General features: G+C 31.6%; 3 protein-coding genes and 1 pseudogene across 4 annotated transcripts; 3 read left to right on the forward strand and 1 right to left on the reverse strand.

Annotated features, from left to right (window-relative positions):
• The first annotated feature begins 17,554 nt into the window (after positions 1-17,554).
• On the forward strand, positions 17,555-18,997 carry LOC124942194 (protein LIFEGUARD 4-like). Its single transcript, XM_047482655.1, has 4 exons — positions 17,555-17,713; positions 17,884-17,997; positions 18,110-18,289; positions 18,791-18,997. Exons 1-4 carry the CDS (start codon positions 17,555-17,557, stop codon positions 18,995-18,997), a joined length of 660 nt encoding a protein of 219 aa, XP_047338611.1.
• Positions 18,933-20,367, reverse strand: LOC124924806. Its single transcript, XM_047464800.1, has 2 exons — positions 20,038-20,367; positions 18,933-19,957 (listed from the first exon to the last, which is right to left on the reverse strand). The coding sequence occupies exons 1-2, from the start codon at positions 20,362-20,364 to the stop codon at positions 19,076-19,078; spliced, it is 1,209 nt and encodes a 402-aa protein (XP_047320756.1). The 5' UTR covers positions 20,365-20,367; the 3' UTR covers positions 18,933-19,075.
• Positions 20,368-45,766: 25,399 nt separating this feature from the next.
• Positions 45,767-54,279, forward strand: LOC124919709. 2 transcript variants are annotated; one of them, XM_047460028.1, is made up of 11 exons: positions 45,767-46,503; positions 46,741-47,001; positions 48,338-48,580; positions 48,737-48,883; positions 49,088-50,454; positions 50,611-50,684; positions 50,805-50,886; positions 51,363-51,488; positions 51,612-51,718; positions 52,239-52,396; positions 53,888-54,279. In XM_047460028.1, exons 1-11 carry the CDS (start codon positions 46,063-46,065, stop codon positions 54,110-54,112), a joined length of 3,231 nt encoding a protein of 1,076 aa, XP_047315984.1. In that variant the 5' UTR covers positions 45,767-46,062; the 3' UTR covers positions 54,113-54,279. The 2 variants fall into 2 exon arrangements, with proteins under 2 accessions (XP_047315984.1, XP_047315985.1); XM_047460029.1 differs by having other exon boundaries at positions 46,361-46,503; positions 46,770-47,001.
• Positions 54,280-54,915: 636 nt separating this feature from the next.
• Positions 54,916-56,626, forward strand: LOC124942204 (annotated as a pseudogene).
• Positions 56,627-72,089: the final 15,463 nt, after the last annotated feature.

Here is a 72,089-nt window from a genome sequence, read left to right on the forward strand (position 1 = left end):
AATTTTTCATTATAATTTTCTTATAAAATAAATAATTTAAATGTAAATAAATAAATGATTTTTTTAACTTTTATAAGATTTATGTAAAATTTATTTTATTAAAAATATATTTTATAATTTTTATAACAAAATTATTAAATTAATTACAAAATGTTTATTTAAAGAAATGTTTCATTTTATCCTATGTAATATGAAAAAAAAAAAGTAAGAAAGTAAATTTAATTATATAATTTGATAGATAAGATTAATCCAAAAATGATTATGTAAAATATAATTAATTTTATATTTAATATATTTTTGTCAAAAAAGATATTAAATAAACTTATATTTTTAAAAAAATAAATGTTTTAAAATAAATATATTTTTCAAATTTAATTTAAATATTATTATAAAAGAATTTGAGTTAATAATACATTTAAAGATATAAAGAAATTTTAAAATAAAATCATAATTATAAAATATTTTTATAATTTTGCACTACTTTAATAAAATAATAATAAAATTTATATTAAAAAATAGTAAAAACAAATTATTAAAATATTATTTTCTTAATAATCTAAATATAATATAATTAATTTTTTAAATACTTTAAATAAAAATGTAAGAAAAATTAATAAAAAATAAAATGTATCCAAAACATAATTATATATAATAAATATTTAAATTAAAAATAATATTTATATTTATGAATATTTAATAAATTTTTTATTTAAATTATATAATAAATTCAAACACTCTAAATAAAAATATTAACAAAAATTAATAATAAAATTTTCATTTAAAAAAAAATTTCATCTAAAATATTTTTTAATAAAAACAATTATAAAAAACTTTTATTACACATAATAAGTCATTTATAAAAATAATATATATATATATATAATTTATAAAAATAATAAATAAATATATTGTTTTCTTTGTAAAATATATATATATATTAAAAATTTTATTTTATTTAAAATTTTAAATTAAATTTTAAACATAAATTAATAAATCATTTTTTTATAAAAAGAAAGTATATGAACATTTTTTATGTACAATTATTATTTTATTAAAAAATAAAATTATACAAAAAAAAGTAATTAAATGTTTAATATTTTTTATAATTAATAATAAACTATATAATTTGTTAATATAATAAAACAATTATAAATATAATAAATGTTTACTAAAATAAACAAAATATTAAATTAAAAAGATAAATTATAATTATGAATATTTAATCAAAATATCAAAATATTTTAATATAAATATATAAAATAATAATAATAATAAATTATATAAAACAAATTATGATCGTTCCAACAAAAATATATAAATAGAGGTTATAATTAATTTTTGTTTTGAGAATGATTCATAACACGATGACTATAATTAAAAAAAAATTAGAAGTGTGCAGAAACTTAGATTTTAGGTATCCAATTTAAATAAATAAAAATATTTATTAAAAATAATTAAAAAATAATAATAATTTCAAGTATTTTAAAGTAAAATAAAAACTAAAATGTTATGTATCAAGTAAATAAAATGAAAAGGTCAAACAAAACAAAGTCTTACCATTTGACTCAACCAAAAGAGTCTGTCTTGTAGGAAAAGAGTTGACAATAACAATAGAAGAATGTTGACAAAGTATGGTTAACCGCAAAAACTTTCGTTTGATATTAACTATGTTAGAAGATAATATATGTTTTTATTCTTCACAAGTCTTCACAAACTCTAAACAAAGTCAAGTGCGGAACTTTTGTTTAGACTTGAAATGTCAGGTAAAGAGTAGGAAGATTCGGAAAGTAAAGAACACAAGACACAAAGTTTGTTTATGGATGTTCGGAGAAAACTCTTCTACGTCACTCCTTTTTCTCAACCTTGAGAAGGATATTCACTAGAAAATTTGGTTTAAATACAACACTTACACAAATCCAGTCGGACAACCAGACTTGAACAATGCATATTTTCAAACTTCTAGTATAACACACTCTATTAAACAGAACAACCTCTCTTTAACTTACAATACTGAATCTCGCACAGAAATATCAGTCAATGTAATACAACGTAATGATTTAGAGAACTTGTAGACTTTTAGAGCTTGAGTGCTTGATGGAAGTTCACACACAAAATGCTTAAGGCTCGTGAAAGCAGTAAAATCCAATACAAACTTAGAAAACCAGTGTTGCAAAATTATCCTACAACTTCTTCTTAAATAGATAACACCTCAATGGACAAATTTGCTTCAAAGGACACCGGTCTTATTTCGGTTGGATGTGTGCCAGGGTGGTACATAAGAGAATATGCTTTTGATCATGGATGTACTGGATGAAGATAGTGCGTCGAATATTATATAAAGAGATTGTGGTGAACTGGGAACGTACATCATATGAAATTTGAATTAGTTTGGCACGTGGCAGTCTTCTATAGGTTTAACTCAGCTGTTGTGTCAGACTGCCAATAACGGATGCTTTATCAAATACCGAATTTGATCAAGAATTAGAAGCGCTTCATAAAGCCGAATTTGATCAAATACCGGAAACACTTCATAAAACCGAACTTGAACAGAAACCGGAAGCACTTCTAAAATATCGAAGTCGGTGAAAAGTCGGAAGAGTCTTGTATAAAACCAAAATGGTTAAATACCGGAAGCGCCTTGTATAAAACCGAACTAATTAAATACCGGAAGCGCCTTGTATAAAACTGGACTATTTAAATACCGAAAGCGCCTTGTATAAAACCGAACTGGTTAAATACCTGAAGCCTTGTATAAAACCGAACTAGTTAAATACCAGAAGAGGCTTGCAAAAGCCGAGTCGATCAAACTACCGGAAGCGCTTCGTCAAAACCGAACTTCTGGAAAACCCGGAAGCGCTAAGCAAAAACCGAGCCAATCAAACTACCGAAAGCGCTTCTGCAAAAACCGAGCCGAACAAAATACCGGAAACGCGTCTTCAAAATATCTAAGTGAACATAAACTGGAAGCGCTTCTCCAAAATACCGAAGTGAATATAAAACCGAAAGCCCTTCTCCAAAATACTGAAGTGAACATAAATTCAAAAGCGCTTCTCCAAAATACCGAAGTGAACATAAAACCGGAAGCGCTTCTCCAAAATACCGAATTTGATCAACTACTGGACATATTCTCATTTCAATTTTCTTCACTTTAACCCTATACATAATAAATTTTAACATAACTCAGTCTTATTGATACACTTAAAATTAGTAAAAGACTTTAACCTAACAATTTCTCCATTTTTGATTATTTAAGCTAAATTATCAAAACCCGGTAGAATCATTATAGTAAATGTCCTAGATTAATTTAATTTAACAATTTCTCATTTTTTGATTATTTAAACTAAATTATCAAAACCCGGTAATTTTTAAACGTCGATTAATTATCCTAAGTTAGTTAGTGACTTTAATCTAACAATTTCTCGTTTTTTGATTGTTTAGAATAAATTATCAAAACTAGTGATATATATATAATAGTTTCTCCCTTTTTGATTGTTTATGCTAAAAATGATCAAAACCAGTAATTAATTATATCTTAAACATGTATCAGTCAATTTTATCTATTTGATAACCAAGTCAAGAAATGCAACTAATCAGTAGCACATAGTTCAACAAAATTAAGATTGTTTGAAAATTAAAGAAACATAAGATGAAAGGAGTTCAAGAGCCCTCCCTATTTGATCTGTCTTCGATGTCCTCCATAAATTTAGTCATAAAGTTTCCTTCAACACGACCACCAGAAGTTCGTCCACGTCCTCTTCCTCTTTGAGCTCGAGAGTCACCGCCTCAGAGAGTAGGACCGGACCTGTTATAAGCAACCATCTAACCGCTTGAAGAGGACTTACGTCTGGAACGAGAACTATGAGGGAGAAGATTCCCTTGGTTCACCATTTCTTCCAAAATAATATCATCATGATCATTATCTTCAGCAGATTGTTTAGCAGCCACAGCAGCTGCATTCTCCTCATCTTGAAATTTGCGCGCAACTACATCAGCATCTTCAATTCTTTCCGCTTCAGCAGCCATGAGAGATTTAGCTATTTCCAACATTTGAGAGGTAAGAAGATCAACTGAAGATTTAGTCTCTCTATGAAGAGTGAGATTCGTGCTAAAAAGGGATTCCATCCTAGTTAGTTGCTTTCTCATCCTAAAAAGCTCTTGCGTATTGCCCACAATGTTTCCGTATATGGTCATATGAGCCCCAACTATCTCAGAATGCGCAACCGATGATGATGCAGACAAGCTCTCTATGTAGTCCAACCTTGAGCAAAAAGATTGAAAAGCCTCCTGTCACAGACCCAGAGCTTCCATGACAATTTAGCGGATGTCCACTATTCTTGGGGACTCCTCTTCGAAATGAGAATGGACAGAGAGGTGGGAGCCAACAAGAACATAACGAAGATGTGTAGGATGAGAACTTACATGAATTGATAACTCTGGTTCTACGTACTGGGGTGGAACTTGAAGATGAGGTGCAAAAATTATTGCTTGATGACTGACCTCATCTCCAAGAACCTCATTGCTTAGTTTACGGATACAATCCGAAATTTATTTGGAGTTCATAGACATAACGTGAAGAGAGTTAGCAGGAGTCGGCTGCATGGAATTTTGGGCTTCAGACTCCTTCTCCTTAGCCACCTGCTTTTCTGGATGAGATGATTCAGCTCCTGTCGGGGGAACAATTTCAATTTGAGGAGAGGAAGAAGGAACTTTGTCAACTGCGGATGTTGATTTTGAACAGGTTTGATCTACCTTAACTTCCTTCTCACTTTCTTCGGACTTAGACAGAGTAACACTTGTTGACACTTTTCACCAGATATTAACCCCTCTTCTCACACAAAGTCTCAATGGCACTCTATCTCTTCCTTAGAAAAGGGGAACTGCTCTTTAATAGAAGACCTCGAATGATCACAAAACTGAAACATTTTAAAGCGTCGTTCCTCTACAGAAGACTTCTCCTGCTCGATTAGATAATCCTTCGACGTTTCCTCACCTCTCTCGAAAATCTGTTCAGATCTGAAGATAAATCAAACCTTGCCCTGAGGGGGTGGCATTTCGTCAAAGAAATCCATTGGCTCGTCCTCATCATAAAAGTTAAAGTATGTTCAAGAAGTAGGAGCCCCAGATTCATCTAATCTAGAGGATTATATGCCATGCACGAAATTAATAGTAGTTGATAAATACTCCTCCATTAGCCCGCTAAGATGGTTTATGACTTCTGCATCTGTTTTCGTACTAACAGTAATTAGATTGAAGTTCTTTCTATAACTGGTATAAAATAGAAAAAGGGCGCGACTTCTCGCATAGGCTGACACAAATTCTCTTCTCTTGGGCTTCGTGAACAACTTTAAATTTGGTCAAGGAAAAGATTACCTTTTCCAATTTCAGCAGTTTATACCATTTCTCATCTTCTGCAACATCTGAGAGCACTTCGTTGAAGCTTGTGTAGAGTCTTACGCTGAGTCAAATATTAAATAGATTTATTTTGATATTGGCATCAGCTTCAACCTCTTCAATTATCAGATTAATAGAGGCTTGAGCTTCAGGAGTAACATCAAGAGAGGAATCGGGCGTTGATTTAGCAATGCCTTTCCCCGCCCTGCAACTTTGGAAAGTTTTGGATCCTCTACAGGTTCCTTAATCATAATCCCTCTGGCTCGTCTCATTTAGGAAAAGGAGGAAAAGCATTTTGAGATAGCACCTGTTGAAGAATCCTCCACAACATTTGTGACATCTTCCACTTCCATATCGATAGCAGCCAAAGAGGGAAAAACTTCTTGCTAAGTGGAAGGGATAGGGATTGACCCTCAATCAATGGAAACTGCAACCATCTTATCAACATCCTTACATTTTGAGGAGATCTCAACAACAGGTAGAACCTCTTGTTAGATAATCGGAATAGCAACAGGTTGGTCGGCTGTTGCGTCCTCTGACCGATCGACTGGAAGAATATCCGACCGATCAACAATAAAAGTGTCGAACACATCGGTTGGAACAACACCAGCTACTGTTTGAACCTCTAAGACTATAAGTTCAAACGGAATATTGATAGATGCCACAACCTTCGCTTGGGATGATTCTAATAGAAGACCTTCTAGAGGAAAGGAAGAGGCAACAAAGAGCAGAAGAGCAGGGATATTTACCTCAACCCTAGTCTTCTTACGGGATGAGTTGATTTCACCAGCTTCTTCAGGTTTGTCTTTAACATCATTCAAGCTCAAGAGAGAGAGAGATCAATTAATGTATAGTTGTGAGAATATTGTTGAGAATATCTTCACAAAGCCTTACCGAGTCTAAGTTTTCTTACCTTGGAAATATTTTAGGATTGTTAGATTATGATAATTCCTAAATGATTAAATGATGAACTCACTTGGTTTTGATAATTTAGTTTAAATAATCAAAAAGGGAGAAATTGTTAAATTGTGATTAAGTTATGAACTCACATTGTTTTTATAATTTAGTTTAAATAATCAAAAAAGGAGAAATTGTTGAATTGTGATTAAGTTATGAATTCACTTGGTTTTGATCATTTAGTTTAAATAATCAAAAAGGGAGAAATTGTTGAATCGTGATTAAGTTATGAACTCACCTAGTTTTGATAATTTAGTTTAAATAATCAAAAAGGGAGAAATTGTTGAATTGTGATTAAGTTATGAACTCACTTAGTTTAAATAATCAAAAAGGGGAAAATTGTTGATTTTTGATTAAATTATGAAATCATCCGGTTTTGATAATTTAGTTTAAATATGAAAAAGGGAGAAATTGTTGAATTGTGTTTAAATCATTAACCCATTTACTTTTGATAAATAAGCTTAAATAGTCAAAAAAAAATAAAAGAGAAGCCTCTTCTGAAGAATGAGCAGTAGAGGACACAGCCTAAGAACAAGCTGGAGCAGTGCAAATTGGAATTACATGCGTATTTACTTGTAAAGAACGCTCCAGTTCTTTATCTTTAGAATGAGAAGAGGGGACCTTGGACGCATCCTTGGACTTCTCTTGATCATTTAGAATGTCGGCACATACCTAATGAATCTGTTTTGAGATGTCTACATAATGAAGGGGTAATTCAACAACTCTGTCAACAATGTCTGCCATTGTTCTGATGGGAGATGATCGAAGAACTAGTGAACAAGGAATGAAACATTCTTCCAAAGGTAATACTTCTAAGAAAGAAGAATCGTCTTTATCAGCTTGTTCCCCCTCAGTATAGAGAATCTTCTCGAAATTTGTCTCCTTCAAGGGTTCCCCCTTAGCTTCTGATTCAGTAGATTGATCAGCAATCTTTGCTGATTCTTCTTCACCCACCGGAGGTTCTTCTTCTTCAAGAGTAGGAGGAGCCACCTCAGATATCTCCTTCTGTTGAATAGGTGTTTGAAGAGCTTCAACAACAACCTCCTCTACTTCCAAATTTATTTCAGGTTGACCCAAGATTGGGGTCTGTTCAACAATCTACTGTGCCATTAACCGTTTCTCCTCAAACGATATGTTGGCCAGCTTAATAAGATGGACAGCAGCCTGCTCATCTTCTTCCGAAACAGATTGATCAACTTTAAAGATCTCCATTAGTTCGTCTTCACTAGACAGATGAAATAGACTCAACCCGGAAGACTATGTTCTGTGAATCTATTGAAGGACTGTCGAACAATAGCCATTCATAATGAGGTCCAATCGCTTCAAAGTGTTCTGCTCTGCAGGAGCATCCCTGTCGAGCGAGTTGAAATTGGCCTTTCTCTTCTCAATCATGGGAAATAGAGTACTTCCCATGATATTAGCCACCACCAGATTTTTTCTTTTGAGGGATTCAAAGACCTCATTAGTTTTAGTCCATTTCAGGACTCTCTTCTCTATTTTTATAAGATTTTTCCATTCTTTCACAATTTCCTTTTTCGAGAACATCTCATCAAATTGAGTGTCTAATCTATAGTTCACCCAAGTGTAGAAGATATTAATCTTCTCAGAAGACTTCATTTCTACTTCCTCCAACATAAGGTTGACAATATAGCTGACTTCAGAAACCTTCTCCGGAGATTCTATAGCAATCCCCTTTCCCTTTCTAGGAACCACAACTGGTTTAGGAGTTGGCAAAGGTTCATGGATAGTAATGCCTAGAGCTCCCCTTGTTGTTCTCATAATTTCGAAAGGGGACAAAGGCATCGAAAAGGCCCCTTTTGGGAGTTCAGACACAACACCCTTTCCCGTAACTTCGGGTTTGACCACAATCGGTTCAACATTCGGCAGAGTGGGAGCCTGTTCAGATGGTAGAACAATAACGGGAATTTAAGCAATAACCTGCTCTATTTCAGTAATAATCTCAGCATTACTAGTAGACTCAATAGCTACTGATTCTTCGGGGAGGACATGCGACACAACCCTGTCAATACATTTATTATTCGGACCAACTCGCTCAACAGTCGGCTCTTCAGCTTGTTCCATCACAGGAACATCAATAATAGGCACTAAGGCCAGAGGAGAGGAAGAAGTTACCTTACTAGACTTCTTGGATGGCTTAGACGCCTTAGACTGATTAGAATCAGGACCAAAAGACTTAGTCGGCTTCTTCAACGGGCTGGAGGATGGAGAAAGAGATTGAATAGGGATAGCAGCAATGGGAGGAAGACCTTGTCTTGCCCTGGAGTAAACTACTCTAGAATCCCTCTTCAGAGAACTCTTTTGGCTATTTGTGCTAGCCATAGACTCCATTACAGATTTGGTTCTTTTAGCCCCCGTAGACTGAATGGAAGAAGCTCGTCGCTGAGATTGAGTGACCGATTGGCCACCTGTCTATTGGCTGGATGAGCTAGAAGCCATATCCTTTGAGAGCTTCATTCTCACAAGAGTAATCTTCAAAGAAAAATTTGTGAATATGCGACTCGAGTTAATAGCCTCACCCTCGCCCATAGACACACCCAAGTACTTCATAAACCATCCGAGTTGGGCTGAGAAGCCCACACTCTCCTTGTTTCTTGAGTAAACCAACTGGCATAGATTAGAAAATAACGTAGATACCTAGTTGATTTGCATACCTTTGGAAATGGTCGTCATGTAGTCGAAGTGGTCCTGGCTGTATAGATCGAAAGAACCTGCTCTGCCTTGAAGAGCCTTCGCCACGAATGAAATACGGCTTTAGGGCCTTCTTCTTCCCGTTTATCCTGATTGAAGAGCCATTGTTGGAGAAATTGATCTGCATTTCCGAGATGATTTTCGTTGGAAACGCTAGATTGAAGGTATGACCCTCCGATGGAATTTCAAGAAACTCAGCATAGGCAGATTTATTTCGTTCACCGTCACCGTAATGGAATCTCCGACCACATTTGTCGTCTTGAAGAACTCTTGGACTTCCTTCTCGTAGAAGACGAATGGTCCGCCAAGATATTTTCAGAGATTGGAATACTCCATGGAGCGGAACATATCAACAATATCTTGTTGATCAATGGTGTAAACCGATGCGAAGTCCACCTGCAAGGTGTTATGACCAAGAGTGATAAGTTTCTTGTTAGCCATTTGAGAATAGATGAAGAAGATGAACACGATTTCTTAGAGAGAAGTTAGATAAAAACTAAGGTTCTTAAGAGACTAGTGAGCGTAAAAACTTCAAACACATAAACGATGTCCTTAAATAGAATCCGAAGAGTCACATGTCTTAACCATCACTTTTGACGAAAAGGGCCCACCAATTAATGTTAGACGCCTTTTTCCAATGGTAGTCATCATTAACTTTAAGGGTATATTAGTCATTTTCCTTAATATTGAAAGACACACGTCTTTAAGTTATTAGTAGATGACTGCTTTAATGTTTGAGCATGAAAATTAGATGACAGCGCATAAAGACATCTGTCCTCAATTTATCCAAAGATGAAGCGTCTAATTGCACACGTAGTTAGATGTGTCATTTGCTTCTTCATTTTGGCATCTAAGTTGAATATACGTCTATTAGACGCGTGAGTCTATTAGACGCATGAGTCTATTAGACGCAAGCGTCTAGTCACGCTTGTCTTATAGATGTTTAAACGTCTATTAGACGTAGACGTCTAATTACGCATGGACAACACGTATTAGACGTGTGTCTGGTTAGACATTAGCGTCTAACTACGCTAGTCTTATAAACGTCTAAATGTCTATTAGACTTCGACGTCTAACCGTGCATGTTTTAAAGCAAGACAATCCAACTCAGAAGCACAAACTGTGTAACAGACATATGTCTAAGTACTTGCTTTTCTTTTAGACGTCCTCGTTTAATAGACCGATTAAAGCTTTCGTCTGCGTGCATCTGGTTAAACATTTTAAACATTAAATTTCCCCCTCAATTTATGCATATTTACCGAATGAATAAATGAATGTTTTGAGGTCCTCAAGACCAAAAATATTTTTAAGGAAGAAACACTTAGTCTGTGGAAATGGAAAATGTGCCACTTTTTGAGCTTTTGAAGCATGTTCTCAAAAGAGTGTGCTCCACTTTTCCTTCATGCAGCTACCCTGTATCACCTCGGATTCCTTAAAATCTTCCTCTTCACTTTCCAAGAAGCAAGTAGCCTCTTCATCATCACTATCGCTGGATGATGAGTAGTCTAAGTTGCTTTGCATCCACTTAGCTTTGTTGTTAGCCGCCATGAGGGCCTTCAACTCGTTTTCATTGTCCTTCTTCTTCTCATCACGTTTTGGCTTCTGCACTCCGATTTATAATAACCTAAAATACCATAGTTAAAGCATTTAACATTAACTTTAGATTTAGATTTATCATCATTGGTATTATTTAAAGAGCTTGAGTTAGGATTGTTCTTCTTCATGAATTTGCCGAATTTCTTCACGGGAAGAGCAATTGTATCGTTGTTTAGTTGTTGAGAAGCCGTCTTTACTTTAGTGGAAACTGGTGACTCCTCAACAGTCACCAAAGTCTTGGTTATGATGGAGAATGTGGGGTGCTCATCTTCATTCCTAGAGTTCAACTCAAACTCATAGGCCTTCAGATCGGCCAGCAAGTCGAAGTTCTCCATCTTATTGAGGTCTTTAGACTCCCTCATCACCATTTTCTTGATGTCTCACTCTTTGGCAAAACACGCATGACCTTTATAGCAATCTCTATATTGTTATAGGTCTTGCCTAGAATGGATAGGATGGTAACAATCTGGCTGAATCTTGCATCAAACTCAGTCATCGTCTCTCCAGGACGCATCTTAAAGTTGTCAAACTATTGGGTGGTAACCGTAATCTTGTTTTCTTTGGTCTTCTCGTTGCCTTCACAGAGTTGCGTGAGTCTGTCCCAAATTTCTTTGGCAGACTCGCAAGATATGATGTAGTTGAACATGATGTCGTCAAGAGATCTGTACAAGATGTCCATGGCCAAGTTATCGAGGTTGTTCTTCCTCTTGTCTTCATGTGTCCACTTAGATTTGTCCTTCTCTATCTTGATAGGACCTTTATTGACCACACTTCATATGTCATCGTGTAAGGAAGCAAGATGAGCACGAACTCTCTTCTTCCACACCATGTAGTTTTCTTTCAAAAACATGGGGATCTTGGAGGAGCTGGCATCTTTAAACATGATTCAGGTTCTTTAGAGTCTTGAGAATAGAAAACAGGGCTCTCATACTACTTGATAGGATCGGTGTTTCTAATAGAGACTAGGGTCTGACTATTGTTAACAGCTTATGACAAACGATTCGATATTAATCCTATTAGAGATTAATATATGTTTCTATTCTTCACAAATCCTTCGAACTCTTGAAAAGGTTTCAAGTGCGGAAGTATTCGTCGGATTTGAAGCTTTGAGCCAATGAAAGATGAATGACAAGAAATAAAGAACACATGGAGTTGTTTATGGATGTTCGGAGAAAACCCTCCTACATTACCCCTTCTTCCACAATCGAAAGGATTTCACTAAACTCTTTGAATCAAATACAGTTTACTGAACTAGATAACACTCTGTTGAACAGAACAACCTCTGTTCAACTTACAATATTATTAACAATATCTCTCAGTTAGACAGTGTTTTGATTCTTTCTCTCTTAAACTTTGAAGATGATAGAAATCAGTAAGTGAAAGAGTGTAAGCAAGTAAGATTGGTAGTCGGTGATTCGTCCGTTGTCCTTGAGCATCTATTTGTAGTAGAAGCACACCAACGGTCGAATCTTCTTAATGAACATGTGGCAAGCATCCATTGGAAGGTCGCCCATAGTACAAGAGTATAGCAGACTCTGAGAAAATGGATCGTGGTCGAACCAAAATGGTAGTGCGCAGAATATCCTCTCTAATATTGTCATGTACTGGACAAACGATTGGAAGGACATTTGCGTACGTGGCATTCGTTCATTGGATACAATTAGCTGACTTGTCAGACTGCACAGGAGTGAGTGGAGTAGAGTAGCAGACAGCTAGTTGATCATAGGTAGACCTATGTTAACTTTAAACGGCTGCTAAAGTGAGGCATTAGACGTGCTCCATTAGACTGCCAAGTCTAGGGGAGTTAGACGTCAACGTCTTAGTACGTGTTCCATTAAACCAACAAGTCTAATGGAGTTAGACTGCACCGTCTAACTACGTATCACATTAGACTACCACATCTAATGGTGTTAGACTGCAACGTATAACTACGTATCTGTTAGACTTTAATGTCTAACAACGTATCACTTCAGACTTGTCTGAATGAGTTAGATGTCAATGTCAAACTACGTTTCCCATTAGACTACCACTTCTAATGGAGTTAGACCTCAACGTCTAACTTCACAATACGTCTATTTAGCCTACTTAGACCACGTCTAAGTTAGCAAAGTCTGATGCACCTCCATAGAAACAAATAGACAAACTTAGCTTCCTTTATATTTAAACATCATCAAAATTCAGTAGTTTAATATTTCATAATTTCCGTTTATTTTTAAGTTAATTAACTTTTCACTTAATTTTCCCAACAATTTCTTCTAAGTTAATTAACTCTTTACTTAATTTTTTCCAACAGAATACAAGCGCATTTGGCTACCTTAAATGATGACATGTGGTATGTTATCACTGATGGCCCAATGAAGATAATGAAGGTCATCTCCACTATTAACCCCGATGGCACTTCTATGGTGAAGGAGAAACTGGGGTCTAAGTGGACCACTGAAGATAAGAGGAAGAATAACCTCAACAATATGGAAAAAAACTTTCTCTACAAGATATTAGACGATAATATGTTTAGAAAGATCACCACATGTACCACTTCCAAAGAGATTTAGGAGAAGCTGACTCAAATCTGTGAAGGCAACTCAAGTGAAAGTGAGGAAGAAAGTGTCAAATGCTTTATGGAAAACGACAATGAGGTAATTGATTTCACTTCTGACGAGTTCACTCGAGATGATCTAACTACTACACTCAATAACATGGTCATTGAGTACAAGAAACTTTCAGATTCTTTTAATGAAATTAATTTGAAAAACAAATCTGATAGTACAAGTTTTTCAAAGAAAAACAATGAACCTGAAGTTTTAAAGAACAAAATAAATGAGCTCTCAACTGAGAATGAGAAGCTCAAAAGAACAATTCAAATTCTTTTGGCTGAAAATGAAAGATTAAACTATGTGGTTAGTTCTTGGACGAAATCTGGGAATACTCTCGAGCAGCTGCTAAAGAAGCAAAGACCCGTTGGACACAAGTCTGGTTTGGGATATGCTGAGAGCAATCCAACTTAATCCAGTAAAAAGTTAAATCATGTGAAAGGCAAGCTTAATCACATAAGCTTTGTCAAGGGAAGTTTAACGGATATTAGAATTAATCACAGACGTGATGACTTGACTTTAAAAAATAGAACTAAATATGTTAATCCAACGTCAAGCTGGTTGAAATCCAAGAAAAGGACATCCAACTGGCCTGGCAAGCAAATTTTTGATAGAAAGTCAAGAGGGTTTTATCAAAAATCATCTTCTGAAGTCAAGGAATCATCAGCTAGCAGAAAGAATTATGCCAAGCTTAAAATATACACACAAAATGGGAGATCCATAAGAATAATTCAAGTATGGATCCCTAAAGGGCTAATCCACCATGGACCCAAGTAATTTTGGGTACTAAAGCTGTAAATAATTATAAGTGCGGGTAGAACAGGACAACAACGTGGAAGATTATGTATGGCATATGGAGAGTGGCTGCTCTAGGCATATGACAAGCAAAAACTGGCTTTTGACGGACATATCTTCACAAAGCCACTTACCGAGTCTAAGTTTTCTTACCTTATAAATATTTTGGGATTGTTAGATTATGATAATGCCTAAACTGATTAAATAATGAACTCACCTGGTTTTGATAATGTAGTTTAAATAATCAAAAAGAGAGAAATTGTTTAATTGTGATTAAGTTATGAACTCACATGGTTTTGATAATTTTGTTTAAATAATCGAAAAGGGAGAAATTGTTGAATTGTGATTAAGTTATGAACTCACCTAGTTTTGATAATTTAGTTTAAATAATAAAAAAGGGAGAAATTGTTGAATTGTGGTTAAGTTATGAACTCACCTGGTTTGATAATTTAGTTTAAATAATCAAAAAGGGAGAAATTGTTGATTTGTGATTAAGTTATGAAATCGCCTGATTTTGATAATTTAGTTTAAATAATCAAAAAGGGAGAAATTGTTGAATTGTGTTTAAATTATGAACCCACTTAGTTTTGATAAATTAGCTTAAATAATCAAAAAAAGGGAGAAGTTGTTAAATTAAGGTCTTAATTAATTTAGGGTAATTAACATATTTGATTTTAATGATTGATGATTGATGAAATGATTTTGATAATGAATGGATAAAACTAAGTTTAATTATATATATATATATAATTTTTAGTCATATCATTATATATATAAAGAAATTAACATTTTAAGTGTTAATTCTATATAATAAAGATCGTGGGTTCGAATCTCACCCGGTGCAAATTTATAATAATTGGATTTTTATTATTTTAGGTACAGCTTTGAAGAAGTGTGCGAGCAGACGGAGTTTGAACGTCTGAAGAAGTACGCGAGCAGACGGATGGAGTTTGAACGTCTGAAGAAGTATGCGAGCAGACGGAGTTTGAACGTCTGAAGAAGTGCGCGAGTAGACGGAGTCTAAACTTCTATCAGACGGGCAGTCTGAAGAGTGCGCGAGCAGACGGAGTTCTAACGTCTATTAGACGGGTAGTCTGAATTAGTGCGCGAGCAGACGTCGTCTGGACTACATCAGACTTGTTAGTCTAAAGTAGTGCGTGAGCATACAGAGTCTAAACTTCTATCAGACGAGTAGTCTAAAGTAGTGCGCGGGAAGACGTCGTCTGAACTACATCAAACTTGTTAGTCTGAAGTAGTGTGCGAGTAGACGAAATCTGAACTACATCAGACTTGTTAATCTGAAATAGTGCGCAAGCAGACGCCTTGCTTCAGCAGCCGTCTGAAGAAGCGTCCGCCCTTCTGCTCAGCCCATAAGTAGCGTCTGTTATCAGTCGTCTGCCTAGTCTCTTTATCATGTTGTAACCGCTCAAGTGTCACGTACTCAATATTCCTCTAGTCCATTTTGTACCTTCACGTACATCACGTTCCAGCGAATATTCTCTAGTATAATCTAGTACGCCACGATCCAACGAATATATTCTTGTGTACATTCATGTACAGTTGGCGTACATCCAACGGATAGCTGACACGTATCAAAGAAGAAGATTCGATTGTTGCTGAGTCTTTAGTATAAAAGGTGATCCAAGGACAAAGGCGAATCACTTGATCACCAGATTTCTGGACCCTTGATTTCTTGAATCAACTTACTCTCTCTCTAGTTATTTTATTCTCAAGTGTATTTTGTAATTCACTACGTTAAGTTGGGAGATAATTTACTAGACTACCTGATAGTCATTAACAGTGTGTTGTAAGTTGAATAGACGGTAGTTTGTTCAACAGAGTGTGATAGTTAAGAGTTCAGAACAAGCAGCGGTTAAGTTCTGAATTCTAACTGGGTTTATGTAGGCGCTATACAAATCTAAGAATTCTAGTGAAAATCCTTCTGGAAATAGAAGAAGGGTGACGTAGGAGTTTTATCTCCGAACATCCATAAAACTCCTTGTGTTATTTCATTTCTACATCTAATAGTCTTGCATCTGCCGCTTCAAATCTAGCAAGCATTTCCGCACTTAAATTCGTTTAAGAGTTTGCGACAATTTGTGAAAAATAGAAACAGATTTTCATCCCTAACAGGATCAAAATCGAATTGAAAGTTGAAAGTTGTTAGCTATATTCAGACTCCCTCTCTATAATTGACACCGATCCTAATAAAGATCCAACAGAAAAAGAAGGATAATTAAATTAATTTGCAATAATCTTTTTAACTTTAAAATATTTACTCATAATTTTTTTTTATAATATATATTTTAACTAGTTAGGAACTTAATTGAATTAGTTTATTTCTCAATGTTTTGACAATATTAAGTTGGAGTTGAGATGTTGAGTTCTTACATTTTAAGAATTAAAAAAAAAATTATGTGTACAGCTTGCTTGTCAAAATCTTAACACTGTTAAATATTTTATTCCATTTAGATAAATATGAGACAATTTACCAGAACATAGATACACAACAACAAAAATTTAAATTTTAGATAAAATTAAGAAATTGCTCCAACTTTTATGGATAAATATAGTATACTTCTCAAAGAAAAAATTGAAGATGAAAAGTAATGATTAATAAGAGAAAAATAATGTTCGAAATATTAAAAAATTAAAATTGAAGTGGAGTGTAGATAAAAATAAAATAAATTATGTATTTAGTGTGTTGTTTGTAATGACATGGCAGGTGAAAAAAAAAATATAATTTATTTTTAATATTAATATTTATATAGTCGGTATTGGGTTTGGATTTTGCACATTCTCTAACACCGACCTCGAACCCAGTCGATTATTTTTTCCTCTCCTCATGTACCCATGGATATCAGGTATACATGTACTCATTACCATCTTTAAGCTTTACCAATTCGACAAATTATAAAATGTTAACCTCAAAAAAAAATTAATTTAACAAAAAAAATTAAATACATCTAAAACTAAAATGTCTGTAAATATATTTTCATATACAAACCTAACAAATAATTTAATAAACAAAAATGATACATTATAGTCAAACATTTTATCCATTTAAAAAATATTAAATCATTAAAATAATTAAAATTATAATAATTTGAAGACATATAATATAATATAATTCAAAATTCAAATCCTATATTATTTGAAGGAACTAAGTTCAAATTTAAAGCCAATGACATACCAAAAATTATTTACCTAATAAAGTAAAGGGGTGAGTACAAAATGTAGTAGGCTGTTTTAGTTTGAAATTAATTATCTATTTATTTCAAAATAATCCAATTATAAAACCTTAGGCGGCAACCTTCTTATTTGACCAACAAAAGAATTATTAATCGAGAGAACTGTTAGCTGCAAAAACTTGACTCCACCACAGTGTTTTCTTTTGTTTTTGATCAATTTATATGCATAATTTCAAAACCCCATCTCTCTCACTCAATAACACACCAAACTAGATTTCGAGAATCAAGTCCTGTTCTAAACAATTGTGAATTAGAAAAGTAGATATGTTGCAATCATACAACAAGAACGATCTTGAATCAGGAACGAGCCATCCCCTCTATCCTAACATGATCGAGAGCCCAGAGTTCAGATGGGCATTCATTCGCAAGATCTATTCAATTCTCGTCTTTCAACTTCTTCTCACGGTCGCCGTTGCCTCTATCGTAGTATTTTGTAACCCCATCTCCGTCTTCTTCTCTACAACCACGGCTGGTTTGATCATTTATATCATCCTCATTTTCGTACCCATCATTAGTAAGCTCATCTGCCTCATTCCTGTATTATTAATATTTATATTTATGAGATTCTGTGTTTGATATAATTTGGTGTTCAGTGGTGTGGCCGTTGTATTATTATCACCAATGTCATCCCATCAACTTTCTCTTACTGGCTATATTCAATTCCAGTTTGGCTTTTCTTATTGGACTCTCTTGTGCTTTTACCAAAGGTATAGTTATCTCAAACTCAATCTTCTAAAACTTGATAAATTTATTTGAAAAAAACTTCTTTCTAGGGATGATTATGCTTTAAGTTTAAGTTGAACTTTGATTGATAACCAGCTTATATATTCTTTCTTTGTAGGGAAAGTTGTTTTGGAGGCTGCAATTTTAACATCAGTAGTTGTGATTGCACTCACACTTTACACTTTCTGGGCTGCTAAAAGAGGCCATGATTTCAGCTTTCTTGGTCCTTTCTTGTTTTCTGCTCTTCTTGTAATTTTGGTATTTGCCTTCATTCAGGTATTCTATTTATCTGCTTTTATTTTATTTGAAAAAGTTCTTTTGATTTGGTTTTTTCAGATATTTTTAAATTTTAAATATCTTTAGTTTATTTGTATTAAATTTTAAATACTAAATAACATTTTTTATGAATTTAACCTATTAAAAACTCAAATAATCTCCTTATTTTATTTATTTTTTACCAAATAAGGTCTTTTTGGACAAACCCTCATAAAATCAAGATCAAACAAACTCACAAACTCACAAACTCTAAATAGATTGTTTTATTACCATTACAATCCAATCACTTTTTCAAAAGAAAATATATATCAAAGGAAAAGTTTTCATAAAAGGAATGAAAAATGTGATTTTTCAGATAAATTTTAAGATTAAACTATAAAAATAAAAATAAAAATCTTTGATTAACTTTAAAAAAAAACATGATTAGTTTTAATTTTTAACAAATTACAAGAATCTTATAACTAAGCACTAATGGTTAGTCTTATATTAATCTTGATGTAGATTTTCTTTCCAATGGGTAAGCTTTCCCTTATGATATATGGAGGTCTATCAGCGCTCGTGTTCAGTGGATATATAATCTATGATACCGACAATATCATCAAACGATACTCGTACGATGAATATATATGGGCATCTGTAAACCTCTATTTAGATATTGTCAATTTGTTTCTAGCTTTCTTAACTATTTTTAAGGCTGCAGATTCTTAATTAAGTGTAGAAATTTGTTTGTTAAGTTTGTAAAAAGATGTATGATCTTACCAGGAAAAAAAATGTGTACCCGATTGGTTATTTGTTTGATTGTAATCCGCTTCTTCCTCCGTAATATTGTTGGGTAGTCTGTTTAGAGAATTCTGCAAATGTCATTCCGTCTTTCATCCTTGACAATAATGGAGGAACAATCTTCTCGATTTCTTTACATGGTACGATAGAATTGTTACTAGAATGGTGGTTCTTCATGAATTCATCTGAAATGGAGAAGCTTTGGTTCCATCCCGGTTGTAAGAAGACAACGAATGTTTCCCTGCTTAAATCCTCCTCTTCTTCAATTTTCGCTTGTTTACGAACAGAATGAAGATTTGCTCGAATCTTTCCTTGTGAAAGTATCTCAGCTGACTCCCCAACTTGAACAAGAAAAGAATCAGGAGGAGGCGACTTCACTGCTAAGACTTGATTCATTCTCTGATGGAAGATTTCCAATCCGGAATTAATTCTTGTGTGAGTATGATGATGAGAATTTGAAAGGAAAATCGGGGATGTCAGAAGTGTAAATAAACCATAATCGTAATGCCATTCCTGCCAAAGTCTATCAGATGAAGAAGCTTGAACAATTTGTTTTGCTTTTGCAGTCTTCTTCTTATTCAGAGCAAGGTTATCTGAAATTGAATGATAATGTATAAGACGACCTTTAGCAGTGCTGCAGGAATCAGATAAACTCTGCTCTAATTCATGTCCACCAATAGCTATATCGCAGATTTGAGCCAGGAGATGACCTACCTCCATCATAATAAGCCCTAGTTTCTTAAAAATATCACCAATATTATCCATTTCATCTCCTTCAATGTCATCAACAGAATCACAATGGGAGTATTTTAGCTGCATTGCAAAAGATGAGACTCTCCTATCATGATTATGATTCCTCAATGGAACATCGCTTCCCAATCCTTGTTCCTACAAGTATTTCTACTTTTTTTCAATTTCTAGGTTTTCAAGGATGCAGTTACAGTTACGGTAAATGAGATGGTACGTACCTTGAGTAGGCGTGTTCGATGTTGAGCGTCGAGAAGGGCGAGACGACGAGCCAGAGGAAGTAGTTTGCGGCGTAGATCGGCGGAGTATGGGACGTTAGTGACGGTTAAGAGGCCTGGACCGTCGGGACCTAGGTTTTGCATTACGTTTCTTATAATGGATTCCATCCGTTCATTCTCTTTTCGCGACATTGAAGAAGAAGATGATGATTTTGCAGATTTGGAGGACAAAAGAATGATCATATCAAAATAATTAAGCTCGTATGGCTCGAAGATAACTGCTTCATCTTCCATTCTCTCTCCTTCTGGTAGATAATGAGTGGAATTCATTCATTTCTAGATTTTCATTAAATTACTAAAATTATGTGTGACTTGTTATTATATATTTGGTAAAAAAGAGTTATATTTATTAAAATTCATGTTTAAATAATTTTTTTTCTAAATTTTTTTTTTTTATTATGTTCTTGTTTATTGTCATTTTCAAAAACTCCAAATTAATTTAATTTGAAACTTTATTTTTAAAAATATTATAATCAAGTTTTTATATGAAACATTAAAGTGAACTAAAATAAATAATATCTATAACCGAAGTATATATATTTAAGAAATTGTTTGATCGAATTGGGATAGTTTGTCGGAAACATGTTGGACTTTTTTTGGCAAGGTTATTTCCGAATTCTGACTTGTCAATTCTTAAAAATACGAATCGAATAGACATATTACAATTTTACAAAGAATAAAAGGAAAAAAATTAATTAAATTTTATTTATTTTGATAAATAAAACATCATTTTAATCAAATATGGTATATACTGATAAAATATTTCACTCTAATCATACATATATATATATATATATATATATATATATATATATATATATATATATATATATATATATATATATATATTAAGTTCAAATTATCATTTGCATTTATTTTCCAAATTATATCTAATCTAATTCAGTTTTAGATTTTTTTTTAAGCTTTACATAGTTTTTTTTTGCTTTTTATTAAGCTTTACATATATATTTTTTGGTTTTTTTTCTAATTCACATCATCTCCACACGTGTCCACTCAAAAAAAAATTTGGGAAAGTCCACTCAAAATTTTACAAAAACTAGTTACCTAAACCACTTTGCAAGGGAAATTTGACGAAATAAACTTAAAGATTCTAAAATGGATGTATTTGCCTCCGTGGTAACCCACTAATTTATATTGCTCTGGTGGTCACTTTATTTTTTTAGACGAAAATACCCGAGTTTTCGCATTTTGCGAAGTGTATTAGGGTTTGTATAAATACTCAAAAATTTTCATTTCCTTCATTTTCTTTCTCTCTCTTCTCTCTCTACTCTTGTTCTCTTTTTGACGGCGACTGCGGCGGCGGAGGAACACAATACAGATCGATGATAAGAACTCTAACCCTAAATCGATTTATGTTCATCATATAAATTTATGTTCTTATTTCCATTATCTTTATTTCATAACCCTAACCCTAAATTGATTTAACATGTTCTTATTGTTCTTATTGGTTCATATTGGTTAATATTTTATTCATTTTATTGTTCATATTGATTTTACTATTCGTTGTTCATATTATCGATGATGATATTTGCAGATAATCTCGTCGATGATCATATGGGTTCCGTTTTAGGGAAAATTCATTTTTCGCGTTACGCGAAGGCACATCGCGTTACGCGAATGCAAATCGCGTTACGCGAAGGCCTATCGCGTTACACGAATTGCACGGTCGGCACGTGAAACGGCACGATTGGCACGCGGAGCGTCACGGTCGTCACGCGAAGACACATCGCGTTACGCGACTTAGATTTGTACTTCAATGACAAATTTGTATTTATTTAGTTAAATTTTTAAAGAAGAATTAATTTTGTTGCTGACTATTATTGTAATATTGAATTTTTTGTTGTATATTTTTAGTTATGATTTTAAAATAAAATCAATTTCAACGTTAATTATCTTTATTTATCTTTTGCCTTCTTTTTTCAAGATAAAAGAAATTTTTAACAATGTTAAGATAAGGTAAGAAAGACAAATATGACTGAATATGAGCAGATGACAAATTCTTTAATCAAACAAAATAAAGAAAATCATTCTTCATTTAGTTGAAAAACAATAGGAATCGAATTTGATGTTTTACACAAATCTAAGTACAACTCTGTACCGCTTCGCGTAACGCAATGTGCCTTCGCGTGCCGACTGTGCCGCTTCGCGTGCCGACTGTGTCGTTTCACGTGTCGTTTCGTGTGCCGACCGTTCCGCTTCGCGTAACGCGGCGGGCCTTCGCGTAACGTGAAAAGTGAATATTCCCTGAAACGGAACTCATATGATCATCGACGAGATTATCTGCAAATATCATCATCGACAATATGAACAACGAATAGTAAACCAATATGAACAATAAGATGAACAAAATATTAACCAATAAGAACAATAAGAACAAGTTAAATTGATTTAGGGTTAGGTTAGGGTTTTGAAATGAAGATAATGAAAGTAAGAACATAAATTGATTTAGGTTTTAAAATGAAGAAAATAGAAACATGAACATAAATCGATTTAGGGTTAGGGTTTGAAATGAAGATCATGGAAATAAGAATATAAATTTATATGATGAATATAAATCGATTTAGGGTTAGAGTTTTTATCATCGATCTGTATTGTGTTCTTCCGCCGCCGCAGTCGTTGTTGTCGTCGCCGCCGTCAAAGAGAGAACAAGAATAGAGAGAAAGGAAATGAAGAAAATGAAAAAATTTAAGTATTTATACAAACTCTAATACACTTCGCAAAACGCAAAACCCTTTCACGTTACGCGAAGGAGGTATTTTCGTCCAAAAAAAATAAAATAATCACTAAAGCAATATAAATTAATGGGTTACCATGAATGCAAATACATCAATATTTAGGGTCACTTCATCAAATTTCCCTTATGCAACAACCCATTAAATTAATAACTATATAAAATATATTATTAAAAAATAATTAGGTTTTGATATTCATTTGATTTCTGATCCATCTTCAGATTACCGAAATGTATTATATGCGGTTTCCCAGTGGTTTCTGATTTAAATTTAAATTTTTTGTTTGGGTTAAGGTTTAGAGTTCAAATATGAACACTTTAGAATTAAAATAAAAGGTCAATTTTAATTGTGTAAAAAAAATTTAATGCGTTTAGATAAATATGACGCAAGATCATGGATATATATAACAAATTTTTAGATGGTACATAAATTTAAAAAATTGCTACAATCACATAGATAAATAAAATATTCTTCCCATTATGTATGTATTATTATTTTAATTATATTATTTTAACTTAAACTTTAATTACTTTCTTATAACTTAAAAAGTAATTATTTGAAGGGTTTTCACTTCTAACTTCCACACTCTAAGGAACTCTTTCACATCCTCCCCTCCATCCAATTCCACAAAAATAAAAAAATAAAAAAATAAAAAAAGATTTAATTTGTAACTTATTTTTACAATTGAAATATAACTAATATTTTTTTTTTAAAATTATGTAACTTAAATTTAATATAAATCTTTAAGTGAAAATATTATAACATTTTTTATAACTAATTATTAATAAATAAAAATTAATAGCTTCAAATAGAGTTTTGCCAAACAAGTTACTAAACACTAATTAATGTTTTATTAATTAAAATTGTACAACATTTTATAACAAATTAATTATTACAAATTTTTAAGGAAACATCAATGTAAGAACACCAATATAGAGACAATACAAATAAAATAATGTTGGTAGTATTTTAAATAATATATATATATATATATATATTTCGATGTTTTTTTCAACTTTTATAATTGTAATTTTCATTTTAACTAATTTTTTTTTTATAAATAACTATAAAAGTTAGAAAACTTAATCTTTTCTTAATGTGCAACTAAATTCATAGTAAATATTATTAATTGTTAATAGGTAAATTGTTTCGAAACCAAACTATAAATATATCTTGTTAAATCAAGTTGTAAATATAATAACATAATTTGATTTAAACTTTTTTTTCTATTTTTTTCGTAACTTTCAAATAAAATAAAATTAAACAATAAATTTATTCCTTCTTAATTAATTTAAAATTTTATTAATTATATGCTAAATAAGAATTTCAATATATTTAAAGTAAAAAGTAACTTAAATTATTTTTAGATAAATTTTTAATTATCTTTAAAAACATTTTGCAATTTATTTTGCATTACAAATAATTGAATTTTATTTTTTAACTTATTTCGTAATCTTAATTTTAACTAGAACAACTCATTATAATTTAATAAATATTCAACTGTATTTCTAAAGATGACAACTAATTTTGTAATTTTTGTTGGTATGTTTAATTGTTACTAATCATTTTCTTTAGAATTCGTTTGATCATAGCTAAGGTTTGTCTAATTTTAATTATTGGTCCTTTCACTTTTAAGATTTTAATGAAATGGTTTTAATCGTTTTCCAAAAAAAAAAAATTCAAATGTATTTCTAAATTTTTTCGCAGCTTTAAATTAAAATAAAATTGACTAACAAGTTGCATTCATTCTAAATTAATTTTAAAACTATTTTTGCATTGTGAATAATTGAACGCAATTTTTTTAACTTATTTCATAATTGTATTTTTAACTAGACAATCTATAATAAGCTTAATTATTAGTTATTAAGAAATATTAATGTCAAATTTCTATTTTTTTCACAAATTTATAATAAAATAAAATTGAATAATAGGTTGTATTTGTTCTTAATTAATTTTGAAGTTTTATTAATAGATTTTCTAAATAAAAAATTAATATTTTGCATTAACAATAAATTAGTGGTACATTACAACCGGTTTCGTAATTTTAAAATACATTTAAAGTGAAAATTAAGTTAAACTATTTTTAAATCAGCTTTGAACCATCTCTAAATAACAATTAATTAACAAAATTTTATAACTTATTAAGTCATGTATCCTTAAAATACTGTTATTCTAATTATTTATGGTAATATTTTGTTTTATTAAATTAATTTTATTTATAATTTACTTTGATTATTTTATTCATATTTTGATCATTTTATTCATATGATAACAATAAAAAATGTAATATTTTATAAAATGAGTTATAAAGTTAGTCACAAATATAGAAATAAATAATTATAAATCAATTTTAAGGAATTTATTTTTATTAGGAACATTAAGCTTAGTTTTATAATTTTCTTTACAAGTTTCATATAAAGTAAGGGTAATCCAGTGGTAAGAGTCGGCTTAAAAGACCAAAAGATCACAGGTTCAATTTAATCTGAAAGCGCTTTAATTTAAGTAACATAATTCTTTATTGTGGAACACTCCGTGTTTAGAAATAAACCATGCATATTTTTACATAAAAAAAACTTGAAACAGGCAACTCATGTAGAAGAGGCTCTAGTATAGTTTTTAAGAGACATTGTATTAAGTAATTTAGAATATTCATTGATTTAATTAGAATAATTACGCAATTGATTTTGCAATAAACTTATTTCAATGTTATTTATCAATTATTATAAAAATAATATTGCAATTTAAGTTAAATAGTGATTGATATTGTATAATTTCTATTTGTAAGTAATTTATTTTGTATTAAATCTATTTTAGAGTTATTTTGTAACTTTTTTGCAATTGTAAAGCCTTGATTCTTCTTGGATCTGTATTTTTAATTTATTTTTTAAAAAAAATAAATAAATTAGGAATTGACTTTTAAATTATAAAGTTATCACCTAATTTTTCTAAAATTAAGAAAACATTTTTTTATGTAATTAAAAGTTTTTTTAGAGATTTTATTTCAGTTTAGGGATTGGTTACACTTGAGAAAGGCTCTCGCGCGCGCTGACTTTTTTGTGTCCATTAGAATTACGGTCTTTACTTTAAATTTTTGGCCAATTTTAAAATTTATTTTTTGTACTTTTCATTTTACAGATAATTTAAATACTAATTAATAAAGATATTGAAATTTCATAATTTAAATCATACAGGAAGATATGGTTTGATCGAATTTGTACCTAAAAAACTAATAAACTCAAAGTTGGTTTTTAGATAAAATATAAAAACTAACTTTTTAAATTTTGAAATTTAAAGGTTATTTGTACAATAATAAAGAAAAAGAGAATCAAATTGGTCTTTAATAATAATTATGATTTATTTTAGTTATTATTATTATTATTATTATTTTGTTTCAAGATCAAAGAGAAATTATTAATTAAAAGTATTTAAATTTATTTTTTTAATTGTTATTGGCATAAATACGTGTGAAAACTTGTAAAATATATATATATATATATATATATATATATATATATATATATATTAATATATATATATTGCTTAATTTTTAAAGTGACCGGATTGTGGGTCGAGAGTTTTAGTTAATTTGGATATATATGTGAGAGTAAATGGATACTTGAGTCGGATTGTGGGTTGACCCGCCCATAAATTTTAAACGGTTAAAAATAAAATTTAAAAAGTTATAAGTATGGTTCAAACTTACAACCTAACAAAAACAAGTACAACTCTTTAACCAACTAGACTAATAATACTTTATATTTTAAATTCAACACTATATTTGATACTATTTGATAAACGCGAGACATTTTAACAATATAAATTCAACTTTTTAACTAACTAATCTATCTATATATATAATTATGTTTAATTTTTAAAGTGTCTGAATTCCGAGTCGAGAGTTTTGGTTAATTTGGATATATATGTGAGAGTAAATGAATACTTGATTCGGATTGTGGGTTGACTCTGACCTGCCCATAAACTTAAAACAGTTAAAAATAAAATTTAAATGTACCGTAATATTTTTTTTACGTTTTTTATATCATTAAACGTGCGCATTTGCACGGAATACATATAAAGGAGATAAATCATTATTAACTATCTTAAAAAATTAAATTATTATTACCTAGTAGATAATAATTACTCATTATATATTTTACCATTTATTTATTATTTTTTTTATATATAGTCAATATACAAATTAAATTATTATTAACTAATAGATCATTTTACTGATTATATATTTTACCTTTTATTTTTGTTCATTTTGTTTGGAAATAGTCAATATATTTAGTATTTATTATACTATTTTTTAAAAATATTTATTTTATAATAAATATTATTATTTTTTTAGTATTATATATATTCGTATATATTATTATTTTTTTTCTTTTTCACTTTCTTTTACTCTTTTATTTTTATTTTTTATAAATAATTTACATATACATATATTTATTTTGAAAAACTCAAAAGATTAATAGACCCAAAAGGCCTTTTGGATTCAGTAGGTTGGTTTGGAGCGGGCAGATTTGGGACGGGTTGAAATCGGCCTTCTAGACACGTGTCATAGATCGGTACAATTTACATGTTGTCTAAGCGAGCAGGGCAGGGCAGGCGTTGACCAGAAGGTAGGGACAAGTAGGGGCGCCAACCATTTGGTCATCGAACAACAACGTTTTTGGATGATAATCTTGACCGTGGATGAAATATGACTTCAATTAAACAAGAAACTAGCTTTTTTTTAACCAACAACCAACTCAACTAACATATATATAAATTTACCATTTGTGAGTATTTACTAACCAAAAGAAATGTATTTAACTAAAATTTCTAAGCAATGACCGAAGAGACACCAGTCTTTCGGCCACTATTTTGTTTTTTTGTTTGAACAAGATTATTTGAAATATAAATGGTGAGATTGAGTCAATAAGTCCCTAATATAAGAAAATAATAACTTATAGGACATATCTACAATTTTAAATTCTTTTTCAAATAAAAGAATACAGATTTCATAGATCTGCTTCTCAGAAAAATAAATCAATCAAATAAACATGTTCTTGTTTATCTTCTTCTTCTATTTCTTCCTCCTCTTTGTTTTGCTCCATTTTCTACCTCTTGGATCTGAAGCCCTTTTAGTGGGAAGCGTTTAGTGATAAGGTGGAGATTTAACTTTAGAGTATCGGCTGATCGTTTATATTTAATACATTTTTTATTCGTTTAACTCATTTAACCTGTGTTAACTTTAGTACATTTGATTTTCTTGACACATTTTTTTTATTTCAAAATTAAGTATATAAACTAGAGAATTAGTTCGTTCAATATTTAAAAATTAGACAATCCCATAAATTTTTAAAATAAAGTAAACTATGTAATTCTTAAAATCAAGATCTTCTCAAAGTAAATTCAATACAAATTAGATGATCCCATAAATCTAAAATAAAGTAAATTATAAAGCGAGTTTCAAACCAATATCTCATATAAAGTAGTTAGGGCAGGGACGGATCTAGGATTCAGAGTTGGGGTGGGCTTAAAAAAAATCGGAGTTGGCGTAAAAAATAATGAGAAAATTTTGGATAAATGAGAAAATAAATGTAAGTTTACCCTTTTTTTTTTTAATAATTAGATAAACAAACAGTGAATTATATTAAGTTTTTAAAAGAAATTATGGGATAATGTTATATTTTTACCGTAATAATATATATAATAATATATATATATTTATATATTTATATATTTATATATTTCAGGTAGCCCCTACATAGACCCATCTCTGAGTTAGGATAAATTGATTTTTTCCGAAGAGAACGTGAAGGAGGATGTAAAAAAAGGATAAAGAGAAATGAATGAGGTAGAGCGAGATCAAGGGAGGATGAGAAGTGAGTAACCACGGATGAGAGAAAAGGATGGTTGAAAAATAAATTGATTAAAGTTATCTTCTTTTAAGTAATCCTAACTAAATTTGAAGTAAACTCCACATAAATTCAATTCAAAAATAAATTTTATCTAAAATCAAATTAACTTAACTAAATTTATATTTTGAGTTTAGGTTAGAATTTATGTACAGTATATCTCTCATACTTGTTATTTACTAATTAACTCAAATTCCAAATTGACTTTTAACCCTTGTTTCTTGTTTAACATTTTCTCACATGTTTAATGTTTAATGTAACATGTCATATATTTAACATATTTTTAATTGTTTAATATATTTTTATTTAATTAATATAATTATATTCATGTTTAATGTAACATTTCATATATTTAAAATATTTTTAATTGTTTAATATATTTTTATTTAATTAATATAATTATATTTTGTTCTTCTATATTGGTCCATTAAATATAATTTTAACTTGATCAAAAACTGAGGACACCTAAAATGAACTTCAATCTCCTACTCCTCAAAATAAGACACTAATCGAAAGCCAAGAAGACTCAAGATAAACTTTCATCGTCTATTTCTTCAAAATCAGATATCTATTGAAATCGAAGACACCCAAGACAAACATTCATTGTTTATTTTCTCAAAATAGGATATTGATCGAAGCCGAGAAGACTCAAGATGAACTTTCATCGTCTACTTTTTCAAATCAGATATCTGTCAAAAACCGAGGATACCCCATACGAACATCCATCGTTTAGTTTCTCAAAGTAAGATGTTTATCGAAAGTCAAGAAGACCCAAAATGAACTTACATCGTCTACTTCATAAAAAATAATTAGGTATTTATCAACATCTCTTTACACAAGCTCAAGGTCTAGCAAAATATTTAACACTCATCTTATCTTGAATTTTTGCACACTCAACCAACTTGAACCACATACTTCTCCTTGAACAAATTAACTTGCAATCTACTAGTTTTTGAATAATGTCAAAACAACTAACAATTCAAGAATACTTTTTCAAGACTCCCTAATTGTCTTCAATTGTTTTCACCATGTTTCATAGTTTATTCGAAAAAAATCACGAATGTCTTTCCATTTGAATTGATCGAGCCTCTCATCTAGCCCCTTTTTCATGACTATGAATCACATTCAAGGTTTCATTCATATTCTCGCATTAGATAATAATTTAATGATCACATTTGTCTTCGAATTGACCGAGTCTTTCATCTAGACCCTTTTTCATGACTAGGAATCTCATTCAAGATCTCAATCATTTTTCCAATAAGATGACAAATCAATCATCTTATTAATCTTAACTATGATCCACAATGTATGGACAATTATGATAGAACAAAAGATGTACCCAAATTATCACCTTCAAATTGACTGAGTCTCCCATCTAGCCCTTTTTATGACTAGGAATCTCACTCAATGTCTTATTCATCTTTTCAGATTGAAAGATAATGCAATGATTTATTCTTAGTTTGTTTAAGAGTTGCTTCATTATGTCTCCACCTAAACTTATTAGTGTCTTCCATTAGTTTTTCTCTTCTTGGTCTTTCATTCATATTGCGTGTTAACTAGCAATATATCAATCATTAATCATCCACCAACTAAATGCAATCTTGCAATTTGGCCCGAAGGATTGCCTTGTCAACATTTCGACAATGTTGTCATCGATAAATATTTTTTGATAAGATTTATTGTGTACCATTCTTTCCTTCATCCATGGCCAATGATACCTCTTCACCAAGGTCATCCTCTTCCCCAACATTAGAAGAAAAAAAATCTCAATGGTCCCATGACAAATCTCCCTTGGTAGTGTGCCTTTTTAATTACATTTCTCCATTTCAAGTTGTGATTCCTCTTTAATCACTACTTGTGTATTCATTGTGTGTACTCCAGCTTTGTCAAACTTCACACCTCAACTTAGCATAACATGATCTCCATCTTCTTTTAACCAAACTTTATATCCTCTGACATTCTATGAAAATCCAATAAAGAAAATTATATTTGTCACTGGTTCCATCTTTTCTTGCATTACTATGAGTTAAAGTTTTTCCGCCAAAACTCCTTTCTAACCTAATTTTGCAAGCCTTTGAGGCCAAGCCTAAGATGCCAGAAGTTCGATGTATATTGAGTGACCTTAGAGATAATAACTAAACATACTTGTGAGTTACCTTATAAAGAATACACATTGTTTGTATTTACTACTTTCCTAACAATTAAATTATATTGTTTACTAGTAATGGTCCATTTGTGGCTTTTCAAGCTAACATTTTTTTTTTAGTTTTAGTCAGTGTCTTTTGAAGTGTCATTCCTCTTAACACCAAAAGCACTTCATATTTTCTTTTAGTCTTCAACATGGACTTAGAGAACTTTTACTACTTTTCCTTTTCTCTCATGATGTTGTTTACCTCTTGTAAATATGCATTCTCCATTATCTTTTTTTAATAATCTTCCCTCTTGGTTTATTAGTACCTCAAACTTCTTTCACCTTGTAAACACTAAAAATTTACACTCCAATTTATAATATTAAAATAATTATTTTGATTTATTTATAAATAAATAAAATCAAAATAATTAACCTCGTGGCCAAAAATCCATTTAAAATAAGGATGATTCATCCCTATTCGACAATTTGGTTCAAGAACAGCCAAAATGTCATTAATGGTTTTTTTGCTGATTTAGGCTACTTGAAGCATCCACCGACTTAGGGCAGCTATGAATAGATCCCTTGAGTCGTTCTCAATCCAAGGAATCAACTCTCCCCCTCCAAATCGAAAAAAATCAAAAATTCGCCATTAAAGCTTGAAACTTTTGGATTTTTCGAATTTTTTGTTTGAGGCCTTAAAGCTTTTATATATATATATATATATATATATATATATATATATATATATATATATATATATATATATATATATATATATATATATATATATATATATATCCCAAAAGCTTTCCTAATGATCAATGAGTGTTCTCCAATCCTTTGTAAGGTTCCAATCATCCTTTAACACGATTTTGATTCGTTTAACACATTTTTTACTCCCTTAACATATTTTTAGTTTGTTTAAAAAGTATTTGACTCATTTTTTACTCATTTAACACATTTTAGCCACTTTAGTATTTGACCCGTTTAGCTTAGTTGAACATGTATATGATATGTTTAATATGTTTTTGATTCATTTAACTCAACATTGTTTTAACTTGATTACATTTGATTTTCTTGACACTTTTTTATTTTAAAATTAAGTATATAAACTAGAGAATTAGTATTATATTCGTTCAAAATTTAAAAATTACACAATCCCATAAATATCTAAAATAAAGTAAAATAGGTAATTCTTAAAATCAACATCATCTCAAGTAAATTCATTACAAATTAGATGATCCATAAATCTAAAATAAAGTAAATTAAGTGAGCTTCAAATTAATCTCATATAAAGTAGTTAGGGTAAATGGAGAGCATGAAGGAGGGTGTAAAAATGAAGGATAAAGAGAAAGGGATAATTAATTAAAGTTATCTTATTTTGATAATTTAAGTAATCCTAACTTCATTGTAAACTCCACACAAATCTAATTAAATACAAATTTGTCGTAAATCAAATTAACTTACCCAAATTTATATTTTGAGTTTAGGTTAGAATTTGTGTACCAATATATAATATACTCCCTACGTATTATTTCCTAATCAACTCAAATTCCAAATTGACGCTTAACCCATGTTTTCTTGTTTAACATTTTCTCATGTTTACTGTAACATCTCATATATTTAACATATTTTTTGAATTGTTTAATATATTTTTATTTGATTAATATAATTATATTTTCTTCTACTATATTAGTCCATTAAAGATAATTTTAACTCGATCAACATATCTTCACGAGTTTAACTTATTTTGAACCTTTTTCAAAAAAAAAATAATCATTTATTCTTAATTTGATTAACATAATTTTATTTATTTTATCATAATTTAGTTTGATTTAGATCAAAATAATTTTTACTTATTTAATATGTTTTGACATGTAGTTATGTACGGTTTCAACTGGGCAAGTCGGAAGAATGGGCTGCCCCAGACCCAAATTAATGTTTTTTTAAATTAAAGGCTTAAGTCTGAGTGTTTTAATAAGAAAAAAAAAAACAAAAGAGTGGGAAAAGGGAGATGGATAGAGTAAGGGAAAGAAAAGAAAAATAAAGAGATAAAGAAAAGAAGAGAAAATGAGTGAAAGAGAAGATTTTATTTTTATTTTTTAAAAATCTATTCATTGGGCTGGGCTGCCCTTGCTTATTGGCTCATCCACTCTACATTTCAAACGTAAGTTTAACCTATTAAAATATAGTTTTACCATTTAATTACACATTTAATTCGTTTAATATTTTTTTTAATCTATTAATGTGTATGTAACATTGTCTCGTATATTGACCCGTTTAATAAATTTTTAACTCATTTAACATAGTTAATTATTTAAAGTATTATAAATTAAATTTAAAAATAAAATATAATTATAAAAAATAAAAATATTCAATTTTAAAAAATTAAACTAAAAACTTATTTAGAATATAATAATAACTCTAATGAAAGGGTAATAAGCCGTATTTTAATAATAAAAAAACTTTAAAGATATTTTTTTAAATGAGATTCTATTAATCAACCAAATTATATCTTAAATAAGATTTACTATGGTCACGGTTCACTAATTTATCATATTATAATCCATTGTTTTTAGTTATAAAGTATTTGTAACTATTTATTATTATATATATATATATATTATTTTATTTTGTTTGCTTATACAGACATCTCAATTTGAAAAACAAATATTTATAAAAAAAAATAATATCTTATTAAAATATTTTTAAAAAGTAAAATAGTAAAGTTCATCTAAAAAACTACACTTAGTATAAAACCAAATAAATATTATTTTTTCTGTTCATATCCAACTAGATTTTGACCGGAAATTTAGACATATTATTTGAATAACAAAAATTAAAAAAATATCACCTTAATTTTCTTAATTATTACCTTGTTTAATCAATCTATTAAAATATCTTATATTTTAAATTTTTTTTTATCGTTATATATTAATATATTTAAGTTTTTTTTCCAAAAAAAAAAAATAACGCCTCTTTAAAATCATTATAATCATTATTTTTTTATAAAAGGATGCAAACGGGTGACTGAAAAAATTACTAAACGGTGACTCTAATATAAACTAAAACAGTATATTTGTCGTTCTAAAGGGAAGAAGTGATTTTCATGCTATAGTTTTTAACGACTCTATTGAAACATGTTTAATTTGAAAATTTGTTCAACTTATTTTTGTTATTTAATTTATTATAACCATGCATGTTCTAAGTGCATATAATATGTTCTTTAATTAATTTCAAGACTTTTACTCTTTATTCTAATCATGTTCCTAGGAATTTGTTTCACGAGTTCACACAATTATTCTTAGGGTGCTAAAGTCTTTATTATTTATTTATAATTAGTCATTCTAGAATCAATATTGACCTTATGAGAACACTTTTATTTATGTATGTAGATCTAAATTCAAATATTTATGATAAATTTTATGTGAGATCCAGTTATAAATAGGACATAAATAGTATTTTTAAATAGACTGAATAATTGTGTCATAAAAGTTTTGGTTTTATGCTTTTAGTCTACTTAGCTAGTGAATAATTAATCTAGTTACCAAACAGGACCTAATACCAATAATGGGATTACTTCTCAAAAACTATAACTCGGATGAAGACAAACTATTGTTCTCTGTCAGACAACGACGCATGTAGGCCATGTGTCAAAATAATAATACAACAATAACTTTCCCTTTCACACACTGTCCATTATCAACACCTAGACTAATAGTTAAAGTTTGAAATAAGTATAAACTTATGAAAATAATCATTTATCTCATTATTATAAATAATAATTTGGGATTGGAATTGTATAAATATTGAATGATTTAAATAGTTATTGTCATCTATAAGATTCAATAATTATTATAAAGCTAAAATTATGTTTATTTTGTAATATTGAGACTTTATTATTATTTGAAATTTAACTTGGTTCGTATTTAACATTAAATTGTGTCCGACGAAATTTGTTTAATTTTAAATTTTGTATCAAAAAGTATGTCTTAATTTGAGTTTTTGTCCTAAATGAAGTATGTTTCTTATTTTGATATAATGTATATTTTTTAAAATCAATTTATCATGTATATAAATAAAATGGTATTTAAATTTAAACAATAATAATCTTTTTTTTACACTAAACTTTAACATACTTACCACTTCACTAAACAAGATAAACAAAATTCATGATATTAACCACTAGATAAATGTTAATATTATTTTTAAGAGGAGTGATAAGGTGAGAGAATTTGGGAGAGAGAATAACGTGTCAACATATCACTAGCTGGAAAAAAGATAAAGGGTGAGAAGAGAGATAGTTTTTTTTTTTAAATTTTTCAGCGAATCAGATTGCCCCACGTAATTTTTTTTCAAAAATCTTTCCACAATCATTTTTTTTAAATAGTTGACATGCATACAAGTTTTTGTAGGTAATGTATTTTTGGATTGATCTTAAATTGAATTACTCAATTATTCAATGAATCATAATCAAATTATAAAGTATACCAACAAAATTTATACTCAAGTTTGTTGTGGTTGATAGAGCTCCTCCTTGTTTGTTATGTTCATTTAGTCAAGGTGAGGTAGACATTTTTTCTTCTTTATCTTTAGTTTAATGTTTTATTTTAGAGACGTAACAAATTAATTTTAAAAAAAATAATGAAAACATTAAAGAAAGGAGAGAAATTATTAAAATTGTGATAGTTCAAATTTTATATGACATAATTTAACATTCCAGCCTTATTTGATAAAAACGATATAAGTTCGAGTCACATATATTAATGATTTCATTATTAATTTCATTTTAAATAATTAAATATGGTTTTGTCATAATATAAATTTCTTTTAATGTGAGGGTAAGAAAATGATAAATTTATTAATTCAGTATATTAGTTTTATCTTAAATAAAATATAATTAACCATGAGTATGTATATTTTTTTATATATAGTTTCTCTTTATTTAGTAAATGTACTTAAAGAAAAATTAAATTGAAAAACTCATAGAGATTTAATTTTCATTTGAAACGTTTTAAATGAAAAATAGGTCCCACCGAACAATCTTGAAATTTAGGAAGCCTTATATTTAACTTGTTATTATATTTTAGATTATATTATAAAAGATTAATAATTGTGTATTATATTTAACATAAATAATCTTATTTAGTTGGTTAAATAATATTATACTTTATAAAAGGTTTTAAATTCAAACTTATTAAAGTAATTTTTTTTGCCCTAAAATTTAGAGAGATCAAAGCTACTACGCATTGGTTGTCTTACCTCGACCATATATAAATGTGGTGCTAGTTTGATACATTTCAAAATATATGTATTGTTTTGTTACACTTTTTTTTTTATATTTGTTTTAATGATTTTATATTTTAATAATTTTACTAAACAAATTTTATTTTTATAATTTTTATTTTTCCAAGTTATATCAATCAATTTATATCCCTTGTGAATTGTGATACATCAATAATTGGTTTTATGCTGGTCATTTTGTGAAATTATTTTTTAGTAATATTTATTGTCATTTTCTTTATTCAATATTAGAGGTCATTGACTTTACAATTATGTAGTATGTCTTCACAATCACTCTTGCTAAGATTATGGAATCTAGCAACTTTCATCGTCATGAAGAGTTTAATTTCAACTGTGAACACTCCTTCAAAGTTTCTTTAGTCATCATTTTGTTTTGGGTAGTGAAATTTTTTCAACAAGAACTCTCAGGGAGTCATCTCCCAACTTTGATGATGTATATATCAACTTTTCTTATTTTAAGTATTCAATCTTATCAAATGACTTCTTACTTAATTTAATATATTAAAGATTTTTTTAATATAAATTCATTTATAACTTATATTTATAATTACTTACTTTTAATTTAAATAAAAATATGTTAAAAAATAAAATTAAAATATATAACTTATTTTAAAAATTAAACACGTTAAAAGACCAATTTATCTTTATAAATTTAATAAAATTTACTATTGTATAAAAAAAAATTTACTCATTATAAATACAATAAATCTTCTTCTTATTCTTTTTATCATAATTTATTAGATTTTTAATATTACAATAATTTCTAACCTATCTAACTAAATGTGACAAATTATAAATCAGGGGAGATTATATATATATATATATATATATATATATAACGTTAATAAATTATACAAGTTAAAAATATCAGTATGGTAAGCACTAAAAATATTTACACAAATTTATATACGATTATAGGTTCGATAGAACTTTGTATACGATTCTACTAAAAACTCTTATTATAGTTAGGTATTCAAACCCTATCTATTGATTGGAGCGATAAATCGTTTGTATACGATTCCGCTAAAAACCTTAATTATAGTTAGATATCCAAATCCTATCTATCAATAGGTCAAGAGATCATATTTGTATACGATTCCGTTAAAAACCCTAATTGTAGTTAGATATCCAAACTCTATTTGTTGATAGATATGAAAGATCGTTCGTACACGATTTCGTTGCAAACCTCGTTTGTTAACAAGCATAGAGATCATTTGTAAGATGATCTGTTAACCATCTCATTTGTCGACAAGGACTTGAGATCATACGCACATGATCCAATCAAAACCCTTTTTGTCGATAGGTCGAGACATTGTTTGTATACAATTCCATTAGAAACTCTATTTATTGATAAGTGCGCTAATCGTTTGTACACGATTCCGTCTGAAAACTCTATTTGTCGATAGATCGAGACTTGAGATATTGTTTGTATACAATTCCGTTAGAAACCCTAACTATTGATAGATGTGCTAATCGTTCATACACGATTCCGTCTGAAAACCCTAGCTATATGTCGATAGGTCGAGACATTATTTGTATACAATTCCATTGGAAATCATATATATTGATAGGTGCGCTAATCGTTCGTACACGATTTTGTCTATGTCGATAGGTCGAGACATTGTTTGTATATAACTCCGTTTGAAACTCTATTTGTTGATAGGTGCGTTAATCGTTCGTACACGATTCTATCTGAAAACCATATATGTCGATAGGTCGAGACATTGTTTGTATACAATTCCATTAAAAACCATATCTGTTGATAGGTGCGCGAATCGTTCGTACACGATTCCGTCTGAAAACTCTATCTGTCGATAGGTCGAGACCTTGTTTGTATACAATTTCGTTAGAAACTCTATCTGTTGATAGATGCGCTAATTGTTCGTACACGATTCCATTTGAAAACTCTATCTATCGATAGGTCAAGACATCGTTTATATATGATTTCGTTGAAACCCTATCTATCAATATGTCAAGACATAGTTTATATACGATTCCGCTAAAACCCTATTTGTTGATAGGTCCAGACATCGTTTATATGTGATTATGCTAAAACTCTTTCTATTGATAGGTCGATACATCGTTTATACAATTCCGTTAAAACCCTATTTATTGATAGGTCGAGACATTATTTATATATGATTCTGCTAAAACCCTATCTATTGATAGGTCAAGACATCGTTTATATACGATTCCGTTGAAACCCTATTTGTTGATAGGTCGAGACATTATTTATATATACAATTCCGCTAAAACTCTATATGTTGATAGGTCGAGACATCATTTATATACGATTCTGCTAAAACCCTATCTGTTGTAGGTCGAAACATCGTTTATATACGATTCCGCTAAAATCCTATATGTTGATAGGTCGAAACATCGTTTATATATGATTCCACTAAAATCTTATCTATCGATAGGTCGAAACATCGTTTATATATGATTTAACTAAAACCCCATCTATCGATAGGTTGAGACATCGTTTATATACGATTCCACTAAAACTCTATCTCTCTATAGGTATCTCCTTTCGCAACATCATTGTGGCCAAATATCTCAAATCAAAAACCCTATTTTTGGATAAGTATCTAAGCCTTGTTTGTTAACAAGCACAACGATCATTCGTACATGATCCTGATCAAACCTTATCGCTCGATAGGTACTCAAAAAAATCATATTCATCAATAACTATATCTCCCCAATTTAAAAAATGTTAAGCCTTGTTTATTAACAATCACTACGATCATTCGTATATGATCCTGACCTAACCTTATCGTTCGAATAGGTATCTCAAACCCTATCACTCGAATATGTATCCAAACCATATCTTTCGAATATGTATTTCAAACTCTATTGGTCGAATAGGTATTCAAACCCTATCATTCAAATAAGTATTCTAAATCCTATCCCTCGATAGGTCCTCAAACAAAATTTTATCGCTTGATAGGTAAGCCAAACCCTATCTCTCGATAGGTACTCACGTAAGCCTTATCTCTTGATAGGTATCCAATCAAAAATCTTATCGTCCGAATAGGTATTCTCTTTCTAATTTACAAATACGCGAAAGCCTATCAGTTGATATCAACACGGTCATTTATACATGATTGTCTTCAGCCTTACATGCGAGCGACCTGTGTGATAAGTTCGTCAGCTCCCACAATAGTACCTTGATCATTTGCATATGATCGCTCAACGTCTTACTTGTTAGTAAGCCCCATAAGTAAGCTTGTTAGCTTTCACCAAGATTTATTTGTTGATAGTCTCGGGATCATACACATATGATCACCTTAAGCGTTACTTGTTAGTGACCAACATGAAAGTTGTTATGAATTTTCATGTTTCCCGACATATCTCATGACATTAACCATTAGTCATTTTTACATGACTATCTTGAATAATTTGTTGATATTCATGCTAAATAGGAATTGATGTTTTAATACATGATTATCATCCCATAGATTTTACGGGTACTTTGTTAAGATATGTAAAATAGGATCCCCAAGAATTGTCCTTGTTAAGATAATTATCAAAAAAATATTCATAAAGCAATGTTTGAAAGCACCTCGACGAACTGCTACACACAACATCACCAGGTCACTCCAATATCGGCACACTACATGTTCTATCTCTCTAAACCCCCTCATTATAAATTGGACAAGATAACTTAGTGTTAAATGTTATACTCGAATCATTATTTTCAAAACCAGGCTGTTGTATTCAAACTCGATTTGAGAGAGGCACTCTATAAGAACTAAAAATCTACACACCAATTTATAAAATTAAAATAATTATTTTGATTTATTTTTGAATAAATAAAATCAAAATAATTAACTCCAAGGCCAAAACCCAATTAAAACAATTAATTAGACTAATTATTGTGACAATTAAAGACTAATTAATTAAAGAAAATGACCAAAATAAAAAATAAAATTATTTAGGATAAAAGTTGTACTCATTTTATCTTAAAATGATTTTAATAAAAATCAAGGAATTAAAAAAATAATTTAGGATGAAATGAGGAACCCACTTCATCCCCAAAATTATTTATTTAACCCTAAAATATGCAAAATAAAATAAAATAAATTGGTAAAATATTTTTCATATTTATTTTAATATTTAGTGTATTTAAAAAGATCAAAATTATAGTCAAAAGGGTGAAAGAAAAATTAATTTCAAACAATTTCTTAAGGTTTTAAAATAAAAATAAAATTAGTAATCGGGTGTAGCCGAAACTCAAAAGAGAAGCTACAACCGAAAACACAGCCGTTGGATGAGCGTTAGAATCCCATCCAATGCTCCGACGCGCCCACATAGCCGACTATAACTAAAGAAGCGCACATCCGTGTCTCACTAGATTGACTAACGCTCGTTAACCAAATCTATAAAGGAACGCCCAAATGCCAACGACATTAGACAGGTTGCTAACGGAATGCACCCCAGCCTCTAAACGACGCCGTTTTAGAGCCCCGATCGACTTCTTCGTCGCAATCTTCGGAAGGTTAAGAAAATATTCACTTTTGATTTCTCAAAAGTGTAACTTTCTCCACAGTCAACCAAACGACTAATTTGAAAGATGAAATGATCACCCTATTTCAGTGATCATTTCTCCTACAAAAATAGGGATGAATCATCTATATTCCGACCAGTTGACTCAAGAAAAACAAAAACAACATTAATGGTTTTTGGCTGATTCGATGCACTTGGATGGATCAACCGATTCCGGACAGCTATAAATAGCTTCCCTGAACAAATCCAAAGGCAATAAAGCCACTCTCCAACTTCAAATCGACAAAATTTAAAAATTCGCCATTAAAGCTTCAATGTTTTGAAAACATTTCATAAGGCCTTAAAACTTGGATCTGAGCATCTCAAAAACTTCCCTGTGGTCATAGGAGTTTTCTCCAATCCTTGGTAAGATTCCAATCATCCTCTAATTGATATTTCTAGTTTGAATTTGGAATTTTTATATTTCAAATTGAACAAACTTGTATGTTGTCTGGTTATGGTCTTTTATGGTTGGAAATCAATCATATGATCATTTATAAACTTTCTGTATAGGTTATAAACAATCAATCAACCTTAAATAGAAAAACCTAAATTTGAATTTAAAAAATAAAAAAACGGATTTGTTGTTCTTGGACCAATCTTTAAAGATCACAACCCAGAAAGCTTCCCAACATGATTGTAATCATGTTGGGTAACTGTTTGGATCATGTTTGATCCACCCTGATCATTTTTTTTTTTATCAAAATCAATTTTTTTTCAAAATAATTGTAAAGTTTGAGTTATTGATTTGGTCAAAACGAATAACATGTATTTTTGTTTTGGTATCAATCAAGTATATGCGATATAAGGAAGCTATTGGATAGCTCGTTCTTCTCAAAATAATTTTAAAACAAAAATCCAATTTTTGATCACAAATTGTTTTGAACAATTTGATCATCATCCAAGTCGATTGATACTTTGAGATGATGATCAACATGTTCCTAGGAGCTTTGTGAAGCTACCCAAGCTCTTGGATCAAAGAATCCAAACTTAAATCAAAATTGCAAAGTCCACAACTTTTGTGTTCTTGAAGACCAAGAGGTCCGACCGACAACTATCGGCCCAGACCGAGACCTAGGACCGAGAAATTCGATAGGACCGACAAGTCTGACCACTATTCTTGAGATAGGACCGACAAGTCCGACTGATGTTCTTGAGTTAAGACCGAGATGTTTGACTAGTGATTTTTATATCTAGGATCGAGAGGTCTAACCTAGGACCGACAGGTCTAAACCTAGGACCAAAGAATCTTGACCCCGACTAAGAATTCTCGAACCTATGACCGATGAGGTTAGCCTAGGGTTAACTAGGACCGGTGGGTTTATACACCCCGACTAATGATTTTAGCCAAGGACTGAGAGTCCTTAGCACCTTGATTGAGGGACTTCAGCACCCCAACCGAAGATCTCGAGCTCCAATCGAGAGACTCCTCAACCTAGACCAAGGGTTTTTAGACCCCGACCAACAAAATAGAATCTAAGGTCTAGGACTCCGATCTTAAGGCCGGTTTGATTTCACTTTTCAAAACCCAAAATTATTTTTGTAATTTTGGAACCCTAAACCATTTAATAAAAAATCTCAAGTAATTCGAAAATGATTTCAAAATATTTTGGGATATTTCCTCAAAAAAATATTTTGACTAAGGTCTATTTGTGTTTATTTTTAAACCTTAACATCCTTAAAATGATTGATGTTCTTTAGGTATATATTCTCCTCCCTAGTTATCATCAGTAACATGTACCATCATTTAAATATTGTTGTTTCAATATTTTAAATAACTCTAAAATATAGAAGCATGACTAAGACTCAAACATTATACAACCGATTTTTAAAAGCCAAATTTATAAGTAGAGACCGTTTTTAAAACGGGTATGGAGAATGAAGCGCGAAAGCCATTTCCCGAGTATTACCTAACTACGAACTAAAAGAAACTTTGGCCAATATATTTGTATACGTATGCCATTTTTATTGATTTTCAAATATCAATTGGTTGGCGACTCTGTTTCAAAATATACAATCTTTTAAATTAATTATGTTTAATTAATTTAAACTATTGGATTTGTAAAAATCAAATTTTAATTTGATTATCATAAATTTCTGAATTATTAAAATTGAACTCTAAATTAATTATTTTTAATTAGTTTCAAAAACAATAAAAAATTATTATTTTTTAAAATAATATTTTATTTTAAAAAAAAATTATGACCTGCAAACCGATGTTACTTTTTTACCCTTAAATATTTAAGGGTGTAATAGTTTTAATGTATTTTTTTTCCGATATTATTAAACCAATTTAAATATTAATTACATAATGTTTAAATGTTTTTATTTGATTAATTCATTTTTTATCATTAAATATTTATGTTACTCAATACTTAAAATTCATTAGTTTTATTATGAATTTTTGCATTTATTTTATCTCCCACTTTCATCTTATTCTTTGTTATGATTTTTTTTTTATTGAAAATTAATCAAGCTATTTTCAAAACCAATTGTCCATATTTCCCTAAATAAATAAAAAAACTTTCATAAATATAACTTCTTTCAATTCTAAAATTTATTCTCTAATAAATTTTTTCTGGTAAAATTCATAAAAAAAAAAACAACTTACTTTTTCTAAACAATTAAAGGAAATAAATAAATTAACTATTGTCTTTCTCATTATCTAATTATAATTTGAAGTTATTTAAAATATAAACTTTTAAATGAAATGTTGGAATTAATTTACACTTATTTGTATTTATTTTTCTCAAATACAAACATGACAATAATTAAAATAACTCTTTGCATAGACTGATTTTTTTTATTATAATGTAAGAGTAAGAGCTTGATTGACCTTGTTTTTTAATTTAAAATAAAATAAAAATAGATTATCAAATAAAATATTTTTTAATTTAGGCTTATTAATAAAAAGTTTTTTTGGAATTTATAACTAAAATAATTCAAACATTAATTAATAATAAAATTCTAATTTTTTTTTTTTTTTATATTTTGATATTTTAATTAAGAAGGATGATATGAAAGTGACTGAGAAAGAATGCGTCTTCCAAATTCTCTTGGTTCAATTATTTTCAAGTATTCTAATAGTTTTGAGACATTATTTGATATGGAGTTATTTGAAAAAACATTATAAATTTAAAACTTTGTTTGTTAAAAAAATTATTTAAATTAAATTATTAAAATGATTATTTAAATTTTATAAAAGTAATAAAATAGGACTATTTAAATAAAATAATTTAATTATTTAATTCATAAAATGAAATATAACATAATAAGAAATTATTTTAAAACAATCAAATAAGCCTAAACAAACAAGCTTGAATAATTTTATTTAAATTAAATCATTTTGGCAACCCAAACCCCAAATAACTTTCCTTTAGTAGAAAAAAAAACCATCAATAACTTTTCAATTAAGTAAATACTATTGTTAAATATATATTTTTTTCTAATTAATTCACAAATATAATTTACATTGTTCACCATTGTCAATGAAATAACTATTGAGACCGATTATGAATAAAAAAAATTAACAATTTATAGTATTTATAACTAAAACATCAACATTTTTTAAAATGTTGCATATTAGAATGTTGCAACTCTTGAAACTCATTTTGACAAACCCTATTTGCAATTAAATTTTATAACTATAATCATTATATTGCATTTGCAACTTATTTTGAATATTGTTTTTTTTCATTATTATTTTTCAACTACATTTTCAACTTAATATTTTAATTTCTATTTACAATTATTTGTACAACTTTCTTAAATATAAATTACAAACACTAACAAAAACAAATTAACTGAAAATTCTAATTAAATAGAAATATTTATTGATTATATAGTTTTTTAAGCAACCTCAAAGTACAACTAATTTATCAACATTAAATATTTTAAACAATTTTAAATCTACTATTCACTCTACTTATGCAACTTAACTGCAACTCTTTTTTCAAACTTTATTAATGCAATAATTTATAATTTATAAATAATTAATAAAAATTTCATTTTCATTTACTATACAAACGTTTAAAAAAAATTATAAAGTAAAAAGTTAATAATGAATTTGCAATTCTTGAAACAACTATTCTAAAATTAAGATGCAAGTTAATTAGGGTGGAATTAACAATAAATATAACTTAGTATTGATATTAATAATTTTTTTTGTATTTTTATCTTCTTTTTCTTTTTAATTTAACTTGTATTACAATATTTGTCACAAACAGCATATTATTTTGTTGTCAATTTAATTGCAATCTGCAATTAAGTTTTAAAGTTGTATAATGAAAATTGCTAAAATCTGTTTTCCTTTTAATGCCATTAATGTTTCATTTCTACTTGCTAATTTTCATTTTATCTTGTTCCTATAATTATTGACTTTAGGAGTTTAGATGTTACAACTTTTGTATATTGAACTAATAAATTAAATATTCTTAATGCATACATAATATTTTGTTGTCATGAAATAAAATTTTAATTTTTAAAATTAGAGTTTATTTATTTGAAAGCTAATACGACACTCTCTTAATCTTTTACGTATTTAATAAAATCTAAATTTAGAATATTTAATTTTTGAAATAAAATTATTTTGATGAATTTGAAATATGGAATTTTGTTAATATCCCTCATTAGGGTCAAAACTTGGTAATTCCCTTATTAGATTTTATTCAACTTAGTTTTGACTTCCAATTGTGAGCACAAATAAGAGAAAAATGTAAAGTATTTTCAAAAATAGAATAGAATAAAAAGTATATATATAAATATTTTTTTTTCCAAAAAAAGAATATAATTAAACTTTTTAAAAATAGAATAAAATTAAAAGTATGGGTAATTTTTATTAACAAAAAAAGTATAGGGTGGTCAAAATAATAATTTCCTAAAAAAAACAAGTTCAAATATAAAATGATGTGAATGAAGGACCAAAGTGCCGAACCGGGCCAAAATTGCAACAGCGAAAAGCCAGCCGGTCTAATTCAATGATTACATTCCACATTATATTATTATTTTTTAATCACTCTCTCTATCAGATATTGAACATTTCCACTCTGGCCTGAATTCCCCTCTCTCTTTCTCTCTCTTCAAATTTCCATGGCCGTTTCTCTCTCCTCCATCCCTCCAAAACCTCCATTTCTCCTTAATTCTCCTTGAATTTCATCCATACTATCCTCCATTTACAGAAAATCCTACTGTTTTTCCTTTTGAATCCTTTTTCTGTGTTAATTTTCATTGTTTACGCACTATTTTTTGTTATAATTGTGTGTTTTTCGGTGGCGAAGAATCCAAGCATGTTCATAACCGTCTGGCAAACCTAAATTTGGCCATTAGAAGGATGGCGATAGTGACTGGAGATCGGTATCTCAATTCTCTGGTTAAGTTCCTTGAGAAGCAGGCAGGGCCGTTAATTGAAGGAGTTTTGGTTTTGAAACTGAATCCTGTTGGACTTCACTATGTTCAGACGAGACTGGAATCCCTCAGCGAGCTTGAAGGACTTCTGGTTGGAGCACCGGTGGATTATCTTCGTGCTTATGTTTCAGACCTTGGCGATCATCGAGCGCTTGAGCAGCTACGGCGAATTCTTCGGCTTATGACGTCGGTGAAGGTTGTGTCCGTTTTGCCGCAGCCTTTCAGGGATCCGACGCCATTGTCCTTGTTGCCGTTTGAGCGATTGAAGGTTTTGGAACTTCGTGGATGTGATCTTTCTACTTCAGCTGCTCGTGGATTGCTTGAATTGAGGCCTACTTTGGAGAAACTCATCTGCCATAATTCAACTGTAAGTAGTTTCAATGATGTTCATTCTCAGTTGTATTGTAGTTCTGCAGACTGTAAAATGTGGAAACGAATTAAATGCAATTTTACACATGGAACTGCATCAGTTGATAGATGCAAATTGTACATGTTACTGTGAATACATGCTTTTATCTATGAATGTTACTATGTCCTATTAGTATTACTTTAGTAGGTTGATGATTCAATCACTTCATACAATTTTCTTTAAATTTTTTTAAAGGCTGCACTTCGACATGTATTTGCAAGCAGAATTGCTGACATTCGAGGCTCACCACAATGGAAACGTTTGTCATTTGTATCATGTGCATGCAATGACCTTGTTCTGATGGACGAGTCTTTGCAACTTCTTCCTGTTGCCGAAACACTTGATTTGAGCAGGAACAAGTTTGCAAAACTTGATAATCTGTCGAAATGCACTAGGTTGAAGTACTTGGATCTTGGTTTCAATCACCTGAGAACTATTGCATCATTTGGCTTTGAGGTATGTTAGGGGATATTTATTTTCCTCCATAAGTATTGTATTTTGAAGCATATAGCATTTCAGAAAGATGCTAAAAATTGGCATGTTGTACTTAATTGGGTCAGAGCAGTCATTTAGTGGACAAATAAGTGATCCAGCAATATAATTAGGAGCTGGCTTGGAAGTAGAAGTACACTATACAAAATTCCATAGCTTACAATTACATGCGCCAAAAAATATAAGGCCTCAAGTAATTCACCACACTGAAGAAAAATGGGCTCCTTATAACCATGCTCTCTTTTCTACTTTTGTCTTTGAAAATATTAAAATTATTGTCTACTTGGACCACTTTAATGGATCTATGTCATGAATAAATGAGATAATTTAGTATGCTCTCTAAAGATGTGATATTGAACGTACTCTACAAAATATGGGATGATAGCTCAATCATCCTTACCATCTGAGCGTAAATTTGGCCCAATTATTTGTTATACATGTCCTAGCTCAATCTTTTGTTGTCCACCTAAGTAGTTGTTATGTTAAGAAAGGTAAAAAAGGTTTGCATGGAAGGATCCTTGTAGAACTATAAATAATCCATTACCATCAGATGGTAATACAACATAATTGAACATTGTCTATGCTTCAGCACAATCAAGATGTTTCTTTTCACGATTTGAATAATCAACTTGATTGAATACGCCGATAAGTGATGATGCTAAAAATTGAAACGTGTCCTTTTTTTTCTTCTTAAACAGGGAACGAGATATAACTCTTGTCTAAACTTTTTGTAAATCAATTGCCCAATTCTTTATCTATTATATTCCAATTCCTTTTGATTACTCTTGAATATGGATCTTATTTTCTGGAAGAACTCTTTGATCCATCCATTAACATATGTTTGTTGAGTAATAATGTTGAGTGGACGAACCTATTATTTCATTGTTGGTGTAAATCTTAGGGTATGAAAACTGGAAATGCATACACAAAAAAATATACGTGTCTTTCAATTATATATTTAATTTTACTCAGTGTTCTAAATGGCGGTAGGCGGTAGCGGAGCGGTAAGTGACTGCCTACTGCCTCGGGTGCCTAAGTGGTGCCTAAGCGGTTGAATATAAACATAAATAAATTTCAATATAAATATAATTATCATTTTAACAAAAAACCAAATTAATATTCTCTAACACTGAGTTTACTCATAATTAGATTTGTAGTAGTTAGTAATCCCAGTTTAGTGGCTCCTTTCTTCCTGGATGATTTGCTGGCGTTAATTACTGATATCTTTATGTATTCCTTCCCATTTGTATTTCCTAGCAAATGCTTTCAACTTACGCATCTAACTAGCTATGTCATGCAGGCATCTCGAAATATTGTTAAACTTGTTTTGAGAAACAATGCTTTGATTACATTGCGTGGGATAGAGAACTTGAAATCACTTGAGGGACTTGATGTTTCGTACAACATCATTTCAAGTTTCTCAGAGATAGAAATTCTTGCGGATCTTCCATCATTGGAGTACTTATGGTTGGAGGGAAATCCGTTGTGTTCATCAGGGTGGTACCGAGAACAAGTTTTCAGCCTCTTTCATTATCCAGACAAAGTAAGTTGTTGCATGTCTATTTTTCTAGTTAGTCTCACTTGCTTAAGATATTTAGTGGTCAATTTGTTTAGCTGAGAACGTTTTAGTGTGACCTTGAAAGTCTGTATGGCTTAATTTTTTTTTATCACCACTCTTGACATTGAATGCTTGCTGCAGCTGCAATTAGATGATAAGAAAATCTCCAGAAGAGAGTTTTGGAAGAGACAAATTATTGTTACAAGCAGACATAAGAGACCTGCTAGTTTTGGATTTTATTTACCGGCAAAAGGCGATTCTGAAGGGGAAACTACCAACACAAAAAAGGTAAGCTACTGTTGCAAAAAGGTGTTTCATTTATACAAAAAAAGAAAGATCTCTTTCTCAATCTTGAGCTAATTAATTGGCTTCACAAATAGATTGTCATGAACTGCAAATCAACATAGTTTGCTGTCTCTCAGATAGAAAAGTGACTTAATTTATATAATTTGTTTTGACAATACCTCAGCATGTCTATTTTGTAAATTTCAGAAAAGGCATTCTCGGCTTGCTTGTATTGAGAGCGTAGAGCAGGCTGCATCCATATGCTCTGATCAGGAGTCGGTAACCTGTGAGAATGAAATGCAAAACAAAGAGGAGAATGTCGTCTCTGTCGAAGATGCTGAAATTATTGGGCTGCTAAATAGAATTGAATCCATGAAAAAAGAGCGGTCTGCTCATTGGTTGCAGGAGTTCAAAGATTGGATGGATCTGGATCCACAGAAATTCACAGACGTGAGTAATCATCATGTAGATATGTTTCGGGATTTTAAGGAATTTAATACAAGACAGAGGCATATTGGTGAAAGTTCAAGGTATGTTTCTGATCAAGCTTCGGAAGATGAGAGTGCTATTAACATGTTCGAATCAGATAGTTCGGTCCTAGATATGGCCAGTAGCATTGCTCATCCATCCTTTGATGGATTTAGTGAAACCGGTCCTAAACTGCACCCAGCTCATTATGACAAAGACATAGATAGAAAGCTTGATAACGCAGAGTCCAATTCCAAGGATACCCAAATTTCTGAAAAATCCAGGAAACAAAAATTCAATTCTTTACCATCCTCTTGTGAAGAAAAGTGTGGTAGAGAAATTGGCACAGGCTCTTGGGATAGTACTGATGATTTTGTGCGTTCTTCTACTTCTGTTGCCCCACGATCACCTCCTCACTATAAAGAGGACATTTTGCATCGCCGTCACAATTTAGTGGAAGAATTCTTGCAGCTATCTGCACATTCATATTCAGTGGTATCTTCTGATAGTAATTCCAGTTATAATGATGACGACTTCGACGATATTGGGGCATTTGTCAACAGAGATGATTGTTCACTATTTGAAGATGTTGCAGATACACAGGTGTATACATCCCTCTTTCTTTCCAAGGAGAATCTTTCTGGATATTCACCCAATGCTTCAGAGTCGATGCAAAATGGTATGCATTTACCAAATGTGTCTGCGGAAGCCATTACTCAGGGTAATGATGATACTGATCATCTTGAGCATCAAGAGGCTGAGTTGTTGGACATGGAAAGCAGAGCCTACAAAAGGAAACCCAAAAGGAGAATGGTTTCCCTCTTACGAAATCATAGAGAAACATCTTATAGTTCAAATGGTGATGTGAATAATGATCAAGACAATATGCATCGTGGTGGTTTTCTAGAAGTCATGCACGGGAAAGCCTTAGTTTGTAAAGATGGTACTGAAAATCTGTTAGGGATGAAATCGTCATCATTGGAAGCAGAAGCTCTGATCAAGAACAATTTCAATTCAAATATTGCTAATGTTGGAGCTAATGAAATTTGTAGGATATGTATGATGAGTAATTGTATAGTTGAACAAGAGTCAGGATTTTGTGAAAGGTAATGTGCATATTAAACAATATTGAAAATTATGTTTGGGAGTTATTCATATTGAAAGTTATTTTTAAACAAAGCAATACAAGTACTCAAACACGTGGTGTCTAGGATTATATTTTTTTTACTTGTTTACTTATTCTTTTTCCTTTTCCCGTGCAGGGAAGTTGCTGTACTATTGAGCAGCGAAGATAAGTTTTATGTACTGTGCGTTGATATAACAAATGATGGGTCAGGTTAGGTTTGTTGTGGTATGAATCTTTCGGTATATGAAGCTAGTTTCCTTTCTTTAATTTCATTCAGAAATGTTCTGCTTGATGGTTTCCTTGAAGCCTATCTTATTCTTCTCATGATAGGCAGTAGCTTAAACTCAATGGGTTGCCACAGAATTGAAGATGTTGAACTAGTATCTGTCAGTTTGGGACTTCAGGTTGTAAGGTTAGTGACTTGTCTTGCACTACTAGTTTATTTGGAGCTTGTTTGAGTTTATTTTTTGTACAAAATAAACATTTAAAAAAAAGATCTTGTTGATGTAAAGAGTGGTTTTGTTGGATTATTTGGGTGAAACAACCAAAATAATATCCTTTGTATTTAAAACATTATAAAAATTAAAGACCAGTGTTCTGGTATTTTATTTGATGATTTTAATAACTTGATGGAACAAGCCTTGGATTATTTGTGTAATATGATCAAAATATCCTTAATATTTAAAATGTTATAGAGAATAAAGTAAGAGTAATTTAGTGTTTTGGTTAATGATTTGAATGAAAAGGTGATGGTTGATGAGATAGTGGTTTATTTGGAAATAATTTCAAATAATCCACATCAAACAAGCTCTTATATCTCCCTGTTCTTTGTTTCTGTAATCAGATAGTTTCATTACTAACAAACTGACTCTCTCACTTATGATGCAGGGTAAGCATTGAAAAGGGCATTACATATTTGTTCACAACCAGAAGTATTGTTAAATCAAGACAATTATTAGAGGTATTGCACTCTTATGATTCAAAGACAAGGAAGCAGTATTTTTCTCTGCGAAGGTGATCCATTGTTCTGCCTTCTCAGTTATATGTTAGATAAATGCTATTCTCTATCTATTTGCAGAAGCATATAGTATCTAATTTTGATTAGATTTTCTTCTTCATGTGGATTATAAATGGCAGTCTGGAGCAAGTTCAAGTTCAACTCTTTGATAAGTTCGTATGTGGAGGTTCTAGTTCCAGCATTTTTCAGTACTCAATGGTGTCTTTTTGGAGTTGCAGTGTAGAAGGTTAGATTCTTCACCATTCTTTCCAATTTATGTATATGTTCTACATACTGTAAAATATCATCTTTAAACTAGTGAACAAAGAAGATATTATTCCATTTAGTAATGCTTTTTGTGTGAGATATCTCATTTAGACGTGGATCCAGATAAGATTGCATTTGACTTCCAAAATGTATTGGCGGTTTCTCATCTGGATTCAGATTCAGATCTAGAAACAAAAAGTGTTTTCAAATAGGCTATTGTGTAGTTTTGGTTCCTTTGTAGCAGTAGATTAGGTACATGGCACATTGTAAATATACTACTTGCTTTGTGAATATTTTGTGGTATCAATTGGTTGGACGGAAATTTCCTCTAGTAATAATAGAGATTGTCATTTACTTTTATCATTCCTTTTGTTATATGAAGTGTACTGGCTATTCTTTTTTGTAATGTTAAACTTGTACTATCTATTCTTTCATTTTAGTCGCAGATAATTTTGGTTCTTATTGGATCTTAATGTGTCTCATTCTAATAATTCTGTCAGAGAACTTGTGGCTCCCAAGATCGATGTTTGTGCTTGAGAAGCATGTACTTATATGTACTGAAGACTTGACCCAATTTGGACTTCTTAATGGAGATACGCCTTCATCTCCATATTTTGCGCTTGATATGTGTTGCTCAGTTGCTGGCATTTCACAGATGGTAGTTCTTTTTATTTTTGCCTTCTATTGATTATCATGGTGCTTTTCTCCTCTCCAATATTTTTCTTAAGCTTTAATGACAGCTCCTAACCATGATTTGATCTACTGTCTGAGATATAATTTGCAAGAGGGAGATCATAGGTTCCAAATATAGGGTTTGAGATCCAAGAAAAGGAGACGGGAGACCAAGAGAATTTGAAAGAGAACTAGAACTTTTCCATAAATCATAATATTTTTTATTCACTTAACTTTGATTACTTTTAAAGAACTAACTGACACAAACATAATACTCCAATATTCTAACTAACAATTATGTATTAATCCTAGTCTTTCTACCGGATCATAGCCCCCCTACTTCAATAAGAAAACTTATTCTTGTCCAAGACTACAATTGACGATGTGGAGACCTATGGTTCAACAAGATCTATGGCCTATCACTTGTCTCTTCCAACCATGACATTTGGAAGCACTTTCTGGAGCTGAATGAGAAAACGTCAACAAATTTAGGAATATATGTCTAGTTAAGTTATGTTCCATAATATTATCTCATCTAAATCAACATATGGACAAAATACAGACAAACAAAATGTTTTTACGTCCAAACTCAGATCCAGCTCCATGAAGTGGTTTCAAATATGGGGCCAATTCCATGCTCCCTCATATAACGCAGCTTAAGAGGAAAATCGGGGATATCAAGGCTCAACCCCATATTCCCTCTTACTCTCTTAGATAGATCCGTCTGAAATAACAAAAAGTGGTCAAACAATATTTGGTTAGATGGACAAATACCATGAAGAAGCAACATGGGAACACTAAGGTATTCTCGCTAGATACTTCCTTGAGGTTTAAGAAGGATGAAGAGAGAGAGTTTGTCATTCTAGCCCTCAGTAGAAAGTAAAGAAGTGGGCTATGATGGAGATAGGTTTCGGGAAACCTTCAACTCATACCCATGTGATACGAGAGGAAGGATCAGTGTATAAGGAAGGCTGAGCTGACAGTAGCAGTTGAAGTAGATTGGTTACGAGGAAGGGTAGTTAGCGATAAAATATTATAAATAGATAATTAGATTTTTAGTTACGCTTAACAATTAGTTGATGATTCTATTTTCTCTCTTCTCACCCTACCTATGAAATTAATTATTTTCTCATTTAATTTGCCTTATATCACCATGATCCAACTGGTGATCCAAGGACCTTCATGGAGCCGGAGAACTAACCTACTACTTTTTTTTTTGGGGAAAATAACTAACCTACTACTTAGGTCATTGTCAATGAAGTAATGTCTGGAGAGGTGGGCAAATGAAATTTTTTAGGGAATAGGCTTAATTTGAAAACACATTTGACAAGATTGCTCATCCAGGTGTGGATCCATATGAGATCGGGTTTGCAAAAATAGTTTATCAGGAATAATTTAATTTTATAGGAATTTGTTAGCTAGAAAATCCTATACAAATAGTAAAGAATGTGCCTGACCTTTATTGTCTGAATTTCAGGTTATCAATGAGGAGAGTTTGTGCCTGACCTTGGTCATCAAGGGTGGTGCTACATCAAAATTCTACCCTATAACCGAAGGGGTTAATGAAGAAGATTTAACAGTTATCACTTGGAAGGTGAAATGGTTCTGCGAAGAAAGTTTATTCAAGTTTGTCGATTTGGTGAAGGCTATCCACGCAGGGTTGGTCAGTTATGAGTCCCCTTTGGCCGTGAGATGTAAATAAAATCCTAAAAACAGAGTTTTGCAATAGTGATATATATATTCTTTTGTTGTTTCTTTACTTAGGGATTTGGTTTGGCTTGGTTTGTGCAGTTTTGCATTTTGCACTTGGTCATATACAGGCTTGTACAGTAAATGAAAAGGAAAAAAGAAAAGGCTTAGATGATATGGAAGTTCATTTGTTTTTAAGTTTCTACACATGTCATTTCCCAATTTGCTAGCTTTCAAATGATAAAACAATCTTTATTATTATTGCATAGTTTATTCTACTTCTTTATGAGCCTTGATCAAATTGTCAAGAGCCTGTGTTTACCAATTTTGTTACTTCAAGGCTCTCAAATGAATCCTTACATGAAATGTGCTTGCTTTAACTGAATGGTAGATATGAATGGCAGCGTGGTCCGGACTTCGAATCTGTCTTTTTTTTTTTTTTTTTTTTTTATGCTAAATATTGAGGTCAAAGATGATAAAACTTTAAATTGAAGAGGGAGAGAGAAATTGGATGAAATGACCCTAATAAAGGGTCTAATTCCAAAAAAAGGCCATGCTTAATAAACCTTGTAAAAAGGGTCTTTTCGCCCTGTCCGTCTTGCCCCTGTGATTGCATTTACTCGAATTACATTTACTCGAATTACACTTACACAAATTACACTTACTCGAATTATACATACTCGAATTATGTAATATACGTCTTTCATAGTATATAAAACGCCTAATTTTTACCCCTCATTTTAAATCTCCAATTTATAGGGTTCCGACTCTCTCTCAAACCCTATCCCCTCCGCTCCAGCTCCCGCTCCCTTTGCCATGACACTGCGTTCGTTCAAGATCAGTAGTTGCCAAGACCGCGATTGCTCCGTACGTTCAATAATACATGCACGTATATGATTTGTTTGTAGAATCTTTCATAACTTCAAATTGAATGTCATCGATTTGTAGGCGGTAGGTGTTGACAACACTTTCAGAAGGAAATTTGATCTTGAAGAATACCTCCAACGCGCTCGTGAGAGTGAGTATAAGGTTCTCCATGCTTATCCCCCTTTCTCTCTTGTATTCACAAAAATGAGAAATTGATCTTGTGTATTCTTCCTTGTAGTTTTCGTGTTTCGATCATTGTATTTTTGTCATTATGTTTATGGAGCTAGAGAATTTGGATCATGACATAGCTTTCTTTCTTTTGTTCATTTTAGATCATCCTGTATTCCCTGCTTAATTATGATCAAAATTAGAATTTGATACCAAAACAACACTTAGAACACCCACATACTTTTTCAAGCTTAAGGAATGAATAAAAGCAATCTTCTTAATTTTTATTGGGGTGAGCTAACAGATATGTCTCTTAATATGGTTTCATATGTCTGGAGCAATATTTCATATCACTTTATTATGATATGATGAACTTAAATCATGAAGTATTAGTATGTGTATATATTAGTCAGTTTTTAGTGCTTAGATCCGATGAATTTGTTTGTATAATGCTTGTGATTGTTTGAAATTATGATATGGCTCTAATTCTGGTTTGTTTTCAGTGGAGAAGAGAGGTTGCCTTTTCGGGTTTTGGGGTAGCTATACAAATGGATTTATCTACAGAGAAAGATGATATTTGGAGTACCATGATCAAATCTTGAAAGAAGAATTGAATTGATAACTATTAGAATCTCTTTCCCAAATCTCATCTTTTGAAAAACAACTCTCAAAACATCTTAATTGATTCCTGCAGGTATTGGGCATTGATCTGTCATGGAGAATGTACAAGGTATCTCTGATGGACAAAGAAGACGAGTGTAGATATGCGGGTCTATTAAAACCATATAAGGTAGTATGTATAGCTTTGTCAATTCTTTTTTCAAGTAATCAACATTTCTGTTTATCCAATGTAATTATCATATTCTTTTCATGTAGTTTCTTCTTCTGGATGAGATTACAGTCGACCTTGATGTTCTTGCAAGGGCTGATCTACTGAAATTTCTTAAAAAGGAAGGTGAAAAAAGAGGAGCATCGATTATTTATGCTACTCATATATTCGATGGTCTAGAGGATTGACCATCCCACATTGTATGTTTCTCCATTATCTAGTCTCTACACCTAACAATCAGGTAAGTGTTCTTATGTTGAATTTGTTCAATGTGGTTAGGTTTACGTCGCTCGTGGGGAGTTGTAGTTGGCTTTGCCAATGGAAGAAGTTAAGAAAGAAAGTAACTTGTCATTGATGGTCAGTTTTTTTTCCAACTTTATATATAGACATGAAGTGTTCATTTTCTAATATGTCTAACTCATTTAGAGAACTGTTGAGAAATGGCTGAGGAAGGAAAGAGACGAGGATAGAAAGATGAGGAGCGAGAGAAAGGCGAAAGGCCTGCCTGAATTTGAGAGACAAGTGAATGGTAGCCGTGTAATTGGAGATCTAGCCCGATGTGGTGCCTATACAGTCAACAATAGTTGGACTGCTGGAAGATTAAATTCCACTGTTGCTGGTGAAGATAATTTTATCCTAAGTTCTAATAGAGTTCTTAGGTAATAACTCCCTTTTTGCACAATAACAGGTTTAATGTCATTCTTGTAATTCTCTATTCCTGGTAATTAATTTGACGGTTTTTCATTCATATTTCTATTGAATATACAATAATTGAATACTAAAATTTGCACATAGTAATGTAAAAATGTATTTATTTATGTAACCTTGATAATTATTTAAAGCATACAAAGAGGACAAGCCCATGTTCCTATCATATAAGTAGACATCAAAACATAGGTAATTTTTAGCAAAAAAATAAAGAAGGAGAGCATAGATAATTAATAAATCAATCAATAACAACATATCAAGAAATATAAATTTAATCCAAAATTATGACATTTAATCCAAAATTATGACATCTCCATGTGGACCAAGTGAACAGTGGACAACATCAGGCTAAGACGGTTATGCCTGCCACAAAGAAGAACAATTCTTCTTAAGCCAGATACACATCATCAGGCTAAGACGGTTATGCCTGCCACAAAGAAGAACAATTCTTCTTAAGCCAGATACACATCATCAGGCTAAGACGGTTATGTCTGTCACCTTCTGCTTGTCTTCCTTCTTCTCCAAATTCTGTACAAACACATCATCCTCCAACTTCTGCTTGTCTTCCTTGTCTATATCATTCACATCCTTCTTTTTATTCACTACATTGTCTTTATCATTTACATCCTCCACCTTCTCACTCACATCCTTGAATTAGACAAAATGCTTGAATTAGACTAAATGCTTGAATTAGACAAAATGCTCGAATTAGACCATAAGTTTGAATTAGACCAAATGCTTGAATTAGACAAAATGCCCGAATTAGATCAAATGCTCGAATTAGACCAAATGTTCGAATTAGACAAGCAGAAGTGTCTTATTTGAGTAAGTGTAATTCGAGTAAATATAATACGAGTAAGTGTAATTCGAGTAAGTGTAATTCGAGTAAGTGTGAGTAAGTGTAGTCACGGGGGCAAGACGGACATTTCGTAAGACGAAAAGACCCTTTTTGCAAGGTTTATCAAGCGTGAAACTTTTTTGGAATTAGACCCTTTATCAAGGTCATTTCATCAAATTTCCCGAGGGAGGGATATGTTAGAGATTTTTATTTTTTAAATATTATTTATTTTATTATTTATTTTATTATTATTTTTATATAATATAATTTAAGGATTTTTGATTTACTTTAATTAATATTTTAATTTATTTTAATTAATATAATATCTTATAATATTTTTTTATTAAATAATGTATTTTTAAATGAAACAATGATTAAATTTATTTATTTATTTTATTTATGTATATAATTGATTGATTTTAAAATTAAGTTAAAAAGTTTAGAATTTTGTTAAAGGGTCGAAATTATGAAATTATGTTTAACTGGTAAAAAAAATTATGTTAAGAAAAGTAAAAATATATTAATCGACTAAAAAACGTTTTAACGAAAAAATAGGGCCCGGTTCGATCCGGGTACCTATTGGTTTCGCACCACTAATTTACCCATTTTAGGGGGACAAGTTCGGACCGAAATTGGAAATTTGCCATGTCTAAGGGTAGAAGCTCCTAGTCTATTATCCTGATAATTTCGACACATTTACCTTCAATCTCGATAAGAGTCTCAAGTCTGGAACTTGCACTTTCTCTTGTCGCATTAATTTCGTACCTGACATCTATGTCTAGATCCTCTTATATGAGATGAGTGTCGTGTTGGGATACCATAAGATGAAGTATTCTTTAATGCAAGAACAATAACAACACCGAACAATTACGGAAACGAAAAAACAAACTAAAGAACGCATACACAATATTTATAGTGTTTCGACCAAAATAGGCTTACATCCACTTTCAAAGCACAAGAGGCTTTATAACTTACTAGCATTTAGCCCGTGCATTTGCACGATTAATAATATAAAAAACCGTGGAAAAAAATTACGGATAACATTTATAATTTTATTTTTAATTATTTTAAGTTTATGGGTGGGTCAACCCACAATCCGACCCAAGTATTCATTTACTCAACATAATTATATATATATATATATTAGTTAAAAAATTAAATTTATATTAATGTTAAAACGTCCAGCGTTCATCAAATTTGGTGTTGAATTTAAAATATAAAGTCTTAGTATCCTAGTTGGTAAAAGGTTGTACTTGTTTTTGTTATGTTGCAAGTTCGAACATACCTCTAACATTTTTTATTTTATTTTTAACCGTTTTAAATTTAAGGCGGGTCAACCCACAATCCAACCCAAGTATCCAAATTAACCACAACTCTCGACCCGGCAATCCGGATACTTTAAAAATTAAGCATTATATATATATATAGATTAGTTAGTTAAAAAGTTAAACTTATATTAATGTTAAAACTTCCCGCATTTATCAAATTTGGTGTTTAATTTAAAATATAAAGTCTTAGAAGCCTAGTTGGTTAAAGAGTTGTACTTGTTTTGTTAGGTTGCAAGTTTGAAACATACCTCTAGCATTTTTAATTTTATTTTTAACCGTTTTAAATTTAAAGGCGAGTCAACCCACAATTCGACCCAAGTATCCAAATTAACCATAGCTCTCGACCCGGCAATCCGGACAGTCGGACACTTTAAAAATTAAACATCATTATATATATATATATAGATTAGTTAGTTAAAAAGTTGAACTTATATTAATATTAAAACGTCCCGCGTTTATCAAATTTGGTGTTGAATTTAAAATATAAAGTTTTTGTAGCCTAGTTGGTTAAAGAGTTGTACTTGTTTTGTTAAGTTGCAAATTCGAAACATACTTTTAGCATTTTTAATTTTATTTTTAACCGTTTTAAATTTAAAGGCGGGTCAACCCACAATCCGACCCAAGTATCCAAATTAACTACAGCTCTCGACCCGGCAATCTAGACCCTTTAAAAATTAAGCATCATTATATATATATAGATTAGTTCGTTAAAAAGTTGAACTTATATTAATATTAAAACGTCCCGCGTTTATCAAATTTGGTGTTAAATTTAAAATATAAAGTCTTTGTAGTCTAGTTGGTTAAAGAGTTGTACTTGTTTTGTTAAGTTGCAAGTTCGAAACCTACATCTAGCATTTTTAATTTTATTTTTAACCGTTTTAAATTTAAAGGCGGGTCAACCCACAATCCGACCCAAGTATCCAAATTAACCACAGCTCTCGACCCGACAATACGGACACTTTAAAAATTAAGCATCATTATATATATATAGATGTTGCAAGTTTGAAACATGACTCTAGCATTTTTTATTTTATTTTTAACCGTTTTAAATTTAAGGCGGGTCAACCCACAATCCGACCCAAGTATCCAAATTAACCACAACTCTCGACCCGGCAATCCGAACACTTTAAAAATTAAGCATCATTATATATATATATAGATTAGTTAGTTACAAAGTTGAACTTATATTAATGTTAAAACGTCCCGAATTTATTAAATTTGGTGTTTAATTGAAAATATAAAGTCTTAGAAGCCTAGTTGGTTAAAGAGTTGTACTTGTTTTGTTAGGTTGCAAGTTTGAAACATACCTCTAGTATTTTTAATTTTATTTTTAACCGTTTTAAATTTAAAGGCGAGTCAACCCACAATCCGACCCAAGCACGTGTCCGCCTTATCGCGGCACATGCTAAGCTATGGGACCGGGAGATGAATCATCTCGTTTTAGGAGCATTACAATAATATTTTGTAGAGATTATTTTGACACCATTATTGATTTCTCAAATAATCTTTAAAATTGTCAAGATCTTTTATCTCATTTTTACAAATTTGTTTCACTATTTAACCTATAATTCTCATTTAGTGGTTTTAATTTTATAATTGTTATTTTGTATTATTTATAAATTATATTTTTATAGATAACTTTTGTTTGATTTTATGAGAATTAATTTTCTATAAAAAAATATTAATAGATTTTTTTTTTGATAACTTTTAATTTATTTTGAGTTTTTCATCCTAACGCATTGAATTAATTACAATGTTCTCATTTCTATTGTCGCTAAATGACCAAAGACTGCGGTTTCTTAACTCTATCATAAACAACTTTTTGATATAAAAGAAACATTTAAAGCAAATGATTCTAACTTGCAAATAAAAATAAGTCTTAATTTTTTCACTTTTTAAAATTTTATTATTAATTTTTTTAATTAAATGTTAATAACACAAAATTAATATTTATCTTTTTTCCTTATACATCAAATATTGTTCTCTCTATCATTGTCTTTATTAATTTTAAAATATACATTTTTCATTAACTAATTTATTTATTTATTTATTTTAAAATGACGTATAAACTAAACTCTAATTATAATATATATATATATATATATTTAATAAATAAATATATATAGATATGAAATTATAAATAAATATATATAATATAAAAAAATTTACTTGTTATTTTCACTTCAGATTTTTTTTTCTTTTGCAAAATGAATATAGCCTCCATTAAAAGATGAGAAAGAAGACTTTCATGGGCATGTAAATAATTTGTTATTGAATAAATGTGAAGAAATCGGTTAAAAAATTTGAAAGGAATGTTTGATGTATTATGTTTTAGACAATTATTGTTTAGTATCAAATTATATTATTTTCACTCTAAATTATATTTTGTTTTTAATATTTACTTAATTTGTGTTGTCAATACTTGACTATAATAAATTCTTTAAGAAAGATTGAGGGGTGATTAAAAATAATTTACAATTAGATTATGCTTTTTTTATTATTTAAGAGATGTTTAAGTGATTATAAATTTGTATACTTTTTTTTCAATAAGTGGATGTATGTGTTTATGATACTGAAAATGAACTCTTATTTATTTAACTAGCATTTAGCCCGTGCAAATATTAATAATATAAACAACCGTGGAAAAAATTACGGATAACATTTATAATTTTATTTTTAACTATTTTAAGTTTATGGGTAGGTCAACCCACAATCCGACCCAAGTATTCATTTACTCAATATCATTATATATATATATATATTAGTTAAAAAATTAAATTTATATTAATGTTAAAACGTTCAGCGTTCATCAAATTTGGTGTTGAATTTAAAATATAAAGTCTTAGTATCCTAGTTGGTAAAAGGTTGTATTTGTTTTTGTTATGTTGAAAGTTCGAAACATACCTCTAACATTTTTTATTTTATTTTTAACCGTTTTAAATTTAAGACGGATCAACCCACAATCCGACCCAAGTATCCAAATTAACCACAACTCTCGACCCGACAATCCGGACACTTTAAAAATTAAGCATCATTATATATATATATATATATATATATATAGATATAGATTAGTTAGTTAAAAAGTTGAACTTATATTAATGTTAAAACGTCCCGCATTTATCAAATTTGGTGTTTAATTTAAAATATAAAGTCTTAGAAGCCTAGTTGGTTAAAAAGTTGTACTTGTTTTGTTAGGTTGCAAGTTTGAAACATACCTCTAGCATTTTTAATTTTATTTTTAACCGTTTTAAATTTAAAGGCGAGTCAACCCACAATCCGACCCAAGTATCCAAATTAACCACAGCTATCGACCCGGCAATCCGAACACTTTAAAAATTAAGCATCATTATATATATATATATAGATTAGTTAGTTAAAAAGTTGAACTTATATTAATATTAAAACGTCCCGCGTTTATCAAATTTGGTGTTGAATTTAAAATATAAAGTCTTTGTAGCCTAGTTTGTTAAAGAGTTATACTTGTTTTGTAATTTTGTTAGGTTGCAAGTTCGAAACATATCTCTAGCAATTTTAATTTTATTTTTAACCGTTTTAAATTTAAAGACGGGTCAACCCACAATCCGACCAAGTATCCAAATTAACCACAGCTCTCGACCCGGCAATCCGGACACTTTAAAAATTAAGCATCATTATATATATATAGATTAGTTAGTTAAAAAGTTGAACTTATATTAATATTAAAACGTCTCGCGTTTATCAAATTTGGTGTTGAATTTAAAATATAAAGTCTTTGTAGCCTAGTTGGTTAAAGAGTTGTATTTGTTTTGTTATGTTGCAAGTTCGAAACATATCTCTAGCATTTTTAATTTTATTTTTAACCGTTTTAAATTTAAAGGCGGGTCAACCTACAATCCGACCCAAGTATCCAAATTAACCACAACTCTCGACCCGGCAATCCGGACACTTTAAAAATTAAGCATCATTATATATATAGAGATTATCAAGATTGTTATAGGAGGTGTGACAACGCGGAAGATAAAGTTGCGCTTTCGTGTAACATGCTATGGTCTCAACGCCCTTACGAGGTTACAATGATTCTCTCATAATGAAAGCTCACACACAATTCACAAGGAAGCGATGCTTTCAAGGCAAAGACTTGGATTTCTAAAGTGCCTAACTGCACATTTAAATAAGCCCCAATTAATCTCTCTTCTAGCCTAGCGGCAATAAGAGGTGGATACTCACCCTAAGGTCTTGGGTTCAAGCCCGTCAGATGACAAGTTCTGCGTTTAATTAAATGACTAAGTTTGTTTGATAATCTTATTTCATAATATCAAGATATTACACCAAAAGATATAGTTTTCTTTTGTTGAATATATTCTTTCCTTGTACTAAGATTGTGTACCATGAATATACCATATTTGTAATATTATAAATCAATTCTCAACACTCCACATTGATTTACAAGTTATTTCCCTCTTATCTTCCATCATTTGTGATGCAGCGTGCGTGGCTAGGATTAACCTTTATCAAGATTCGTTGATTCTTACGAATACCGAAAGTTGATAGATATTGAGGAAACCTCGTTTTCTGATTAATAATCTTCCCCTAACAAAGTGTTTTAAGATTCTTTTAAATACTCAAACCCTAGCTTGCAAAAGAAATAAACAACTTTTAATAAATTGCAAAAAAACACCCGAAACTAATAAAAATGCGATTTTGAGCCCCTAAACGTTTCCGCCCGAAAAACACTAGGCAATCGTCGAAATCTGACACTTGCGAGATATTTTCGGATGCTGCAACTTTCGCATAAACGCCTCTTCGACTCGCACCGCATCATTCCCTCCAGGGTAGAAAAGATTCGTCCTCGAATCTGGAACCGCATCATCCTCATCAGAAGAAGACTCACCCACAAAAGGAACAAGATGCTTCACATTGAACACATCAGAGGTACGCACATGGCTGGGAAGGCGTAAACGATAAGCATTGGGGTTGATCTTCTCCACAATCTCAACAGGACCAATCTTCTTAGCAGCAAGCTTGCTATATTCATGAGCTGGAAAACGATCCTTAGTCAGAATAGCCCACACAAAGTCACCAACTTCAAAATCAACAGCACGCCTTCTCGAATCAGCCTTCTCCTTGTACTTGGCAGTAGCAGCAACCAAGCGGTCATGAGTGGTCTGATGAACCTGAGCCAACTGACCAACAAAATCCGCAGCAGTGGAATGAGGACGCACCTTGCTGGGCAGCGCTAACAAATCAAGAGGAGCACGCGGAGACAGCCCGTAAATCACATGGAAAGGACTGAAATCAGTGGAGTGATTAACAGCATGATTGTGAGCAAACTCGGCCTGAGGCAGCTTCAGATCCCAAGCCTTAGGATGATCCCCAACTAAACTGCGCAGAAGGTTCCCCAAAGACCTATTAACAACTTCAGTTTGGCCATCAGTTTGCGGGTGATAGGCACTGCTAAAATTCAGCTGAGTATTAACCAAACGCCAAAGACTCCTCCAAAAGTGACTCACAAAGCGAGTGTCCCGATCAGAAACTATGGAGGCAGGAAGTCCATGAAGGCGATACACATCCCTGAAATAAAGCTGTGCAACAGCCACAGCATCAGAGGTTTTCTTGCAGGGAATGAAATGAACCATCTTCGAGAATCGGTCAACCACCACAAAAATCGAATCAGAACCACGCTGGGTACGTGGCAGCCCAAGGACAAAATCCATACTGACATCAGACCATGGTTGAGTGGGAATAGGTAGAGGCAAGTATAACCCGGCATTAGTCGAAGCGCCCTTAGCCAACTGACAAACACGACAACGAGCAACAAAACGCCCCACCTCTTTGCGCATCGAAGGCCAGAAATAAGAAGCTGCAAGAAGCTGGAAGGTACGATCACGCCCAACATGGCCTTCTTTGTGGAGTTCCTGAATCATCCTCAAACGCAGGCTGCAATCTGGAATGCACAGCTGCACACCGCGGAAAAGGAACCCATCCTTTTTTGGGGTAAGAAGGGCCGGGACAGCACAGGGACTAAGGCTTTCTCGAATGTGTCCCTTAGCTAGCAAGTCCTCCACCTGTCTACGCAACTCTTCATGTTCTTTGGGACTCATGCGGTAATGAGGACGGTTGGGTAGGGCAGCACCTGGAACCAAGTCAATGTGATGCTGGATATCACGCAAAGGAGGCAAGGCACAAGGCAGATTCTCAGGAAAAACATCTGCAAACTCATGTAACAGCGGCTGCACTGGAATAGGCACCTCAGAACTAGCACCACAGGTAATCAGCGAACAAAATAGAGCAAACACCATGCCCGATTCGACCATGGCGGTCTGAAAAGGACCTCGAGACAACAAGGTGGTAGGGGGGCGCATGATGAGTGGGGGCAGCACCCTTCTTGGGCTGATTTGGCATCAACACAATCTTGGTACCATGAAATAAGAACGTGTAGGTATTAGCACGCCCATCATGTATAACAGAATGATCAAACTGCCAAGGGCGACCAAGTAAAAGGTGACAAGCATCCATAGGAACCACATCACAATATACAGCATCACGATAATGGGAACCAATGGAAAAATTAACAAGTACGCGCTTAGAAACTGTAACATCCGTACCTTGACTCAGCTAGGACAGACGATAAGGCTTGGGGTGAGGTTCAGTGGACAGACCCAGCTTCGAAACTGCAACCTCAGAAATCACATTCTCACAACTCCCAGCATCAATGATGAAGGTGCAAACTTTGCCACCGATGGTACAAGTGGAATGGAACAGATTATTACGTAACCACTCGTTGTCAGGAGCACGAGGGGTTAAACATGATCGACGAATCACCAAAAGGGGGCCAACATCACCAGAAACATACTCCTCCGCTGCCTCATCATCATAAACATCATACACTGGCGCTGAATCTGAAGGAAGAGCAGAGTCAGGATCATCCACCTCAGTAAAAAGACCACGATTGGTGGACTTTGGGTTGCGACACTCTGCTTGGCGATGGCCAACTTCACCACAATTGAAACAACGCAAGCCACCGGGACGTCCCTGCGGGGGGGCTGTAGTGCCGCGAGGGGGGGCTGGGGTGGGATGGGCCGGCTGGGAAGAAGAACCAATGCCACTAGTGGGGACAACCTGTTTTCCAAAGCTACCCGAACCGCGCCTGGCTAGCTGTTTCTCAGCCTGTGAAGCACGCTGATGTGCCTCAGAAACAGTCAAGGGATCAAACATATTCAAAATATCCTGCAACTGGAGGCGAAGGCCACCAATATAACGAGAAACCAACTGGAGAGGGGACTCAGACAGGTCAACACGAGCCACAAAGGTGTAAAACTCAGTGGAATAGTCATCCACGGAACGAGAACCCTGACGAAGATTCTGGAACCGCTGGTACAGGTTACGTTCGTAATTATATGGTAGAAACGCAGCCCTAATATGCTTCCTGAATTTGTCCCAATTCGTGAGCTTTGCCTTACCATGACGAACACGTGTCTGTTTCAACTGCTGCCACCATGCTTGTGCACGACCATGTAAGCGGATCGTAACAAGGGGTACACGACGATCTGCAGGAACTTCCTTGAAATCCAGAATCTCTTCAACCTGAGAAAGCCAATCAATAAACTCTTCCGGTGATAGACTACCATCGAACTTAGGGATGTCCACCCTGAAAGCCTGCTCCCAGCGATGATTGGGGCGTTCAGGGGATCGATTCCGAAGACCACCGAGAGGGTTTTCATCTGTCATCGTAACATCATCTTCAGGGTGGTGCATGTGCATAGATGCATCCATCCGTTGCGTCAACCATTCAACCTGCTGCCTCAAATCGTCGTTATCACGGCGAAACTCAGCGTTTTCACGTCGCAACTCAGCAAGGTCACCATCATCAGCACCAGGGGTAGGGTTGCGCAGCTGTCTTCGGGGCGGCATACCTCAGGGTCGACTGGAAACTGATACCAACTGATGCAGCGTGCGTGGCTAGGATTAACCTTTATCAAGATTCGTTGATTCTTACGAATACCGAAAGTTGATAGATATTGAGGAAACCTCGTTTTCTGATTAATAATCTTCCCCTAACAAAGTGTTTTAAGATTCTTTTAAATACTCAAACCCTAGCTTGCAAAAGAAATAAACAACTTTTAATAAATTGCAAAAAAACACCCGAAACTAATAAAAATGCGATTTTGAGCCCCTAAACGTTTCCGCCCGAAAAACACTAGGCAATCGTCGAAATCTGACACTTGCGAGATATTTTCGGATGCTGCAACTTTCGCATAAACGCCTCTTCGACTCGCACCGCATCAATTTGGTTTGTCAAAAAGCAAAGTCTTCATAACTCCCAAATATAGTAACCGCTAACATATCAACAACATTGTCATCTTCTTAGTAACAACTTCTCTTTGCTCGATTATGCTCCTCTCGATGTACAACCCCACATCGAACTTTAGTGTGGTAACACCTTCGACAAGAGTAAAACCACAGAACCTTTAGGCCGCTTAAGTCATCCACTGTATCACATATAATGAGTTACCCAATGCTTTTGAAAATTAAGATTTGCAATCTAACGGATTACATAAACCTTCAAAAACATCATCATCATCATCAAAGATGGTCCATACATATGAAATGTATATTCATAAATCTTGGAATTACCTAATCATAGGTATATAGGGAGTGAAAAAATATATATTTTCTTCTTTAACACCTACCTTCGTCTTGATTTGCATCTCTTTCTATATTTTTTTTCTTTTCAAAATTAGATATATGTCGAAAACTGAGGACACCCATAAAGAACTTTCATTGCCTACTCCTCACAAATAAGATACCAATCGACAATCGAGAAGACCCAATACGAAATTCCATCGTCTACTTCTTCAAAATAAAAATTTTATCAAAACCAATGACACTCAAGACAAACATTCATCGCCAACTTCCTCAAGATAAGATATTAATCGAAGCCGGGAAGATCCAAGACGAACTTCCATCGTTTACTTTTTCAAAATTAGATAACTATTGAAAACCGAGGACACCTTGGACGAACATCCATCATCTACTTTTTCAAATCATATATCTGTAAAAAAATGAGGACATCCCAAACGAACACACGTCGTCTACTTCCTCAAAGTTAGATACTGATTGAAAGCTGAGAAGACCCAAGACGAACTTTCATTGTCTACTTCATAACAAATAATTATGTATTTAGAGACATCTCTTTACTCAAGCTCAATATCTAACAAAACATTTATCACCCATCTTTACTTGAACTTTGCACACTCAACTAACTTGAACCGTATACTTCTCTTTGAACAAATTAACTTACAATCTACTAGTTTTTTATTAATGTCAAAACAACTAGAAATTCAAGAATATCCTTTCAAGATTCACAAACTATCTTCAATTGTTTTTACCATGCTTCATAGTTTCTTCAAAAGAAATCGTGAATGTCCTTCCATTTGAATTGATCGAGTCTCTCATCTAGCCCATTTTTCATGACTAGGAATCACATTCAAGGTCTCATTCATCTTATCGCATTAGATGACAATTCAATGATCTCATTCGTCTTCGAATTGACCGAACCTCTCATCTAGCCCTTTTTCATTACTAGGAATCTCATTCAAGGTCTCAATCCTCTTTTTAATAAGATGACAAATCAATCATCTTATTAATATTCACTATGATCCACACTACATGGACAATTAAGATAGAACAAAAGAAGTACCAAAATCATCACATTTGAATTGACCGAGTTAGCCCCTTATTTCATGACTAGGAGTCTCACTCAAGATCTTATTCATCTTCTCACATTGAAAGATAATGCAATGATTTCTTTTTAGTTCGTTTGAGAGTTGTTTCATAATGTCTTCACCTAAATTTATAAGTGTTTTCCATTAGCCTTCCTCTTTTTAGTCTTTCATTCATATTGTGTGTTAACTAGTAATATGTCAATCCTTAATCACTGTGAACTCAATGCAATCTTGTAATTTGGCCCAAAGGATTGCCTTGTCAACATGTTGACAATGTTGTCATTAGTAAATGCCTTTTGATGAGACTTGTTGGGTAGAATTCTTTCCTTCATCTATGGAAATGATACCTCTTCACCAAGGTCATCCTCCTCCTCAATATTAAAAAAAATCACAATGGTCCCATGACACTTCTCCATTGGTAGTGTGACTTTTTAATGACATATCTCCACCTCGAGTTGTGATTCCTCTTGAATCACTACTCGTGTCTTCATTGTGTGTTCCAGCTTTGTCAAATTTCACATCTTGATCTAGCATAAAATTATCTTCACCTTCTTCTAGACAAACTCTATACCCTTTGACATCCTCTAAAATCAAATAAAAAAATTCTTTATCGTTGGATCCAGCTTCCTTTGCATTATCATGAGTTAAAGTTTTTGCACCAAAAACTCCTTTCCAACCCAATTTTTGCAAACCTTTGATTCCAAGCCTCATATGCCAGAACATTAATGTATATTGAGTGACCTCAGAGATAATAACCAAATATACTTGTGAGTTACCTTATGGAGAATAGACAATTTTTTTATTTACTCCTTCCATAAAAACTAAAGTACCTTGCTCACCAGCAATGGTCCATCTCTTGTCTTCCAAGCTAACTTTTTATATTATGCTTCTTTAGTTTTAAGTAGTATTTTCGAAAGTGTCTTTCTCTTAACACCAGGAGCACTTTACCTTTTCTTTTGTCTTCAACATAGACGTAGAACTCTTACTACTCTACCTTCTTTCTCATGATGTTGTATACCTCTTACAAATATGCCTTCTCCATTTTCTTCTTATCTAAAATCTACCCTCTTGGTTTGTTCATTGGACATCAAGTAACTCGTAATTTTTCCACCTCAAACTCGACAATCATTCGTACCAATAAGAAATCCAACTTGGACATCTTTTGGAAACCTCCTTAGAACTTGTCAAAAACCCTCAAATGATCATCCAAGCTCTACAACTTCCTATTCTCTCAAAAAGCCTCACTCTGATACTATTTGTTGGGATACCCAGGAGATAAAATATCCCTTAATGCAAGAACAATAACAACACCGAACAATTACAGAAACAAAAAAAAGTAAATAAAGAACGCATACACAATATTTATAGTGGTTCGGTCAAAATAGGCCTACATCCACTTTTGAAGCACAAGAGGCTTTGTACTTTATTATCAATATTGTTATAGGAGTATTAAAATGATTCTCTCATAATGAAAGCTTACACACAACTCACAAGGAAGCGATGCGCTCAAGACAAAACTTGAATTTTAAAAATGTCCAACTTTCTCTTTAAATAAGCCTCAATTAGGCCAATATCAATATTTTGTCCAAAACTCTCAAAGTGACTCTCCAAAATATTTTTACCATATTTCCTAATTGTATTTCCATAACAAAAGATTTAATTTTCTTTTGTGATAATCTTATTTCCTAATATCATGATTATACACCAAAATATATAGTTTACTTTTGTTGAATATATCATTTCCTTGTACTAAGACTGTGTAACATGAATATACAATATTTGTAATGTTGTAAATTCATTCTCAACATGTCGACTCCCTCATATGCCAACGAAGAGGCATCATTCATGGCTGGTCAAAGCATACAATCTTTTAATACAATTGCATCGGTTTATAATTACTTAATTTATAAAAAAAAAATTCCTCTTCTAGCCTAGCGACAACAAGAGGTGGATATCCTTAACCTCTTTGCGACGTTCTGGGTTCGAGCCCGTCAGACGATAAATTATGCGCCTGATTAAATGGTTAAATATGTTGGTGATCTATTTACTTAACCCCCTTATAACCATATTTTTAATTTATAAAAAAAAAATATTTGTTTTTGTTAGGAGGGTTTCGAGCTCAATTTGGGTTTGGTCGGTTAGTCCGATTATTTTCTTTGCATCGTCGTTATTTGTTCCCAAAATATTAACAAAATAAAACCTTATTAGTTCTTCAAACAAAACATAACATTTACAGAACTTGTTTCAAGCTAAAATTAATGTAATAGTTTCTAACTTAAAAATTATGAATTGTTTAAAGAGAGAAATCATAAATAATAATTAAATGGTGAATTTGGGAGATATAGGGATTGATGATGAGGACAGTTGAAATGAAAGAGCGAGAAATTTAAGTTACTAACGGAACGACGAAACGAGAAAATGAACAGGTCAGGCTTGTGTTTCGTACTTTTTTCTAAAAAACAACTCAGTTTTAATAATATAATATTTAGAAGGATTTTGATTGGTTGGAAACAGGGCACAGAGTAGTATGGGAACAAAAGATTCGAACTGTAAGAAGACTATTTAAGTCTAGAGAAATGATTGGGGGAGGAAATTTGAGAGAGGGAATGATGTGGCGTAATTTGATTAGCCAAAAAAATAACAAAATTTCTCTCTTTTCTCTCTCTTCTCACCTTTTATCATTTTTTCAACCAGTGATGTAGTGACACATCATTCCCTCCTCAAATTCCCTCCCCCTCACTCCTCTTAAGTCTATAAGATTTTTTAATAATGTTATCAATTTGTTGGATTCTTTTACCTATTCTTTACAATTGGTATCAGATTTAACACCTACTAGAGAAAGAGAAGAAGGTCAAACCCTAAAATTCGATTGTGGGATATCCCGAGCGTGAGTCAGTGAAAGTCAAACGACCGTGGATAGTAGATCGCAAAAGGGGAACTATCAAGTTGTAACCTTGAAGTATAGAAATGACCGGAGATCAAGGGGAGAACCATCTATTGAGAATTCTGATGTTTGAAGGCCAACACTATGATTAAGGGTGACAATTTGAAACCACCTTGTGGTAACCGAACAGAATTACCCAGTTTAGGGCGATTTTTAACACAATTAAATATATAAAATCATCAGAATATTTATTTATTATATTTTATAAGAATTTTAACTTTATTTCTTTATAATAATATAAAATCTCAATATATTACGATATATATTATATTAAAAAATTCGTTTATATAAAAAAAATATTTTTTTAGAGAATATGGTATAAACGGTGCCCCATGCGGATTTCCCGAAATCGAATAGGACGGGGATAGTAGTAAAAAAATCTCCAAAGTAAAAACAGGACAGGAAATGGTAAATGTATAATCCGTCCCGAACCGCCTCATTGTCATCCCTAACTATAATCATTTGAGCGAATTTATGAAAAATCTATTGAGGTCTAAATGGCTTTGTGGTCTAATTGAGATAGGGTTTGAAGAACAAATAGATGATGAAATTCTAACCAAGATTAGTAGATTCAATTGGAGGAGGTGAGAACCAAAGACTA

The sequence above is a fragment of the Impatiens glandulifera genome, chromosome 1 (genome assembly GCF_907164915.1).
Source record: "Impatiens glandulifera chromosome 1, dImpGla2.1, whole genome shotgun sequence".
Taxonomy (NCBI): Eukaryota; Viridiplantae; Streptophyta; class Magnoliopsida; order Ericales; family Balsaminaceae; genus Impatiens; species Impatiens glandulifera.

Bases quoted from the DNA above. Each gene is read 5' to 3' on its own strand.
- LOC124942194 (XM_047482655.1), top strand. From the start codon at position 17,555: ATGTTGCAATCATACAACAAGAACGATCTTGAATCAGGAACGAGCCAT. The intron at 17,714-17,883 runs GTAGTATTTTGT...TTTGGTGTTCAG, and splicing joins CGGTCGCCGTTGCCTCTATC to TGGTGTGGCCGTTGTATTAT. The intron at 17,998-18,109 runs GTATAGTTATCT...ATTGATAACCAG, and splicing joins CTCTTGTGCTTTTACCAAAG to CTTATATATTCTTTCTTTGT.
- LOC124924806 (XM_047464800.1), bottom strand. From the start codon at position 20,364: ATGAATTCCACTCATTATCTACCAGAAGGAGAGAGAATGGAAGATGAA. The intron at 19,958-20,037 runs GTACGTACCATC...AAATACTTGTAG, and splicing joins ATCGAACACGCCTACTCAAG to GAACAAGGATTGGGAAGCGA.
- LOC124919709 (XM_047460028.1), top strand. From the start codon at position 46,063: ATGGCGATAGTGACTGGAGATCGGTATCTCAATTCTCTGGTTAAGTTC. The intron at 48,581-48,736 runs GTAAGTTGTTGC...TGCTTGCTGCAG, and splicing joins TCTTTCATTATCCAGACAAA to CTGCAATTAGATGATAAGAA. The intron at 50,455-50,610 runs GTAATGTGCATA...TTTCCCGTGCAG, and splicing joins GAGTCAGGATTTTGTGAAAG to GGAAGTTGCTGTACTATTGA.